Genomic DNA, 51,632 nt, shown 5'->3' on the forward strand with positions numbered 1-51,632 from the left:
TTTCGGGGAAACACAGTATGTAGTGCACAATGTGTTAAGACATAAAACACAAACAATAAGTGTAAGAACATAATAAATATATTTTAAAAACTATCATGTGTACAGCATAAATCAAAGTAAACAGGAAAAAGGTGTGTAAGATCTACAAGCTGGGAAAATTGTACTTAATATTCCTGAGATTGAGAATAAATGAGTAAATATATCTCCAGTGTTGAAAAGACGATAGTCTATACACCACGAAGACTCTCTGGTGAGTCTATTGCATAAAATAATAACAATAACAACAACAACAACAACTTAATTTTTCTTTCCCGTCTCCTTTTCCCCACAGGGACTCAGGGCAGCTAACTCAGGGCCAAGCGCAAATCATCATCATCATCATCATCATCATCATCATCATCATCTAATTACTTATTAATCGCCCTCCATCCACGATGCTCTAGGCGATTTACAAGATAAAATTGTAAAGGATAAAAATACATACATACAAATATTGATAAAATTAACATAGATTAAAAGCTCTAGTAAAGAGCCAGGTCTTGGGTGCTAGGGTAAAAGGCCCTAACTCACGCATGGCTCTCATATAGGGCGGCAAGGCATTCCATAAGGCAGGGCAGAAATAGAAAAAGCTCTGCGCCTGGTCCTTTCCAAGTGCACTTCTCTAGGACCCGGTACATAAAGTAAGTCTCGTTGGGATGGTCGTTGCGACCTCCGATGATGGGAGAAGGAGAGACGGTCCCTAAGGTACGATGGGCCCTGGCCGTAAAGAGTTTTAAAGGTCAGAGCTAGCATCTTATATAGACCACGGTAATCAGTTGGAAGCCAATGCAGATGCTGCAGCACTGGTGTTATGTGGCATTTCATGGGTGTTCTTGTGAGTAGCCTGGCTGCCGCATTCTGAACAATATGGAGCTTTCGGGTCGTGGACATCGGAAGGCCAACATACAGGGCATTGCAATAGTCCAGCCTAGACCCAAGACATTTTAATATTACTTAATATTCAATATTAGCTCTGTTGGGCCAAGACTTGTCAGAAAACAGAGTATGAAGAAACTGGAGATAAACTAGAGCCTATTGAGGGCCCCTCCCTCCATCATCAACATTCTGACATTCTGGTGGACATTGAGTGGGAGGGAGACTTCCAACGAGACACAATGCCATTGGTTCCTCTGCAGCCACAGTTGAGAACCTCTCCTTCCGTCACCAACTGGCATTCTGGTGGCCAGCAAGTCAACGGCTGTGAGGGTGGATGAAGGCTACAACAGAAGCCAACTCTCCAGTATCCATGCCTTTGGATTGGAGCCTCTTTCTGCAAAGATTGTGTGTTAGTCGTTGTGCATCGATCCCTAGACAAAAAAACATTCCCGCATAGGTGATTTCCAAGCAAACCAAAACCAACAAAAGTCCCATGGTGATCAGTGAGTGGTGATCGGGGTAGGACTGTGAACTCTGGGAGATTCAAGATACAGAACAGCTCATAGATAAGATATGGATTTGGTGGTTGTAAACCATCACCTAGGCTTAGCTTTTGAAGACAATCATCCTTGGACCCGAGTCATAGCCTACTATGACAACTCAGAAAAGAGGGAATCAAGAGAAAGGAGAACACAGTGAGCTGTATTTGATCGATATTCCAGTTTTTCAAATCTGGATAGGAATTTTGTTGCCTATAATGACCCCACATTAATAGTTGCTGTTTGAGAAAGTTCCTCTATTTTCACTTTCAATTCACAGCATCTTGCAGTCCCTCCAAAATTTAATAGCTGCAGTCTGGGACACGTGTGACCAAGCAACATATGACTGCAACTAAGAAGGCAAAAGATACTAGGAAAGGCACCAGCATTTTGAATTTGCTTGAGCCTCCTGGGACACGCAATATTCTTTCCCTCCTTTCCTACCAAATCTCTCAAGTTGAGTTACTTTGCACTCTATTTGCAGCAGTTGAAGTAAGATGTCGATGAAGCAAGAGAAGGAAAGAGAAATTAGACCATTTTAAAAGCAGCTTAAAAATACAAAGACACCAGAGTGGATGTCCCCACATGAGGCACACTACAAAAGGGAGAACATCTTATAAGGAAATGGTTAACTTATAGGGAATTGGTCCATACCAATTTGGAAAACTCAGAAATGAAATCCCTAGAAGAACTGAACCAATCAGGCCTTAAATGTAATTGGCTTTTATATAGACAACTGTGTGAGAAATTTAAAGAACAACTTAAAACCTTGGGTTTCCAGACTGCAAAAACATGGTCTGATGTGGCGATGTTCCAGAAACCAAAAGGACTTATATCTTATATATACAAAAACCTACTGACTTGGCACACAGAAGAGGAAGTAGTAAAGGACTCAGTGGTTAGATGGGCTCAAAACATCGGCCAAGAGATAAAAATGGCCCAATGGGAAAAAACATGGAATAGAAGAATGAAGTACATGGCATGTCAAAACCTAAAAGAAAACATTTACAAAATGCACTTGTGGTGGTATCTCCTTCCAGAGAGATTAGCGAAGATGTACAATTGCACTGATAAATGCTGGAAATGTGGGAAAGAAAAAGGCACATTTTACCACCTGTGGTGGTCATGCAACAAAGTAAACAACTATTGGAAACAGATTCATGTACATCTAGGAAATATATTAAATACAAATTTTAAAATGACACCACAAATGTACCTTTTGAACATGCCCGAAGAAGAATTGGAAAGGAAATATGGAAGAATTTTGTTTTACGTGACAGTGGCAACTCGAATAGTATACGCTAGATATTGGAAAACCTCAGAGGTAACTCCCTTAGCAGAACTGGAACAATATATTATAGAGTTGCTGATGATGGACAAAATAACAATACACTTAAGAGGAGAACCTTTAGAAAACTTTGTTAATGAATGGCAACCAATGATCCAACATTTCAATGTAAAATTAATCTAAAAATATACATAAAGGAAGCTAATAGACTGAAAGCAGGGAGGAAACGGATACAAATTTGGAACTTATAATATTTTTATATGTACTATTCAAATAGAAGACTGTGACCCCTTATTGAAAATATATTGTCTGAGAAATGATTATGAAAGACTGATAGATGAAAGTATTGCACTGTATGCAACAAACACTTGCAATGTATGTATATTTGAATGAATGAAAATAAATTAACATTATATATAAAAATAGGATTACAAAGGATTAATAGGGTCCATCCTAACAAGATCCAGACAGTTGATGTCTATGATTTTTGGATCCAGGAATGAACAATAAATCTCTAAATGACTAGCACTGCAGTTGGCTATCCACAACCACAGGTTATGCATCTCTGGATTCAATGATCTACTACTGAAAATATGAGGGGGAAATCGATTTTGTCATTTTAAATCATTTTTCATCACTTCTTCTGAATTTTGCAAGACTCTAAAATGTTGAATGCTTCTGAAAACAATCACAATTTACCTAATTTTCAGATTATTTCCAGAAAAAACACAAACTGAGGCCAGCTTCTCATGTTTCCAAGTTATAAAGTGTTAAATCACTTGTTCAGGAAGGAAGCTTTGAGATGAATCTTGGAAGCAACAGAATTAATCTTGTGGTTTGCCAGGCAATCTTTTCTGGTTGGGGTTGGGGGAATTGCTTAATGGAAATCCACTACATAAAAAATGAACATGTGAGGTCATTGTCTGCATTGAGTGATTCTGAAATCTTGCAAAATCATGTTGGTATTCTGAAAGGAGTAGATAGCTGTGAAGCAGTTGTTTCTATGTCTGACAAGAAAGCGTGTTCATTGTTGTCAGTTCTCTCCGGGGTCTTTATTAGTGCAGCACATTAGTTCTGAACAAAAATCTGTATTTAACTGAAATAGCAAGTAAACTTGCAAAATTGGGAGTTTTCCAGAAAAGCTGGACAGCAACTTCAAGCTAACACTTTGAGGATGAATGCAGTCAATGTCCAAGAGGGAAAGGTCCTGTGTTTAAACTGGAATCAGAGCTCCTTGCTTCACCTGTTGCTCAGCAATGGTTCCTACAAGCGAGTCAAATGCAGCCAGGTACAAAGTGTATTCTAGAGTCTTCGCATGTTGCCTAAATTTTGTGTTCTCAAAGTCTTTGTGTAGTCTTTGCATTTCCACTTCTGGCCAATTAAAACAGCTTCAGTTGGGGTGGATGGGTTCCTGGCAGTGGAGTTCTTCCTCTCCTTTATTCCTACTGGAATTCTGATCTAACAAAGGAGCTTTATCCTCCATCTAGGTGCAAGACCCTGGAGTTCAATTGAAACCCCTTTGGCGAAAAGATTGAAGCGCCTTGCCATGCTCTATGAATACAGGACAAACTATGCCCTCATTCTGTGTATCTTGTGAACATAAATTTTTGCACTCAAAAGGGAAACCACATGATTAATGTAACATTAAATTGGCTTTCTTTTGATAGTAAACTCTTTTGCCCTTAAAGAAGAACTGAATGATCTGAGCACACATTGAAGCCTTGACAATTCTCTGGATTGATCCATTTGTCTACTCTGCTTTATTGGCACCAGGTTTAGCCCAGTTCATCTTTCTGACCCATTTCATATCACAAACTGCATAAGCATGAAATTTCTTGTGAAATCTCTAGGGTTTTCCATAGCATTCTCTCGCTCTGTACAATAGTGTGCAAACTGTGTTGTGACGTGTAACCCCAAGAGTCACAGCTGGGGATTTTTGTATGTTGTGACTTGTATTTGTTATCTGAGCACTTGATTTTCCATTCACTTTTTTACATTGTGAAAATGCTGGTGAGGCCAAGGAGATACTGAAACGTCATTTTGGGTACTGCAAGCCTTGTGCAGTGTACCAAAACCCATTTCTTTCTTTCTACAGGGGCATAGTTTCGACAACAAGCTCTGTAATATGAGCAAGAGACTCTCTTTCTTTCTACTCATTTTTTCATTCATTCAGTTACCTGCTCTTATCCTTCCAGTTCTGTGGAGAAAAGTTCCATCAGAAATCTGACATGAAGAAGTACCCATTCAGCCATACAGGTAAGTCCTAAATTCTTGATGTCCTTTAAACATCCTAGTCAGAGCAGGTCCAAGGTAATTTATTTATTTATTTATTTACAGCATTTATATTCCGCCCTTCTCACCCCGAAGGGGACTCAGGGTGGATCACATTACACAAATAGGCAAACATTCAATGCCTTTTTAACATAGAACAAAGACAAGACAAACATGGCTCCGAGTGGGCCTCGAACTCATGACCTCCTGGTCAGAGTGATTCATTGCAGTGATTCATCACAGCTGTCTCCAGCCTGCGCCACAGCCAGAGCCGATTTACAAGTATAGGCGAACAGAAATTTTGGCGTCCCCTGCCCCCAAAACCAATAACTGAAAAATAAAAGCGTCGGATAAGTGAAAATGTTGGATAATAAGGAGGGATTAAGGAAAAGCCTAAATAAAGAACAACACTCAGGGGAAATCCAGACAGGAAGCAATCAGGGACAGCTAACACCTCCAAAAAAAAAAGATTCTCCCAAGGCGAAAGGAAGCCAGGCCTTGAAGCCACAGTGCCATTAAATGCTAATCAAGGTGATTAATTACAACATCCACACCTGCCTCCCAACTGACAAGTGCTCTTTCTCCCACCCTGGACATTATTCCACAGACAAATAAACCCCACTTGCCTTGCTTGCAACAGATGGCAGCGGGCTCCAGAAGGCCCGCCCGGCCCACTGGAAGGGCTGATGCAGGCTCCAGAAGGCCCAGCGCAGGCTCCGCAGAAAAGCGGGGTTTCTCTGCTTTGCAGAGTGGGGATCGCCTCCCTTCTGGCCAGAAGACAGCTGATCTCCACTTCGCCAAACAGAAAAGCCGCGTTTCTTTACTTGGCGAAGTGGAGATCAGCTCCCTTCTGGCCAGAAGGGAGGTGATCTCCACCTCGCCAAGCAGAAAAGTGGGGTTTCCCTGCTTTGCAGAGTGGGGATCACCTCCCTTCTGGCCAGGAAGGCGATCTCCACTCTGCAAAGCAGAAAAACGGCATGGGTATCGCTTTTTGGGGTGCCACCGCCGCTGCCGGGAACAATGTGCTACAGGCGACCACCTAATTGGCCTCACCGATGGACCGCCTCTGAGCAGGACTGATAACTTGCAGGTTGGGTTGCTGACTTGAAGATTGCCAGTTCAAATCCAACCAAGGGTGTTGCATGAGAAAACCAGCCCTGGTCCTTGGGATGTCTAGTTTACCTGGACCAGGTCCCCATTCACTGAAGTCTCCTTTTTTCTTATGTTGCATGGGAAAACCAGCCCTGGGTCCTTGGGATGTCTAGTTTACCTTGACTAGGTCCCCACTCACTGAAGTTTTTTCTTTTTTTCTTCCTCCTTCCTCTTTTCCTCCGTTTTCCTTCCTTCCTTTCCTCCCTCCCCTTTTTCTTCCTTCCTCACTCTTTTTTCTTTTCCTCCTTTTCTTCCACTCTTCCTGCCTTCTTTCCCCCTTTACCTCTGGGAAGCCTGGCTTGTTAAAGGTACTTTGGAAAACTATGTCTCTCATGTACATAATTTGCCCTAAACACTCCATTTTTTCCTATGTGTTCCTATTTTTCCTATATGTTGTGTTAACCTAATGTTTTATGCTCCTGAGATCCCCAAAGATGTCTTGCATCCCACACAATTGCATAGCCTGGGGAAAAGAAACCAAGCTGGGAATTTCCTCATCAATTTCCAGCCTCACCCATGTCTTGGACTTTACCTGGACATTGCAACACAATAGCTTACTCGGGCAGGGCAATCATCTCTTCCTGCCCCCCTGGAGAAGAACCAATTTCACCATCTGCGCCTTTGATGAATGGGACCACCCGCATCGGAAGGAAATCTGCATGTCTACAGCCAAACCCCATCCTCTGTCATTTTTGCATGATTGTGATAATATATGATATTTTGTTTCTCTGAGGTCTGGAACCTCCGGGCCAGCCCTCTTAATGGGCTATGTCATGTTCATTTCATAGAACAATAGCCTTCCCTGGGTAGGGCCATAGATTATCTCAATCACTTTGTTATTTTTCCTGTTCGATAAAAGGAACCTCATTTATCGATGCTTATTTATTTATTTGCGACATTTATATACTGCCCTTCTCACCCCGAAGGGGACTCAGGGCAGTTTACAAGTATATATACATACAATATATTATATTATACAACTATATCGCAATATTATTAGTAATATTGCATGTAATATAAATATACAATTATAATAGTGAATTATAATTATTATTACATTGTATTACATCATAATATTATTAATATTACATGTATATACAATGTATTATAATATTAGTATAGTATAATATTATTATATATCATTATATCATTAAATTGATACAGGAGACATGGTGGAAAGATGTCTTCCCGGCCCCGCCTTCTTCATTCTGCTCCAGATATAAAACTAGCATAGCATGTTATTGCGGATAGAGGCCTCTAGCTGATGTAAAAAGACAAGATGGAACTGTCCTCATGGCTCCCTCTTAGCTCTGGCACCCGAGCGTCATTTGGAGATGGTGGGAGGGGCCTCAGCTGATGTAAAGAGACAAGATGGAACTGTCCTCATGGCTCCCTCTTAGCTCTGGCACCCGAGCGTCAGTTGGAGATGGTGGGAGGGGCCTCTAGCTGATGTAAAAAGACAAGATGGAACTGTCCTCATGGCTCCCTCTTAGCTCTGGCACCCGAGCGTCAGTTGGAGATGGTGGGAGGGGCCTCAGCTGATGTAAAAAGACAAGATGGAACTGTCCTCATGGCTCCCTCTTAGCTCTGGCACCCGAGCGTCAGTTGGAGATGGTGGGAGGGGCCTCTAGCTGATGTAAAAAGACAAGATGGAACTGTCCTCATGGCTCCCTCTTAGCTCTGGCACCTGAGCGTCAGTTGGAGATGGTGGGAGGGGCCTTTAGCTGTTGTTAAAAGACAAGATGGAACTGTCCTCATGGCTCCCTCTTAGCTCTGGCACCCGAGCGTCAGTTGGAGATGGTGGGAGGGGCCTTTAGCTGATGTAAAAAGACAAGATGGAACTGTCCTCATGGCTCCCTCTAAGCTCTGGCACCCGAGCGTCAGTTGGAGATGGTGGGAGGGGCCTCAGCTGATGTAAAGAGACAAGATGGAACTGTCCTCATGGCTCCCTCTTAGCTCTGGCACCCGAGCGTCAGTTGGAGATGGTGGGAGGGGCCTCTAGCTGATGTAAAAAGACAAGATGGAACTGTCCTCATGGCTCCCTCTTAGCTCTGGCACCTGAGCGTCAGTTGGAGATGGTGGGAGGGGCCTTTAGCTGATGTTAAAAGACAAGATGGAACTGTCCTCATGGCTCCCTCTTAGCTCTGGCACCCGAGCGTCAGTTGGAGATGGTGGGAGGGGCCTCAGCTGATGTAAAAAGACAAGATGGAACTGTCCTCATGGCTCCCTCTTAGCTCTGGCACCCGAGCGTCAGTTGGAGATGGTGGGAGGGGCCTCAGCTGATGTAAAAAGACAAGATGGAACTGTCCTCATGGCTCCCTCTTAGCTCTGGCACCCGAGCGTCAGTTGGAGATGGTGGGAGGGGCCTCTAGCTGATGTAAAAAGACAAGATGGAACTGTCCTCATGGCTCCCTCTTAGCTCTGGCACCTGAGCGTCAGTTGGAGATGGTGGGAGGGGCCTTTAGCTGATGTAAAAAGACAAGATGGAACTGTCCTCATGGCTCCCTCTTAGCTCTGGCACCCGAGCGTCAGTTGGAGATGGTGGGAGGGGCCTTTAGCTGATGGTAAAAGACAAGATGGAACTGTCCTCATGGCTCCCTCTTAGCTCTGGCACCCGAGCGTCAGTTGGAGATGGTGGGAGGGGCCTCTAGCTGATGTTAAAAGACAAGATGGAACTGTCCTCATGGCTCCCTCTTAGCTCTGGCACCTGAGCGTCAGTTGGAGATGGTGGGAGGGGCCTTTAGCTGATGTAAAAAGACAAGATGGAACTGTCTTCATGGCTCCCTCTTAGCTCTGGCACCCGAGCGTCAGTTGGAGATGGTGGGAGGGGCCTCAGCTGATGTAAAAAGACAAGATGGAACTGTCCTCATGGCTCCCTCTTAGCTCTGGCACCCGAGCGTCAGTTGGAGATGGTGGGAGGGGCCTTTAGCTGATGTAAAAAGACAAGATGGAACTGTCCTCATGGCTCCCTCTTAGCTCTGGCACCTGAGCGTCAGTTGGAGATGGTGGGAGGGGCCTTTAGCTGATGTAAAAAGACAAGATGGAACTGTCCTCATGGCTCCCTCTTAGCTCTGGCACCTGAGCGTCAGTTGGAGATGGTGGGAGGGGCCTTTAGCTGATGTTAAAAGACAAGATGGAACTGTCCTCATGGCTCCCTCTTAGCTCTGGCACCCGAGCGTCAGTTGGAGATGGTGGGAGGGGCCTCAGCTGATGTAAAAAGACAAGATGGAACTGTCCTCATGGCTCCCTCTTAGCTCTGGCACCCGAGCGTCAGTTGGAGATGGTGGGAGGGGCCTCTAGCTGATGTAAAAAGACAAGATGGAACTGTCCTCATGGCTCCCTCTTAGCTCTGGCACCCGAGCGTCAGTTGGAGATGGTGGGAGGGGCCTTTAGCTGATGTAAAAAGACAAGATGGAACTGTCCTCATGGCTCCCTCTTAGCTCTGGCACCCGAGCGTCAGTTGGAGATGGTGGGAGGGGCCTTTAGCTGATGTAAAAAGACAAGATGGAACTGTCCTCATGGCTCCCTCTTAGCTCTGGCACCCGAGCGTCAGTTGGAGATGGTGGGAGGGGCCTCTAGCTGATGTAAAAAGACAAGATGGAACTGTCCTCATGGCTCCCTCTTAGCTCTGGCACCCGAGCGTCAGTTGGAGATGGTGGGAGGGGCCTCTAGCTGATGTTAAAAGACAAGATGGAACTGTCCTCATGGCTCCCTCTTAGCTCTGGCACCCGAGCGTCAGTTGGAGATGGTGGGAGGGGCCTTTAGCTGATGTAAAAAGACAAGATGGAACTGTCCTCATGGCTCCCTCTTAGCTCTGGCACCCAAGCGTCAGTTGGAGATGGTGGGAGGGGCCTCAGCTGATGTAAAAAGACAAGATGGAACTGTCCTCATGGCTCCCTTAATCATGCCTTGTTCCAGCCCATGCTGGCCAGAGAGTCAAGCACCTCTCTGTGACTGGTCAGAATTAGAGGCTTGGCTGCAGCCTGCCAGCTTGTGTATAAAAGGGGTTGTGAAACTGTATTCTGTATGCTATCTACTTTGTGAATGAATCACTAGCTAGCATCTTATCTGCAGATAATAAAATCTTCCTTGGCTGAAAATCACCTTTTTTCCTTGCTTGCTGGCTAATTTCAATTGGGCCTGTATTCTGTATGCTTGCTCACTCAAAATGGGCAGCTCAGGCTGATCATTTGCCTGGGTTTCTGCCAACAGGCATCTCCCTGGTCTTACTGCCAGGGGTTGCCTCCTAAAATGGGGCCAACAAGGGGGTGAGCTCACCCTATCAGTTCCAGCTCCATGCGGAGGCATGAGGGATGGCTCTCACAAGGATGGTAAAATTATCAAAACATCCAGGCATCTCCTAGGCAACGTCCTTGCAGACGGCCAATTCTCTCACACCAGAAGAAACTTAGTTTCTCAAGTCACTCCTGACACAAGAAAAAAAATGATACGTTTAGTATGTATGGGGCCCTGCACAGCCCAACTGAGATCCAAGCATAAAGTTCCATCACTCTACTTAAGCAACAGTAGTCAGCTGGAAAGCCATATGATGGGGTTTCACCAGTGTCATGGCCTTTTGGCGCAGGGTACACAGCTCAACCCAATTGTCACCCTTCAGCTGTTGCATTGAGAAGCAAAAATTATCCAGAGTATGCATTCTCTCACTCTTTAGCCACAAGCACGCTCAGTGTGCCTTACAAATGGTTACTTTGACAATTCCCTGCTCTCAGGCTTACACCACAGATAGGACATGACATGCAACGGTAAGAGAGATGGCAGTGAAGGCAGGGATCAAGTTCAGGAGATACTACTGTACCACCCTTTCTCTCCCTCTGAGACCAAGACAGTGGCAGTTGAAATGGGTGGTTTTTTGGGGGTTTTTTTGGTATGCTTCTGGATCTAGGCAGGATGAAGCCATGCCTGTAACTTCTCCTCTCCCTCTGAAACTAGGACAGTGACAGTTGAGGTGGAGGGAAACTACTCTGTAAGGAGGTACTGAATACCTCCTTACCCAGCTACTCAGCAGTCTGATTCCCCCCAAGCAACCAGTGGTTTGGCCACTGACTATAGGGGCATCTACACTATAGAATTAATGCAATTTGACACCACTTTGCCATGGCTCAATGCAATAGACTCATGGGAGATGGAGTCTTATAAGGTCTTTCTGATGGAGAGTACTGGTGTATCACTAAGCTACAAATCCTAGGATCCTATAGCATTAAGGGCAGTTATACTGCATTAATTCTACATTGTAGATGCACCCTACTCCTGACTTCCAAAGTGCTATCAAAGTTCTTATTGAAAATTATGCCAGGCAGAAGTTCCTATGTTTTATTTAATATTTCTTATTTTGTTATATTGTAATACACCTACGTGAGCAGAGAATCTCAAAACCTAATGTTTGACTATGTAGTTATCCACATACATATACTGAATGTCAATGGATTTAAAAGCATGACCTGTTCTGAGATGTTATTACTAGATCTCAGATTAAATCTCCATTGAGTTTAATAAAATGCAATACAAATGCTACAGTGAGCAATGAATCTCAGACCCTTAGGTATTTAAATATATGAATATCTGCAAATATACACTGAACATAAAAAGGGGGGCACATCACACTTTCCAGATAGAGATGCCAAAGTAGGCACTTAATCGGCCCTGTACCCAACTACTCCTACCCTCATTTCCAGCCTGATCTTGATTCAGATACATGACAAATGTAGCAAAAGACATGTTTTCCTTGAAAAGTCAAGAGTAAAAAATGTTTTTAAAAATTCCAGTCTTCCGGCATTTCACTTTGAAACTGGGGGAACATTTGAAAATGTGAATAGATCAACAGGTATTGCTCCGGCAGGAAGGTAACGGCGCTCCATGCAGTCATGCCGGCCACATGACCTTGGAGGAGTCTAAGGACAATGCCGGCTCTTCGGCTTAGAAATGGAGATGAGCACCAACCCACAGAGCCAGTCACGACTAGACTTAATGTCAATGGGAAACCTTTACCTATTTAGGAGCAGGCTAGAATTTCAATTTCATTTAATAGGTAAAGGTTTTCCCCTGACATTAGATCTAGTCATGTCCGACTCTGAGGGGTGGTGCTCATCTCTATTTCTAAGCCAAAGAGCTGGCATTGTTTGTAGACACTCATGTGGCCGGCATGACTGCATGGAGCGCCATTACCTTCCTGCTGGAGCAGTACCTGTTGATCTATTCACATTTTCAAATGTTCCCCCAGTTTCAAAGTGAAATGCCAGAAGACTGGATTTTTTAAAAACATTTTTTACTCTTGACTTTTCAAAGAAAACATGTCTTTTGCTACATTTGCATGTTTTCAAACTGCTAGGTTGACAGAAGCTGGGGCTAAAAGTATGAGCTCACTCTACTCCTCAGATTTGAACCACTGACCTTTCAGTCAGCAAGTTCAGCAGCTCAGCAGTTTAACTAGCTGCACCACCAGGAGTTCCTAATTTCATTTATTGTTTGATCATAATTCCCATAAATAAAACATACCAATTCACCCTTGCCCTGCCCCTCCCATAAACCCTCCAGGAACAAGTCAAGATATATTTTTTTTTAAAAAAAAGATTCACAATTTTATTGACTTTCTCTCAACCGTGCAGAAAAGTGAGGAGGGTTCTGCCTCTTGTCTTAAAAAGGTAGCCATCATAATTTTTGTATTCCGGCACCTGGGTAGTAGTGAGGAAGTGCTAAAAGTGCCCAAGGAAAAAGTGCCCAAGGCTTTACCAGAGTTGAACTGTACCAGAAAGCAGAAGCATCCAACGAAGGATTAGATTGGGAAAATTTACGTGTTCACAGCCCTGTTACTTCATGTATGCATCAACTGGTACCCAACTTTCGTCGAAAGACCAAAAGTTTCTGCTGCTCTCCCAAAGTCAAATGGGTGTATGTGTAACTTCCAATCGTAATTTATTATAGACAAGTCCCTTCCAGGACCCACCTACAATGTGAAAGGTGAAACTCTCATCAGGTCTTGTCTTTCGAACAATGGCTGTGAAACCTAAAGCAGCAAAATTTTGCTTGTCAACACAAAATTGGCCTCTGGCTTCAGTCCTGGGAGGCACTTCCACTTCTTGTGTTAAATGTTCAGCAATAAACCTAAGCACATTGACAACCTGCTCATTGTTCTGAGAGTACAGCACATTGGCTTTCGTATCTAGGATCTTGAAGTTGCAAGCACACATCACACCAAGCCCCCACAGACGGGTCCAGATAATGCGGTCAAAGCTGCAAGTCTCCCATATCATAGTGAAGGTGTGCTTTACTGGATCCTCACTCCAGTTGGTGAAAGTCTGTTCCCCCATAATATAAGGAGTACAACTCACTCCTGAAATATCACAAGGCACCACCCCAAGTATTTCCATCACAGGGGGATGGATGTCTCCAATCACGGGATAGAAATAGCAGGTTTCATCAGGATAGAACCTGGTCGCTGTCAGAGTGTTGCGCTTGTTACACCTTCTTCCCAAGAAAAGCCCATTGAAGGCCTTGAAAGTTACTTTGTTGTGTTTGTAAAAGACATCATACTCTTCGTTCTCATTGTCTGTAAACGTGACAGGTTGGATCGGGAAGAGTACTTCCGAAGGTACATCCATTGCAGCAAGGTACAGGCCCATCCAGTTTTTTATCATAATTTTCCCTGAAGGCAGGCAGATGACATGAAATTTGCAAGCCTCGATTTTTTGTGTGACACCTTCAATGCACGATACTCTGCCTTCGTTTATGGAGCCCCAATACATGCCATTGTCCATCTGGAAAGCCACACCTTCCTCCGCATTAACGTAGGCTTCAAGCTGGCCCAGACCCTTGCAGAACCCTTCCTGGATGGCCTGAATAGAAACAAATTAAGTTTATTTCTGGAGAATAATTTGAGTTTCCTATAGGGTACACATGACATCACTATGCACCCTCAGCCCTATGTCTGAAGACTGCTTTCAAGTTTTACATACAGTAGAGTCTCGCTTATCCAACCTTCGCTCATCCAACATTCTGTATTATCCACCTGGATCCACAGCTCTTTCTCTAGGCAGAAACACTCAGCGGGCCAGCCAACACAAAGGCAGCAATGCTCCCAAACAAGTGGCAGACTTGTTGTAAAACATGATGTTTTAGTGCTTAATTTGTAAAATCATAACGTAACTTGACAATAGTCTTTTCCTTAATCCTTACTTATTATCCAACCTTTTTGCTTATCCAACGTTCTGCCAGCCCGTTTATGTTAGATAAGCAAGACTTTACTGTATTACCTCTTCTCCCTGGAGTTGATGAGTCATTTATCCTGCCTACACACCTAGTCTATATGCTCACCACAATGATTTGAAAGCATACAACAACAGACCTTCCACCACAGTGGGGAAGTATATGGAAAGGTTGTGCCCCATCTCCGTCAGCACCCCTTGTTTGTCTCAATTCTTCAAAGAGCCACTTGCCAAGCTAAACAAGAAAAGCCATCAGGCAACACAGTTACAAGCAATCAATTATTTGGTCTTATAGTTTGAGGAACCAAATCCCACTTGAACTTACCATTTTAAAAAGCTTTGTGTGCCTTGGAACCAATCACCACCAAGCTAGAAAGAGGAATAAAGGTGTCATGTTACTTCATTGCTCTGTTCAAAATCTTGCGGGAGGAAGAACGATGGGTAAATTGCATATTTCAGTTCCATCAGGGCAGTAGCCAAGAAGGGGGGGGGGGTTTAAGGGTCCCCCCCCATTTTCCAGGTTTTTTTTAAATCTGGTTTATTCATGAATTTTAACTGGTTAGCCAAATTCCCATGAGTATCCACTGAAGTTTATCGAGCCTGATTTCTAAATTATTTTGCATTATGGAACTATTCTTCATGATTTGCTTTAAGAAAGTTTCAACCCCTCCCCCCCCCCCCCCCATTTTTTCTGGCTATGATCCTGAGTTCCATCCTCTACAATAGGATGCCTGGCCACTATTACTTACTACTTTGCACTTTATTGAATATTTTACCTCTGAAAGTACCTCTCCCATGTGAAGTTTTCTGCATTTTGGCCCAGATCCATGTTTTAGCCTCCCGTTTTTTAACATTTTATATTGTTTGCTGACTTTTATGACTGTTTTACTGATGTTGAAGTTTATTGATGCGATTTTGTTCTATTGTCTTACTACTGTTATTGTATTGTTGTGTCGGGCATGGCCCCATGTAAGCCACTCCGAGTCCCTTCAGGGAGATGGGGCGGGGTATAAAAATAAAGTTGCTGTTGTTGTTATTATTATTATTATTATCATCATCCCAATGGTGTCTACTAGTTTTTGAGACTCTGAGCAGAACAGCAGCCCAGGGGTTAACATTGTTTCCAAGACCTACTAAAGATGCCTTCTTCAAAAAAGCATTGCATATCCTCCAACCGTCCCAATTTGACAGGGACAGACTCGATTAACCCTCTGTCGTCCCACTTTTTCATCTTTTAAAAATGGCCCAATTTCTCTCCCCTAATCCATTTTCCCTCTTTGTCCTCAGTTGCAGCAAACCAAGTTCCCAAAAGTAGCTTTACACTCAAGTCAACAGAAGAGTGAGTGGGTCTTTAATTCATAGATTCAGCCACTATTAATGTTTCCTAGTTTGCCTGCTCTTCCTCCCTAATGGTTTTTACCATCTTGTTGATACCCCAATGTTTCTTGGCCACACTCTCCCAGCTTTTGTCTGTGAAACATTGGAGAAGGTACCATAGGTATGTAGCAGGGCATGTGTTTGGCAGCTAGAAGGCAGTCTAAGGCCCCTCCAGGGCCAGAGCTAGAAAAAAATTCAGGAGGCGGTTTGAAACTTTTTTTTTTAGTGAATCATGAAGAGTAGTTCCATAATGCAAAATAATTTAGAAATCTATATATATAATAAAAGTCAATGTTTGTTTGCGAGTATGTGGCAGCTTTCTGATTGGCCGCCACTTTCACAGGCCACTGTGACTGCCAGGAATCACTGACGTGGCCCAAACTTGGCACACATAACCCCTAGGACCCATTTTATGTCCTGGTGCCGTTTGGGGGATGATGGGCCATGGAGGATGGGATTTGCACTACTTTCAAACACTTTCACTCCCACACACTACTGTAATGCCCACCAATGATGGAAATGGACCAAACTTGCCACACAGAACCCCTCTGGCCCCCTTTACGTCCTGATGTATATTGGGGCAGGATGGACCAAAGATGATGGTATTTGCAGTACCTTCCCTCACTTCTTCACACCACAGCAACTGCCACAAATCACAGAACTGAACCAAACCAGGCACACATATCACAAATGACACACTTCACATGCTGCAGCACTTTGACAGAGGATGGACCAAGGATTATGGGATTTGCAGTACCTTCATCCAATTCACCTCCCAGAAACCACTGTGATGCCCATGAATGACAAAACTGTATCAAACTTGACACACACGTACAGGATAGCCCACTTTACATCCTGGTGCAGTTTGGGGAGGAGGAACTGTGGATGATGGGACTTGCACTATCTTCACTCACTTCCTGGGACTACTGTGACCCCCACCAATGATTCATCAAGACCAAACTTGGCACATACAGCCACCATGGCCTGCTCTACATCTTGGTGAGGTTTGAAAGAGCTTGGACCTTGGATGATGGGACTTGCAGTATGTTCACTCACTTCCCGAGACCACTGTCACCCCCATCAATGTCTCATCAAGATCAAACTTCACACAGACAACACCCAGGACTCACTCTACACCCAGGTGCAGTTTGGAGGATGATGGACCATGGACGATGGGACTTCCAATACCTTCACTCACTTTCTGACAGCACCGCGACCCACACAAATGACTGATCAAGACCAAACATGGTACATGGAGCCCCCATGACCTACTCTACATACTGGCTGTGTTTTGACAGGGATGGACACTGGACGATGGGACTTGCATATGGGAGTTGGAGCTCACACACACCCACTGAACCCACCTGACATTGGATATAGCCTACACTTGGAACACAGGCAAACAATGCTTTTCTCAAATGACCCGGGCAACGCCGGGCCTCCAAGCTAGTCATCAATAAACTTCAGTGGACACATGGGGATTTGGTTAACCAGTATTCATGAGTAAACCATGCGTTGAACCCCTAACCCCCTCCCCCTTGGCCCCTGCTTCATTGCTGTATAAAATACACATTATCTGCTTTAAAGTGGACTCTATGGCAGTGTAGACTCATATAAACCAGTTCAAAGCAAATGATGTGAATGTTCTGCTTTGATAATCTGGATTATATGGCTGTGTAGAAAAGGCCTTGGTATCAATCCAACCGAGAAATGGTGCCATGAAAGGTCTTGCTCTGAGCAACATTGAGGACTGATAATTGCTATTTTACAGAAGCGATGGAGCCCAGGCAACATGTCTCAAATACCCAACAGTTTATAGATCCCAGCTGTATGGTTTTGGTCTCTGGTTTCTTCTCTAGCCCTTAAATCATCACAATACTCCCAAAGGTATTTTCTTTGAGACAGCTGAAGTTCTGGGTTACTCAAAGGTAATGTTACTCAGACCCCTAGGTTTGACCATAGTATTTGACAAAAGAGGAGCCAAAGGGATTAACCAAAACAAATCCTACTAGGCAAGTTATGCAAAAAAAACAACAACCAAACAAAAATAAATTCTGAACTGGAGGAAGTAGAAAGCAGCAGCTAGTGAAAGGGAATAAAAAGAGGTCAAGGTAGACAAAGAAAGGAGGGAGAAAGCCAGCTAGAAAACAAAGTTTGGACTTCCATTCCCTTGTTCACTGTGGGGCAGAGAAGCAAAGTTTCTCACTAGCAGAAAGTAGAAGAAAAGTGGAGTTAGCATACAAGAGGGCTAAAGCAAAAGGTCCCATTCCAGAGAAGTTACCAAAAAAAACACCAGCCCAGCCAAAATAACATTTTTTCATGGCAGTAAAGCCCGAAGTACTAAATGAAAACACACACTACCAGCTTAGCACAAGGACCAGTCCAATGGCTGTGCAATCTTGTTGAAGAGTAGAAAAGGAAGAATGGCCAAATCAGCACCCTGGAGACATTTTATGCCTCTCACATGGAACTGGGCTTCTTTCAATCAGAGACAAAAAGGCACAGCTGAAGGGAGCTTAGTGTTTCCAATGGGGTGGAAGTGGATGGATGATTCCATAGGGTTCAGTGCAATTAAATTTAAGCATGGGATCTTTCTACTCTGGAAATTGTTTGCCATGTAATACCATTGTTATTTGCTCTAAAGTTAAAGGAAAAGATTATTCTCACTCCCTTTATTAGAATTGTCATTATAGAGGTAGGAATTGTGCAACTCTCCAGAATTTGTTAGATTGTAAGTCCTTATGATTTACAGCACCTGGGCAGCTGTTGTTATAGAACTCCACATAATTAATTGTCCATTTGTGGATTCGATTATAATGTTGTCTCTAGGTCATCCAGTGCAATACTGTGGTTTAGAACCCCTGAGTTGGCTTTTGCTGACCAAACCATCATCCTTAACCAACTAGACTAGGTAAAGGTAAGGATTTCCCCCGACATTAAGTCTAGTTGTGTCCGACTCTGGGGGATGGTGCTCATCTCCATTTCTAAGCCAAAGAACCGGCACTATCCATAGACACCTCCAAGGTCATGTGGCTGGCATGACTGCATGGAGCGCTGTTACCTTCCCACCAGAGTGGTACCCATTGATCTACTCACATTTGCATGCTTTCAAACTACTAGGTTGGCAGAAACTAGGGCTAACAGCGGGAGCTCACCCCACTCCCCGGATTCAAACTGCTGACCTTTTGGGCAGCAAGTTCAGTAGCACAGCAGTTTAATCTGCTGCGCCACCGGGGCAGACAGACTTGGCTAGACTGATAACAAATTGTTAATGACTAAAAGTAGCATTTTAATTGGAAGACTGGTTTAAAAATGTCTAAACGTTTTCTGCTGCATATTATCTTAGATTTTCAATTTTCCAGAAAAGTGGGATATAAGTCAAATAAATAAAGGCTTGCAATGTCACTCCTTCAAGATGACTTCCTAGACCGGGTACATGGTGGTCCAGGTAAATGTCTCCCTTTCCCAGTGGCAACTTCCGTTTGGGCTGCACATCCCGCACATAAAATAAGTGCTTTTGTATTTGATGACAGGTAGCCAGGATCTTGAATTATGGTCCTGATTTCATTAGCTGCTAAAGTAGAAAAGGGAGGGATGTTGTACTACTCAGGAGCCCCCAGTGGTGCAGTGGATTAAACCGCTGAACTTGCTGACTGAAAGGTCGGCAGTTCGGATCTGGGGAGCAGGGTGAGCTCCTTCTGTTAGCTCCATCTTCTGCCAACTTTGTACTACTCAGTTAATTCTGCTGTATATCTGGGTCTACTCATTCATCTAGACATTTTTCTCTTGATCCCTCGTGCCTGTGCAGGCATTTCACTTGAAAGAGTGTGAGATGAAGTGGCCCTCATTTTCGTATCAGAATAAAGGCATAAGGCTTTGTATCTTGGACAGTGAGTAACACTAGACAAAGAGAAAAAACTGGGTTAATTACCTTGATATTCCAGTATCCTTCTCCCAGTACATTTTACCTCCAAGAAGATGTCACACAACTTTTGGAAGTAAAACATAGGCAAAATTATTATTATTATTATTATTATTATTATTATTATTATTATTATTATTATTTTATGACACAGCAAACAAGATAGATATGCTGGATTTCATATCACAAAACCACAAGTCAAACACTTCCCAAGTGTCTAGAACTGTGTGGTATATTTTCGGATGATGTGCGCAGATCCCAGTAGGGTGGCCTTTTGCAGTTGGCAGATCGTAATTTTGTCAGTGTCTATTGTTTCCAAATGCCAGCTAAGATCTTTTGACACGGCACCCAATGTGCCGATCACCACCGGGACCACCTGCACTGGTTTCTGCCAGAGTCTTTGCAGTTCAATCTTGAGGTCCTGATAGCGGCTGAGTTTTTCCTGTTGTTTTTTGTCAATGCGACTGTCACCTGGGATGGCAACATCAATGATCCAAACCTTTTTCTTTTCCACAACTGTGATGTCTGGTGTGTTATGTTCCAGAACTTTGTCAGTCTGGATTCGGAAATCCCACAGTATCTTTGTGTGCTCATTTTCCAATACTTTTGCAGGTTTGTGATCCCACCAGGAAGTCAGGAAGAAGAAAAATATATATTCATTAATCTTATGAAAGCATTTTCCCCTGAAATATTTGTTAAACTCTCCTATAGCTATATAGACGTTAACCCCTTGCAAGCTTTTGCAATCTCTGTGTACCTTTATATGTGTGTCTATCTATCTACATTAATTTTATATATGAATTTCCCCTTATATGTTTGCAGGTCTTTGTAAATCCTTTATACATATAGATCCATGTACCTGTGTATTTGTAGCCATACATATACATTATTTTTATATATGAATTTACCCTCATATGTTTCCAAATCTCTGCAAATATCTATATAAAGAGAGATGTCTGGATAGATATGAATATATTCTTACCTACCTATATATAGGGCTTGGAACTATTACAGGGGGGAAATGAACACACAAATATATATAGACATGTCTATATATATATAGCTTGCAAATATTGTAGGGGAAATGCACACACACAGAGAGAGGGGATTTGCAAACATTTCAGGGGGAAATGCATATGTGAAATTAGTATCTATAATTATAGATCTATATCTAGCTCTGCATTGTTTATATAAGCATTGAATGTTTGCCTGTTACTATGGTATGTTGGAAGCCGGCCTGAGTCCCCATGGGGAGATAGGGTGGGATCCAAATGAAGTTTTTATTATTATTATTATTATTATTATTATTATTATTATTATGTTATTGTTGATACCATATTGTTTTTGTTGCCCCTACTTTTCCACTTATAGAGTTAGTTTATTGCTTTCCTTTGAAATACAGTAAATATTCAAAAACATTTAACCTACTGATGCCTTGATTAATGAAATTTTATTGGCATCTATTTTTATTTTGAAATTTACCTGTAACTTCTGCACTTCCCACCCTCAGCTTATACTCGAGTCAATAAGTTATCCCAGTTTTTTGTGATAAAATTAGGTGCCTCGGCTTATATTAGGGTCGGCTTATACTTGAGTATATACGGTAATTACCTTTACTGCCTTGCCTCCAATCCTGATTATGCTCACTGCGCCTGGACGGCTATTGGTTATTGTAAGTTTTTATTGTATTTTATTAGCCTTTGATTTTATATGTTTATATGTATCTTGTGGTGTATTTTGGGCTAGGTCCCCATGTGAGCCACACCGAGTCCCTTCGGGGAGATGGGACGGGATACAAGAATAAAATTATTATTATTATTATTATTATTATTATTATTTTATGGATTTTTAAAAACACTTCTTAAGGTTTTGGTAGAGTTTCTTTTCTTGTAATTTGAATTCATTGGTTTGGAGCAGTAAAAACAAGTTTGCTCATTTCTCTACAAGATAGCTATCATTTCGCCTCAGTTTCTTCTTCTCTGAGCAAAACATACCCAGTTCCTAAGGCTTGATTTGCTCTTTGGAAAAATTCTAGCTTATTGATATCCTTCTTGAGCTTTTTTTTTAATCTTGTACATCCAACTTGCTCAATAATAAGATATCAACTTGAGAAACCTCGGGATCTCACAAAGGGCCAAAAACTCCACTTTCTAAAAGTTGTGAAGGAAAAGAAACATTCTAATTAACCCTGAAAGAGCAACACATGCTGACTTGTTATGAAAGGATGACACTAGTGGGAATTAGAAAACAAGGGGAGCAATAGAAAAACGAACATGGCATTTTCCACACTGCAACATTTTACTGTGGGGGCTACTTATAATTTAGTCCCTGGACAGATCACATGAATTTTTGTGTCCAAATAAAGCAGACTACAGCCTTACTTAGTGCAGCATTCATGCTTTCATTGCACATGCCATGCTGTTCTACGTGAGCCTCCAGGAAAGGAAGGATCACTTGTAGCCAATGTGCCACTGTTTCCTCGCACATTGAGAAACAATAATTGCCAGTCCTTCTCATATGAAAGGTTGAGAGGCACGAGTCTAGCAGAGAATATGTACAAGGTGGTCAGAACATCTCTGCAAAAGAGCCTGTTAGTTACAGCACGGTTCTTTGTATCTACAAGTATAGATGCAGGTTCACACACAGCTATGAACAAAGGCATAGCACAAGGCAAAGTCCCACTAGCAAGCACCCAGCAATGAGATGGCTCCTTCTTAGAACTGTAACTTCTGTCAAGGAAATCACTCCTAAGTATTGAGTACTGTGTGGCCTGCTGTTTTACATATAATTTGTGAGTCATGAAACAGCTATATTAAAGATCTGTGTTTGAAAATGCCTCCTATGCATCTGTAGGACAGGCCAAAAAACCAGACTGTATCTTCAAGTTTGCGTCACCATTCCAAGTGGTGTCTTTTGGATATGGTCCTTGAGAGATCAGGTACACAACCCATAGACATCTGCTCTGAAAATTTGCTAGGAGAAAGATGTAATTTTTTTTTCAGAACTTGATGCCGCACTTACAGAATCTGGGGAGGTGTCTAGTGCTTTGTCTGGTCCGTTTTCATGGGATCAGTTTCATTTGCTGAGGCCTGATGATGTGAACAATACACTTGAAGCAGTTCAGCTCACCACAGGTAAGCATGATCCTTGGCCATCTCGGCTGAGGAAGTTTAGCAGGGGTGAGTCCAAAACATGGTAAATGCCTAATTGCTGCCTTGAAAGACATGGGGGTTTGATTTCCCTAAAAGAGAACCTCCCTGGCCTCAGAAGTATGTAAATACAGTAGAGTCTCACTTATCCAACACTCGCTTATCCAACGTTCTGGATTATCCAATGCATTTTGTAGTCAATGTTTTCAATATATCGTGATATTTTGGTGCTAAATTCGTAAACACAGTAATTACAACATAACATTACTGCATATTGAACTACTTTTTCTGTCAAATTTGTTGTTTAACATGATATTTTGGTGCTTAATTTGTAAAATCATAACCTAATTTGATGTTTAATAGGGTTTTCCTTAATCCCTCCTTATTATCCAACATATTCGCTTATCCAACGTTCTGCCGGCCCGTTTATGTTGGATAAGTGAGATTCTACTGTAGTACTATCTTATTGCAAATACCGTACTTTTTTTTTCGTGTCAGGAGCGACTTGAAAAACTGCAAATCGCTTCTGGAGTGAGAGAATTGGCCATCTGCAAGGACGCCCAGGGGACGCCCTGATGTTTTGATGTTTTACCATCCTTGTGGGGGGCTTCTCTCATGTTCCCGCATGGAGCTGGAGCTGATAGAGGGAGCTCATCCGCGCTCCCCCCGGTGGGATTTGAACCTGGCAGCTTGCAGATCAGCAGCCCAACCTTCAAGTCACAAGGCTTTAACCCACTACTCCACCAGGGGCTCCTAATACGGTACTGCCCCTTATCCACTCATTCAATAGCCAGTGTTTCTCTTACTCTCCACACCAAAAATATTCTTGGAAGTGCTCATGGGGCTCTTTAGATCCCACAGAGTGATTTATGGTATAGTCAAAATATAAGGTTCACTAATATCCACGATTTCAGGTATCCAAGGGAGTCTTGGACTATATCTTTGTGGACAGGGAGTTGTAACGTGTTCCCTTTTGGAGCAAGGTGCTTGAACATGTGATGCCTGGAAAACTTCAGGCATATTTGGAAGAAACAAATTATTTGGAGCAATATCAGTCTAGTTTCAGGTCAGAGTATGGCACTGAAACACCCTAACTGTTTAATGAAATCTGTATTCTTAAAGACTGGGCCGGTGTTGAATTTCTAATGATTTTCCTGGATCTCTGAGCAGCTTTAGGTTTAATTCACCATGGTGACTCAATGGGATGGCAGCAGGAGGCAGTCTTCTACAATTATTCCTATCTGGAGATGTAGTTCCAGAAAGCAGCGTTCCTGTTCAATCCCATGGTGATGAAGCTGTGAGGTGCCACAAGATTCCATCTTATACTTCAATATCCAATTAAGGCTGTTGGGTGAGGTTATTGGAGTCTTTACCATTAGATGCTGTCAGTATGGGGCACTAGATCATGGACAAGTCATATTCTTTTAGCCTTAGATCAGTGGTTCTCAACCCGTGGATCCCCAGGTGTTTTGGCCTACAGCTCCCAGAAATCCCAGCCAGTTTACCAGCTGTTAGGATTTCTGGGAGTTGAAGGCCAAAACATCTGGAGACCCCCCATGTTGAGAACCACTGCCTTAGAGGGAGACTTTATGTTGTTTCATTCAAATTTGTATTATTCAAACAAGTGGAAACATGCAATTGTTGGTTCAATCTCTTTCACATCTTTGTGTAATTGCTCCATGCTTACACTTTGTTGGTGTGAAATCCTGGACTGAGTCTTCCCCACAGCATTGCTTCCTAGCCATCTTGCCCTACTCAGCACATTCATATTTTGTCATCCACCCACCATTTTTCTGCAATGTGCAGTTTTGACATTCTACCAGCCAGCTGGTAAAGTGGCTGGGATTTCTGTAGGCCAAAACACCTGGGGATCCACAGGTCGAGAACCACCGTGCTAAACTAAAATAACCCCCAAATCTCTCACCACTGCTAGACACAAACAGAGTCAGGATTTTCCCCCCAATACAAAGGTTTCACCAGTTTATTTACATCCGAATTATTATGCTACAAGTTGAGGAGGGCTCTCCCTCTTGCTATAAAAAGGAACCATCATTTTGTTTTCTTCAGGCACCTGGGAATTAAAAAGGACCTGGTAGAAATACTCCAGGGGAGGGAGAATAAGTCATCAAAATCATACTACCTAAACCAGAATGCTGCAGAGTCTTACTGCTCACATTTCTTTTGGTTAGGGCCATTTGTGATCCACAATACAACTTCCCTTGTAAAGTCACCCATTCTTATTGCTTCACATGGCTGGGCACTATTTATGAAGATATTTGTGCTTCACTTCCATTCGGAGGTTTTCATAGTAAAGCCCCATCCAGGCTCCATTTTCGTTGAGGTCCACCCAAGCCCCGCTAGGCATAACCTTGCGAATAACAGCTGTGAATGGCAGGACAGCAAGAACATAGTTGTCAACAAAGAGGGAAGCGCAGGCTTCACACATGGGAGGCACATCCATCTGCTGTGTTAGCGTCTCAGAAATATCCCTCTGCACACAGGGGCTGTGCTCATTGTCCTTGGAGTACACCAATATGGGCTTTGCCCCCCCAACGGAGAAATCAAATACAGAATGGATGCCAAGGCCCCACAAATGAGACCATGAAGTTCTGTCAATAGTTTCCAAATTCCAAGTGATGGTGAAAGTATGCTCCTTTGGTTCCTCTGTTGTGTTCACAAACTTCTGCTGACCCACAAGATGTGAAGCTGTGTTTGCCGCCGTGAGGCCACTTAGGTTCAGACTCAGTAATGAAAAAGCAGGGGGGTTAAGGTCTCCAATCAGAGGACGGAAAAAACAGTTCTCCTCAGGAAAGAACAAGCTTGCTTCCAATGTGTCGGCCCCTCTGTACACTCTTCCCAAGAAGAGTCCATTATAGGTCCGGAGAGCTACTTTGTTACCTCTATAAAAGACTTCAAATGTCAGGCATGGACTTTCCGAATATTGGACAAGTTGGATAGGAAATATTCCGGGATCTATTTTTGTTTCTACTGGGGCAAGATACATGCCTATCATGTTCCTCAACATCACTTTTCCTGAGGGGAGTTGGTTGATCCAAAACTTGCTTGACTGTTTCTTTTTCCCTATACCCTGGATGGCCCATGGGGAACCAGTACTATGAGAGTCCCAGTACATTTTGTTGTCCATCTGGAAAGCCACCCCTTCATCCATACCAACATAGGCTTCAAGCTGCCCCAGTCCTTTGTGAAATGCTGAAAGGGTGAGCTGAAACAGAAAAAGAGGACATCTTAGGAAAACATGTGCCAGAAGAAACTTCTTAACTTGTCAGCTACTTCAAGTCCTTTTTGATTCTACCTATCAAGATGGCAGCCACTATTTTGTGAAATTATGGTTTGGTTCTCCCTACAGTCTCCACATCTGGCTTCTTCCCCACTATCTTGAGGTCACTGTCAAAATGTAGGCACCATCTCTTCCCCACACAAGTCAAGGTCTACATATGGCTCTCCCACACATCTACACATCCTCATAATAAAGTTGTAAGGTAAGAATGGACCAAGAGAGTGCAACTGCCCCAATGAACTCCCAGTCCCAATTTTAACTTTAGCTACACTTGAACTTCTATTATCCTTCCTTCCAGTCATAGTCTTAGTCACTGCTTCTGCTTATCTAGAACCCGCTTCCCCTTCTTTCTCTGCATGGCATGAATTATGACTGTTCTTTGCTATGTTTTGAACATTTGGAAATACAGTAGAGTCTCACTGATCCAACATAAACGGGCCGGCAGAATGTTGGATAAGTGAATATGTTGGATAATAAGGAGGCATTAAGGAAAAGCCTATTAAACATGAAATTAATTTATGATTTTACAAATTAAGCACCAAAACATCATGTTATACAACAAATTTGACAGAAAAAGTATTTCAATACGCAGTAATGCTATGTATTAATTACTTTATTTACGAATTTAGCACCAAAATATCACGATATATTGAAAACTTTGAGTACAAAAATGCGTTGGATAATCCAGAACATTGGATAAGTGAGTGTTGGATAAGTGAGACTCTACTAATATTTCTCAATGAGCTCTATTTGCATTTGAACTCGAGTATAAGCCGACCAGAATATAAGCCGAGGCACCTAATTTTACCACAAAAAACTTGGAAAACTTATTGACCCGAGTATAAGCCGAGGGTGGGAAATACAGCAGCTACTGGTAAATTTCAAATAAAAATATATACTAATAAAATTACGTTAATTGAGGCCTCAGTGGGTTAAAAGTTTTGAATATTTACCGTATTTCAAAGAAAAACAGTAAACTAAATCTATAAGTGGAAAAATAGGGTCAACAAAAACAATGTGGTATCAACAATAACTTTATAATAATCATCATCAACAACAGCTTCCTTTGTATCCCACTCTATCTATCTCCCCATGGGGACCCAGGCCGGCTTCCAACATAGTAACAGGCAAACATTCAATGCCTATATAAACAATGCAAATCTACATATAGATCTATAATTATATATACTAATTTCACATTTGTATTTTCCCCTGAAACGTTTGCAAATCCTTTATGTGCATTTTCCTCCTGCAATATTTGCAAGCCCTATTTATCAATGTTCTAGACATCTCTCTCTCTATATATGTGTGTGTGTGCGCGCACACATTTTCCCTCTGTAATATTTGCAACCTCTATATATCTATATTAATATATATCTATCTAGACATCTATCTATCTATAGATAATTATATATAAGACTTGCAGATACTTGCAAACATGTGAGGGTAAAATTCATATATAAAATATATACATATAGGTACAGATATACAGCTACATGGAAATCTCTAGATATCTATACGTATATAGGATTTGCAAAGAATTGCAAACATATGAGGGCAAAATTCATATATTATTTGAAGGGGGGACATCTTTATAAATATTTACAAGCTTTGGGGCATGCATTTGCCCAAGGAAGAAATGCAAGCAAAGCCCCCCTAAAAACAACTTTGGCCTCTTTTCTCCTGCCCTTTCCCACCTCTTTTCTTTCTCCCTTTTTCAAACTCTAAAAGTAGCCAGAAAAGGCTTTTTAAAACTTCTCTCCCCCTCCCAAAAAACCCACCTCATTTTTGTTTCCTTAGGAATAAAAAGAAATACACACCTTCTGTTGCTCTCTTTTTCCCTCCCTTTGGACTCAAATGTTCTTGCAATAGTAGTAGTAGTAGTAGTAGTAATAAATCCTGAAAATTTGCAAGAATCTCTCTTTTTCTTCCCCTTCCACCCATGCAATCTTTTTCTTCTTCCTGGCTTGGAAGGGTTTCTCTCGCACTCTCCTTTTGCTTTTGAAAACATTCCTTTCTTGTCTCTCTCTCTCTTAAAAAAATAAGATAACTCTGGCCTGGGAGGAGAAGTGGAGGAGGGAGGTTTTGGAAAAGAAAACATACGGTGGCCTCCAGGCTCCGGCTGCTGGCTTGACCTTGACCGCATTATAAGCTGAGAGAGGCTTTTTCAGCCCCCAAAAATAGATTTAAAAACTCGGCTTATCTTCAAGTATATAGGTCTTCCTAGTCTCAGTTCAATGCCAGCTTTGGCTGCCTCCTAGACTTGCTTCCAGTAATAGAGTCTTGATCTACTGCATGTAATGTCCCCAGGCCCTCCATGAACCCTTCCAGAAACAAAAAGCATCGGGCTTACCATTTTAAAAGGTTCTGTACTTCTGTATTGCCAGTCACCTGCAAGCTAGAAGAGGAAGAAATGTGTCAGGCTTAGCCACTGCATTAATCAAAAAGTAAGGAAGAAATGGAGAAAAACAGAAAGGTCTGAAGATTCATCTATTACTCAAAATTGAGTTTGTTGTGACTCCAGACTTTGTCCCCTGGGGTGTCTGACTGAAGGTCCAGAGTTCTGTAGCAGAGAACATGCTGCTCATGTAGACAAATGTGACAACTGAACTCTCATCCCTGAAGGACCAAAGAGTGATATCATGAAAGATCATCACCCAACCCTTTGGAGAACCACCATTGATCATAACAAGTAACTGCATTCATGATCTAGAAATCATTGCTGGGCAGAAGGCCACATGGATGTCTCTCTTAATAAATAACAACAACAACAACAACAACAACTTTATTCTTATACCCCGCCCCATCTCCCCGAAGGGACTCGGGGCGGCTTACATGGGGCTATCTTTCAGCTTACATGGGGCTATCTCTTTTGCTTCTTTCAGTAGGCAAAGAACTTTGTATTCAAACAGAGCTTTGGCATAGAACCTGGTTGCTTTGGAGAATAAGTATGAATTATATTTGTCTCACATACATTTCTGCCTGACACTTTGGTTGCCATGTGTTTTTTCAAAAGTTTCCAAGAATCACCTAAGCAAGTCTAGTAATGTTACCTATACCTGCAATCTGGAGCTCAAGAATTTGCTTGGAGCACAGTTCACAGTCCTTCCATACAAATATCTAGTTCTGTCTATCACTAACAACCCCATGCTTCATTGAGCGGTATGATTTCATGGCGGAAAAGACATGCTTTGGTATTAATTTTGTGGGTAAAAAAGAAAGCTAAGAGGCAAATCTTGGGTTTCTACAACCAGTGTTAAATGTGCAGCATGTAAGGTAAAGGTTTTCCCCTGATGTTAAGTCCAGTTGTGTCTGACTCTGGGGGTTGGTGCTCATCTCTATTTCTAAGCCAAAGAACTGGCGTTGTTCGTAGACACCTCCAAAGTTATGTGGCCGGCATGACTGCATGGCATGTCGTTACCTTCCTGTCGGAGCAGTACCTATTGATCTACTCATGTTTGCATGTTTTCAAACTGCTGGGTTGGTAGCAGCTGGGGCTAACAGCAGGAGCTCACCCTGTTCCTCGGATTCAAACTGCCAACCTTTTGGTCAGTAAGTTCAAGCAGCTCAGTGGTTTAACTCTCTGCACCACCAGGGGCAGCATGTCCAGATTAGGACTCCTTGCACAGACAGACATCTCAAACCTCCCCCCACTAGTTATTCTCTCCCCTTCCCAGAAAATTTGCATGTTATTACAGTGGCTTTAAAAAAAAGGAAACAGCAGCATTGATGTCTATGAAATGAGTGTTTCTTTCTCAGAAAACATAACCTGGGAGCGTAGCAATCTTACTGAAAGGCGCAAGTGAGAGGAGGCTGTTTCCCACCATACCCCCAAGGAATCAGCCACGCCTCACTTGAACCTTTCAGTAGCATTGCTTCCTTCCCCAATCAGGATTGGGTCACTGATGTTTAATTTATCTGGGAAAAACTAATACACCTTTAGCTACATGCTGAAAAGTCAACATAGTACATAATTGATGCCTTACCAAAAGTTACCAGAGATTGCTCTGTAGACAGTCTTACTACACTTGTACTTTGTTCCTCAACTTGAGGAGTTGTTTGCTGTAAAAGTCTAAGCACCTCACTAAGACATAGCTAACATGTGAGGTTTTGATGCATTTTGGACACGCATTGTCACTTGATACTCACACCCTTTGCTGCCACTGCTGCCTTAAATGCAGCTACTATGGACTCAACATTGAGTTCATAGCTCCACATAATAAATAGTTCACTAAAGCTCCAGATCCTGGCTGATCTTAAAAACTAAGGAAAGTCAGCTCTGGTTTGTCTTTGGATGGGAGACCATTAATGAATACCAGATGCTTTGGGCTACACTTTAGAGCAGGGGTCCCCAAACTAAGGCCCGGGGGCCGGATGCGGCCCTCCAAGGTCATTTACCTGGCCCCCGACCTCAGTTTTATAATATAATATTTTTATATCAGTTTTAATAATATAATATATTGTAAATACATATAATATTGATAATAATCTTATGTTATACAATATAATACTAATAGTAATACCATATAATAATATTAATTGTATGTTATATATTACATATTATATAATAGTATAGTCGTATAGTTCAATATAGTAATATATAATGCTAATATTGTGTTATGCTAATAATATAATATATTGTATGTACATACAGCTGCTCTGAGTCCCCTTCGGGGTGAGAAGGGTGGGATATAAATGTAGTAAATAAATGCAGTAAATAAATAATTAATTTTAGACTTAGGCTCAGCCAAAGTCTGAAATGACTTGAAGGCACACAACAACAACAACAGTCCTAATTAACTTGACTATTTCATTGGCCAGAAGCAGGCCCACACTTTCCATTGAAATCGTAATAGGTTTATGTTGGTTAAAATTGTTTTCATTTTTAAATATTGTATTGTTCTTTGGTTATTGTTGTTGTTGTTGCACTACAAATAAGACATGTGCAGTATGCATAGGAATTTGTTTTTTTTTTTTTTCAAATGATAATTCGGCCCCTCCACAGTCTGAAAAATTGTGGACCGGCCCTCTGCTTAAAAAGTTTGGGGACCCCTGCTTTAGAGAAAAGATCTGGCATGACTCCGATAAGTATTTCTCGCCAAAGAAAGGGATTACCATAAGGGTTGCCATAAGTCAACAGGTGACTTGAAGGTAAGCACATATGCAATATCTATATTTATTATTATTATTATTATTATTATTATTATTATTATTATTATTATTATTATTATTTCCAAAGTGTACACATTATAATTTAACTATTGGTGTATAAAGCTACCAATCAACATTAATAACTGGGTTGCTGAGAGTTTTCCAGGCTGTATGGCCATGTTCCAGAAGCATTCTCTCCTGACATTCTTTCCTGCCACATCTATGGCAGGCATCCTCAGAGATTGTGAGGTCTGTTGGAAACTAGGCAAGTGGGGTTTATATATCTGTGAAATGTCCAGGGTGGGAGAAAGAGCTCTCGTCTGCTTGAGGCAAGCATGAATGTTGCAATTGGCCACCTTTGTTAGCATTGGATAGCCTTGCAGCTTCAAAGCTTGGCTGCTTCCTGCCTGGGGGAATCCTTTGTTGGGAGGTGTTTCATTGGCCCTTATTGTTTCTTGTCTGGAAAACCCCTGTTTTTGAGTGTTGTTCTTTATTTATTGTCTTGATTTTAGTAAGTTTAGTAATATTAGCAATTTTACACTTTCTAATAATAGTACTACATGCATCTTATTTGAAAGAAAACTTCCCAACCCTACACCGAGATAGTCTTACAATATTTTTGTCCTATCAACACACTTAACAAGCAGTGCATGTATGTATTTGTATGTGTGTGTGTATACACACATAATCTACATAAAGTTGAACTAATTGTATAACATTTATCATAATCTTGCTCTTCTTTCTGACAATGTATTTTTAATTACTCAATGCTGTTATGGATAAGTCTGTAAATGTTCTACCTATATATTCTGTGAAAGACTTCCAGTTAGTTTGAAAACATTGTATTGCTTTATTTCTAAGGACAAAAGTCATTTTATCAAATTCTGCAAAGTTTAGCAGTTTGGTCAATCATCCATTTACAGATGGAATAATACTTCCTTTCCAGTGTCTGGCGTAAACTATTCAGGCAGCTGTTGTGGCGTTTTAAAAGAAAACAATATTTTTCTTTCAAATCTTTTAAAGAATATCTTTTGAAGAATAATCTTGATGTATTTTGCAAAAACTTTAGAGACTATTACTTAACACACGCCAGCCATTTCCCATAAGCTCTAGACCAGGGGTCCCCAAACTAAGGCCCGGGGGCCGGATGTGTCCCATCGAAGCCATTTATCCGGCCCCCATGGCACAAGGGCAGAAGGAGGTTAGACTAAATGACCCAAGGGGTCTCTTTTTCTCTTACAACCGTTATTATTATTATTATTATTATTATTATTATTATTATTATTATTATTATTATTAATGACACAGCAAACAAGATAGATATGCTGGATTTCATATCACAAAATCACATTATTATTATTATTATTATTATTATTATTATTATTATTATTATTATCATTGAGGCTGGGTGGCATCTGTCCGGGGTGCTTTGCTTGTGCTTTCGGTACACAAAGGCAGAAGGGGATTGGACTCAATGGCCCAAAGGGTCTCTTCCAACCCTCTTTTGTTGTTGTTGTTATTTTATTGTATGACACAGCAAACAAGATAGATATGCTGGAATTATTATTATTATTATTATTATTACTCGGTGGCCAACTATAGTCCGGCCCTCCAACGGTCCGAAGGATCGTGAACCGGCCCCCTGTTTAAAAAGTTTGGGGACCCCTGCTCTAGACTGTGCACTTGACAAACTGAAGGAAAGAGGAGGAAAGGCTAAACATTTGCAGTATTCATAATGGATACACCCAGAAAGAAAAAATAGAAAGCACTCTACCCAAGCTTTCAACTAATAAAAATACTTACCACAAAGATCAGTTCAGTTCCCCAGACTTGAGAGTAAAGAAGGTACAACCAAACTTGCTCTTGGAGGTCTTTTTATGCCTCCCAGATGGAGCTCTTGACATTGTCATTGAAAGGCAAAAGGATACAGCTGATGGCAGTTGAAGGTAACTTAAGGCTTATTAAGCAATCTGGAAGGAAAGACAGATCCCAAATGCATCAGCCTTGTTGAAGGACCATCAAGGTACTTGGTAGGATCTTCTCCAATGGGTAATATTTCGATATCTCCTCCCAATAATTATGGGAGATAAAGATCAAAACATCGGGAGGACCAAAGTATGGCAACCACTGTTCTAAACAGCTGAATCTGTGCAAGGTTACTTTAACCACCTTGTAAGAAGAGAGACAAGTGCTCCTGCACCTTTAATAGCCATGTGGCACTGGGTATGCTGGGACAGTGTTAGGCAAACTTCACCTGATGAAATTCCTTCTGGTGCAGCTATTAAAGGTAAAGGGTGCTTCCCTGTGGAAGATGACCATAGGACAAGTGCACAAGAATTAACATCCTATGTTGCGAGTGAATCAGATGGAGAAAAGACTGGACACTTTCCATTTTGTGCAGCAGCATCTTCAGTTCTTTCTATCCACTCTGGTGTTTTGATACCACTTGAACTGCCATGGGCCCATCCTATGGAATCATGGGATTTGAAGTTTGGTTCACTTAGAACTAAGAGTGAGAGTGCACCTCTAGTGACTTTGAAGAAGCTTCAAATCCCAGAGTTTTGTACAATAAAGTCATGGCAGGGAAACTGGAACCACTGCACTATCACTGTGTTATGTGAAAGAGACCTGTTTCAATCTTACAGAGATGTTCAGAGTAGACAGCCTCTAAACCAAGCATGGGCAAACTGTGGCCCTCCAGGTATTTTGGACTTCAACTCCCACAATTCCTAACAGCCTTCCTGATTTAGAAAAAAGATCCTGCAATGGCAAGGGTTGTACAATAAAATGATAAAAATACCTGCTGCCCTGTATAGGACTTCATCACATTAAGGCAATGAAACAGATTTTTAAAATTTATTTACAGTATTTATATTCCATCCTTCTCATCCTGAAGGGGACTCAGGGGGGATCACAGTGTGGCAAACATTCAATGCCATATGACATACAGACAGAGACAGAGATGAAGACACAGAGGCAATTTAACATTTTCCAGCTTCCAGGCTTCATGAGAGTGCGCTCAATTCTGACCACAGTGGGAGCTGCTGCTTCATCATCCACTGTGACACTGAGTCCTTGATGGATTACTTCCTCATTCCTTTCCATACGCTGCTGGATAATTTTTATGGTGTTGTAAATTATTTAAATTAGCCTCCCTACATAAGCGGTACCTAAATTTCCTACTTGACAGATGCAACTGTCTTTCGGGTTGCTTAGGTCAACAATGAGCTGGGCTATTTTTAATGATTGGGTGCTCAATCGGATGGGGGCTGACTTCAAACTCATGACCTTTTGGTCAGTAGTGATTTATTGCAGCTGGCTACTAACCAGTTGCGCCACAGCCCAGCCCTTATGAAAATGTTTTGCTCAGTAGAGTTTTTTATTAAACTGATGAATTCCTTGCCTTCACCACACTTCCAACTTAGTATATTCTCCATAGTCTGAGTAAATTTCTCACCACATTACAGATCTGAGGCCCCACCCACCCACTATCCCTCCCCCACATTATTTTTTTTGAAAGAAATCCTCCTCTCCTTGAAATCTCAGCCTTGCTCTGAATTAACATGAGAGCTGAGAAGTTTCTGAGCGTACTCAATTTGTCCCTTTGGGATGCTGCCTAAAAGAGAAGAGGAAGGAAGGAAGGAAGGAAGGAAGAGGAATTGGGTATTTCAGTGTTATTTCTAGCATAAGGAAAGGGGGGAAACTCTGCAATTTAGTTGTGTGCTCTGGGAACAAAGTATAATGCTTTCAAAATCATATACAAACGAATTACTAGAGGATACTTGCATTACAGTGTTATCAAGCAATTTAGAGCAGTAGTGGATAGTGAGATCCAAGCCTCTGTGGGTTAAGCCTGGTGAGAAAAATAAACCAATATTCCAGAATAGATCTCACCAAGTTGAAGCAGAAGCCACCGATGAATTTTTAATCTTCAGGTGTTGTTGGACTGCAACTCCAAGCATTCACCATTGGCTATGATAAGACTGCGGGGATTTGCAGATCAACAACATCTGAAAGACCGAATCAGTTCCACCCTTGTTCTAAAGAGCATACCTGTTTGGAACGTGAGACAGTGAAAGATCTAAATATATTAGGGACAGGACAGATCATGCTCTTCCTATTTGATCTTTGATCTCCCTACCTCCTCCTCCTTGGCTCAGAAGTGCAAGAGACAGAATTAACAGTTTTTTATGTAGAAGTGTTTTCACTTCTTGCCATGAGTGACTCCTGTTTCTGTGTAAGAGGAGGCGGCAAACATGGATCCTCCAAACGTGGGAGACTGAGAAGAAACCTTCTTTCTCCTCTTTTCAGCAACTGAAGTCTAGAACCTGAGCTCTTTGAAAAAATAGGTGTCAGTCTGTGATGACTAAATTGTTACACCTCTTCTAAATTATCTTTATGCCCTGTTGCAGTTGCTGTCAGTTTCGATGGTATGAGCTGCTCAATGGAGTAATATCTCGGATCAGGGAAATAAAATTCAGTTAAGCCCATTTTTATTAGACAAGCTGTGGCACTTATCATAGTGAGGAATGAGCTTGGCAACTCCTTCCCCACAAAACTCTGCCACTTGCGTCTTCAACCAGCCAGTCACCCCTTCCCACGCAAGAGGCCAAGAAGCAGGAAATCGCATTCAAAGCACCCCCGACAGATGGCCATCCAGCCTCTGCTTAAAAGCCTCCAAAGAAGGAGCCTCCACTCCTTCTATGAAGGACGCGGAACAATGGCTTCAAACTACAGGAAAGGAGATTCCACCTGAACATCAGGAAGAACTTCCTCACTGTGAGGGCTGTTCGACAGTGGAACTCTCTCCCCTGGACTTTTTTTTTCGTGTCAGGAGCAACCGGAGTTGCTTCTGGAGTGAGAGAATTGGCCATCTGCAAGGACGTTGCCCAGGGGACGCCTGGATGTTTTACCATCCTTATGGGAGGCTTCTCTCATGTCCCCGCATGGAGCTGGAGCTGATAGAGGGAGCTCATCCGCGCTCTCCCTGGGTGGGATTCGAACCTGGCAGCCTTCAGTCAGCAACCCAACCTTCAAGTCACAAGGCTTTTATCCTCTAGGCCACCGGAGGCTCCACTCCCCCGGACTGTGGTGGAGGCTCTTCTTTGGAGGCTTTTAAGCAGAGGCTGGATGGCCATCTGTCGGGGGTGCTTTGAATGCAATTTCCTGCTTCTTGCAGGGGGTTGGACTGGATGGCCCATGAGGTCTCTTCCAACGCTACTATTCTATGATTCTATGATTCTATGATTCTGAGAGTTGACAGCCAAAACATCTGGGGACCCACAGGTTGCAAACCACTGGAAGATGAAGCCCCCCTTTTCCATGCTTTTCTTCAGGTGAAATGAAGATAATAGATAGAAAATCCCTCTATTTTCTGGGCTGGCATTGTGCCGTCCGCCGGACAATAAAAAACTATAAAACTGAAACGTGCTGTCCTTTATCCGGGCGAACTGCAAATCCCTATAAGCTGTCCTATAGATATTGAACGACTGAGTCTGGATAACTTCAAAAAAGGATGTTTATTCATACAAGGTTGTAAACCTGGCACAGATCTTAAAGTTGCAGAAAATGAAACAAATTTCTATAGGTTTTAGTCACAGAATTATCCCTGGTTCCAGAAGGCAAAGGTGATTATAAAACCACTATACCCTAATCACGCTGCCTATATTAGAAGGAGAAACTCTTTCCTTCCCTATCTTTACAGCAAAGATTAGTTCTAGAAGCGATGGAATAACTCTGCTCCTCTAACTAGATTTCCTATTCCAGATCAATATAATTCAATACTTATCTAATTTGGATAGGCTTAGATTGGCCTGGTTTTGAGGATGATTTGTCCCAGTTAGCCTTGCACAGCTCCAGCACGTTGGAAGACTATAGCCAGAATGAAGCTCCAAAATGGAGACTAGACCCTGGTAAAAAGGGCGGTCCTAAGATGTTGCACTCTTTGACCAATCACTGCAAAGAAAACTGCAGCCAGCTCTTGCAGATTCCAAGCCACTTTTCCTAGGCTTTTGCAGCCAGAGGCTCAAACAAAATGTAAAGGAGGGAAAGCAAACAAACGACCTATAGGTAAGGCAAACCATCGTCCTGGGGGACGGAACACTCCCCGCTAAATTCCCAGGATGTGGGAATTTACCAATCAAAAACATACAAACACCTTTGTATACACAACAATAAAACAGTATAAAACTTACACACTTTGGACAAGCAACACGAGATTGCTGGTTGGTCTGTCCAGGACAGACATTTTGTCCTTACTATGAGTCTTTACTTGAACCTTTCTAACCTTACCGTCAGGGCAAGGAAAGGTCTTTAGTATAATGCCCATAAGCCAGGCATAGCGGGGCAAGTCTTTGTCCTTTGGCAACACAAGGTTTCCCACCTTGGCATTGTCCTTTGGGGTTTGCCAGAGTCTTCTGGTTGGAAGCTGGCTTAAGTATTCGGCCTTCCACCTCTTCCAGAAGTGGTTGGCTAAGGTCTGCACATGCAAAATTGGTGCCACAGTCCGACCAAATTGACTTAATTGGCCCTCTGAGGGCTATGAACCTTTTCAATGCGTTTATGAATGATGAAGTGTCCATTCCCTCTGCAACCTCTATATGGACAGCTCGTACTGACAAACAAGTAAACAAAACCGCACATCTTTTGTTATTTACAACACCACCCCTGGTTTTCCTAGTGACAACCTCCCAAGGACCAAACACATCGATTCCCACATGGGAAAAGGGGGGGTCTGTCAAAGTCCTGTCCTGAGGTAACTCAGCCATCAGCTGACTCTGACAGTTACGTCTGAGTCGCCGACATTTGACACACTTAAAAATAACACTGCTGACCAAACTTTTAGCATTTACCACCCACAGGCCTTCATTTCTAAGGGTCGCCTCAGTCAGAGTTCTACCTTGATGATGGATTTTCTCATGGTAGTGACGAACCAACAACAAAACAATATGGCTATTGGGGGGTACAATGATGGGGTTCTTTATACACACTTTGAGTTTAGCCTTAGCTAACCTCCCTCCCACTCTTAAAATGCCCTCTTTATCCAGAAATGGGTTCAGCTCACGCAAGAAACTCCGGCTGGGGGTGTTAAGCCCTTGTTCTAACCTGGCTGTTTCTTGACTAAACTCATGCCTCTGAACTGACCTGAGTATTACTCCCTTAGCCTTTAGCATGTCCTGAACTTGCAAAGGCTGACTATCTTTGCAGACTAAGCGATGTATAAGCCTAGCAACTGCTCTAAGAAGACTGCGCCACTCTAAAAAATGCTCAAAGCGGTGTAGTTCCAGGTAAGATCTTTGGCCCATCTTGATTTCTGTGGTTGATTTGCAGGCTTTCACCTCTGCACTTCGTGAGACTTGAGCATTCATAATGTCCGAAAACCTTTGCTCATCTTTCGAGAGCGCTGTGGCTTCGTCTCTCTCAGAGACTTTGAAGATGGAGGAATACTCTGGAGTTATTGCTTGGCAGTAGACCGAGATATGACTTAGGCAACTGCGCACAAGTGTAGGACGTCCACCTTTAAGCACCTGTGCTTGATTGGAGTCCAACGACGATGGTGGGTGCATCTTGTTTATGCACACTGGGCCTATGACTGTCCAGCCTAATGGCAATTGTTGTGCGATAGGTGCACCTGGAGGTCCTTTAACTTTAACTAAAGGGGCCTTAAACAAGTTCTAAACAGGCTCAAAGGGGCAAAACGAACCCTGGACCACCCTAATGAGGCCTTAAACAACTTCTAAACAGGCTCAAAGGGGCAAAACGAACCCTGGACCACCCTAAAGGGGCCCCAAACAACTTCTAAACAAGCTCAAAGGGGCAAAACGAACCCTGGACCACCCTAAAGGGGCCTTAAACAACTTCTAAACAGGCTCAAAGGGGCAAAACGAACCCTGGACCACCCTAAAGGGGCCTTAAACAACTTCTAAACAGGCTAAAAGGGGCAAAACGAACCCTGGACCACCCTAAAGGGGCCTTAAACAACTTCTAAACAGGCTCAAAGGGGCAAAACGAACCCTGGACCACCCTAAAGGGGCCTTAAACAACTTCTAAACAGGCTCAAAGGGGCAAAACGAACCCTGGACCACCCTAATGGGGCCTTAAACAACTTGTAAACAGGCTCAAAGGGGCAAAACGAACCCTGGACCACCCTAAAGGGGCCTTAAACAACTTCTAAACAGGCCCAAAGGGGCAAAACGAACCCTGGACCACCCTAAAGGGGCCCCAGACAACATCTAAACAGGCTCAAAGGGGCAAAACGAACCCTGGACCACCCTAAAGGGGCCCCAAACAACTTCTAAACAGGCCCAAAGGGGCAAAACGAACCCTGGACCACCCTAAAGGGGCCTTAAACAACTTCTAAATAGGCCCAAGGGGGCAAAACGAACCCTGGATCACCCTCATGGGGCCTTAAACAACTTCTAAACAGGCCCAAAGGGGCAAAACGAACCCTGGACCACCCTAAAGGGGCCCCAAACAACTTCTAAACAGGCTCAAAGGGGCAAAACGAACCCTGGACCACCCTAAAGGGGCCCCAAACAACTTCTAAGCAGGCTCAAAGGGGAAATACGAACCCTGGACCACCCTAAAGGGGCCTTAAACAACTTCTAAATAGGCCCAAGGGGGCAAAACGAACCCTGGATCACCCTAAAGGGGCCTTAAACAACTTCTAAACAGGCTCAAAGGGGCAAAACGAACCCTGAAACACCCTAATGGGGCCCCAAACAACTTCTAAACAGGCTCAAAGGGGCAAAACGAACCCTGGACCACCCTAATGGGGCGCCAAACAACTTCTAAACAGGCTCAAAGGGGCAAAACGAACCCTGGACCACCGTAAAGGGGCCTTAAACAACTTCTAAACAGGCTCAAAGGGGCAAGACGAACCCTGGACCACCCTAATGGGGCCACAAACAACTTCTAAACAGGCTCAAAGGGGCAAAACGAACCCTGGACCACCCTAAAGGGGCCTTAAACAACTTCTAAACAGGCTCAAAGGGGCAAAACGAACCCTGGACCACCCTAATGGGGCCTTAAACAACTTCTAAACAGGCTCAAAGGGGCAAAACGAACCCTGGACCACCCTAAAGGGGCCTTAAACAACTTCTAAACAGGCCCAAAGGGGCAAAACGAACCCTGGACCACCCTAATGGGGCCTTAATCAACTTCTAAACAGACCCAAAGGGGCAAAACGAACCCTGGACCACCCTAATGGGGCCTTAAACAACTTCTAAACAGGCCCAAAGGGGCAAAACAAACCCTGGACCACCCTAATGGGGCCTTAAACAACTTCTAAAGAGGCTCAAAGGAGCAAAACGAACCCTGGACCACCCTAAAAAGGCCTTAAACAACTTCTAAACGGGCCCAAAGGGGCAAAACGAACCCTGGACCACCCTAAAGGGGCCTTAAACAACTTCTAAACAGGCTCAAAGGGGCAAAACGAACCCTGGACCACCCTAATGGGGCCTTAAACAACTTCTAAACAGGCTCAAAGGGGCAAAACGAACCCTGGACCACCCTAAAGGGGCCTTAAACAACTTCTAAACAGGCCCAAAGGGGCAAAACGAACCCTGGACCACCCTAAAGGGGCCTTAAACAACTTCTAAACAGGCTCAAAGGGGCAAAAAGAACCCTGGATCACCCTAAAGGGGCCTTAAACAACTTCTAAACAGGCTCAAAGGGGCAAAACGAACCCTGGACCACCCTAAAGGGGCCTTAAACAACTTCTAAACAGGCCCAAAGGGGCAAAACAAACCCTGGACCACCCTAATGGGGCCTTAAACAACTTCTAAACAGGCTCTAAGGGGCAAAACGAACCCTGGACCACCCTAAAAAGGCCTTAAACAACTTCTAAACAGGCCCAAAGGGAAAAAACGAACCCTGGACCACCTTAAAGGGTCCTTAAACAACTTCTAAACAGGCTCAAAGGGGCAAAACGAACCCTGGACCACCCTAAAGGGGCTTTAAACAACTTCTAAACAGGCTAAAAGGGGCAAAACGAACCCTGGACCACCCTAATGGGGCCTTAAACAACTTCTAAACAGGCTCAAAGGGGCAAAACGAACCCTGGACCACCCTAAAGGGGCCTTAAACAACTTCTAAACAGGCCCAAAGGGGCAAAACGAACCCTGGACCACCCTAAAGGGGCCTTAAACAACTTCTAAACAGGCTCAAAGGGGCAAAACGAACCCTGGATCACCCAAAAGGGGCCTTAAACAACTTCTAAACAGGCTCAAAGGGGCAAAACGAACCCTGGACCACCCTAAAGGGGCCTTAAACAACTTCTAAACAGGCTCAAAGGGGCAAAACGAACCCTGGATCACCCTAAAGGGTCTTTAAACAACTTCTAAACAGGCTCAAAGGGGCAAAACGAACCCTGGATCACCCTAAAGGGGCCTTAAACAACTTCTAAACAGGCTCAAAGGGGCAAAACGAACCCTGGATCACCCTAAAGGGGCCTTAAACAACTTCTAAACAGGCTCAAAGGGGCAAAATGAACCCTGGACCACCCTAATGGGGCCTTAAACAACTTCTAAACAGGCTCAAAGGGGCAAAACGAACCCTGGACCACCCTAAAGGGGCCTTAAACAACTTCTAAACAGGCTCAAAGGGGCAAAACGAACCCTGGATCACCCTAAAGGGGCCTTAAACAACTTCTAAACAGGCTCAAAGGGGCAAAACGAACCCTGGATCACCCTAAAGGGGCCTTAAACAACTTCTAAACAGGCTCAAAGGGGCAAAACGAACCCTGGACCACCCTAATGGGGCCTTAAACAACTTCTAAACAGGCCCAAAGGGGCAAAACGAACCCTAGACCACCCTAAAGGGGCCTTAAACAACTTCTAAACAGGCTCAAAGGGGCAAAACGAACCCTGGACCATCCTAAAGGGGCCTTAAACAACTTCTAAACAGGCTCAAAGGGGCAAAACGAACCCTGGACCACCCTAAAGGGGCCTTAAACAACTTCTAAACAGGCCCAAAGGGGAAAAAACGAACCCTGGACCACCCTAAAGGGGCCTTAAACAACTTCTAAACAGGCTCAAAGGGGCAAAACGAACCCTGGACCACCCTAAAGGGGCCTTAAACAACTTCTAAACAGGCCCAAAGGGGCAAAACGAACCCTGGACCACCCTAATGTGGCCTTAAACAACTTCTAAACAGGCCCAAAGGGGCAAAACGAACCCTGGACCACCCTAAAGGGGCCTTAAACAACTTCTAAACAGGCTCAAAGGGGCAAAACGAACCCTGGACCACCCTAATGGGGCCTTAAACAACTTCTAAAGAGGCTCAAAGGGGCAAAACGAACCCTGGTCCACCCTCATGGGGCCTTAAACAACTTCTAAACAGGCCCAAAGGGGCAAAACGAACCCTGGACCACCCTAATGGGGCCTTAAACAACTTCTAAACAGGCTCAAAGGGGCAAAACGAACCCTGGCCCACCCTAAAGGGGCCTTAAACAACTTCTAAACAGGCTCAAAGGGGCAAAACGAACCCTGGACCACCCTAATGGGGCCTTAAACAACTTCTAAACAGGCCCAAAGGGGCAAAACGAACCCTGGCCCACCCTAAAGGGGCCTTAAACAACTTCTAAACAGGCCCAAACGAACCCTGGACCACCCTAATGGGGCCTTAAACAACTTCTAAACAGGCTCAAAGGGGCAAAACGAACCCTGGACCACCCTAAAGGGGCCTTAAACAACTTCTAAACAGGCTCAAAGGGGCAAAACGAACCCTGGACCACCCTAAAGGGGCCTTAAACAACTTCTAAAGAGGCTGAAAGGGGCAAAACGAACCCTGGACCACCCTAAAGGGGCCTTAAACAACTTCTAAACAGGCCCAAAGGGGCAAAACGAACCCTGGACCACCCTAAAGGGGCCTTAAACAACTTCTAAACAGGCTCAAAGGGGCAAAACGAACCCTGGACCACCCTAAAGGGGCCTTAAACAACTTCTAAACAGGCCCAAAGGGGCAAAACGAACCCTGGACCACCCTAAAGGGGACTTAAACAACTTCTAAACAGGCCCAAAAGGGGTAAAACGAACCCTGGACCACCCTAAAGGGGACTTAAACAACTTCTAAACAGGCTCAAAGGGGCAAAACGAACCCTGGACCACCATAAAGGGGCCCCAAACAACTTCTAAACAGGCTCAAAGGGGCAAAACGAACCCTGGACCACCCTAAAGGGGCCCCAAACAACTTCTAAACAGGCCCAAAGGGGCAAAACGAACCCTGGACCACCCTAAAGGGGCCCCAAACAACTTCTAAACAGGCTCAAAGGGGCAAAACGAACCCTGGACCACCCTAAAGGGGCCCCAAACAACTTCTAAACAGGCTCAAAGGGGCAAAACGAACCCTGGACAACCCTAAAGGGGCCTTAAACAACTTCTAAACAGGCCCAAAGGGGCAAAACGAACCCTGGACCACTCTAAAGGGGCCCCAAACAACTTCTAAACAGGCCCAAAGGGGCAAAACGAACCCTGGGCCACCCTAAAGGGGCCCCAAACAACTTCTAAACAGGCCCAAAGGGGCAAAACGAACCCTGGACCACCCTAAAGGGGCCCCAAACAACTTCTAAACAGGCTCAAAGGGGCAAAACGAACCCTGGACCACCCTAAAGGGGCCTTAAACAACTTCTAAACAGGCTCAAAGGGGCAAAACGAACCCTGGACCACCCTAAAGGGGCCCCAAACAACTTCTAAACAGGCTCAAAGGGGCAAAACGAACCCTGGACCACCCTAAAGGGGCCTTAAACAACTTCTAAACAGGCTCAAAGGGGAAAAACGAACCCTGGACCACCCTAAAGGGGCCCCAAACAACTTCTAAACAGGCTCAAAGGGGCAAAACGAACCCTGGACCACCCTAAAGGGGCCCCAAACAACTTCTAAACAGGCTCAAAGGGGCAAAACGAACCCTGGACCACCCTAAAGGGGCCCCAAACAACTTCTAAACAGGCCCAAAGGGGCAAAACGAACCCTGGACCACCCTAAAGGGGCCTTAAACAACTTCTAAACAGGCTCAAAGGGGCAAAACGAACCCTGGATCACCCTAAAGGGGCCTTAAACAACTTCTAAACAGGCTCAAAGGGGCAAAACGAACCCTGGACCACCCTAAAGGGGCCCCAAACAACTTCTAAACAGGCTCAAAGGGGCAAAACGAACCCTGGAGCACCCTAAAGGGGCCTTAAACAACTTCTAAACAGGCTCAAAGGGGCAAAACAAACCCTGGAGCACCCTAAAGGGGCCTTAAACAACTTCTAAACAGGCCCAAAGGTGCAAAACGAACCCTGGACCACCCTAAAGGGGCCTTAAACAACTTCTAAACAGGCCCAAGGGGGCAAAACGAACCCTGGATCACCCTAAAGGGGCCTTAAACAACTTCTAAACAGGATCAAAGGGGCAAAACGAACCCTGGACCACCCTAAAGGGGCCCCAAACAACTTCTAAACAGGCTCAAAGGGGCAAAACGAACCCTGGACCACCCTAATGGGGCCTTAAACAACTTCAAAAGAGGCTCAAAGGGGCAAAACGAACCCTGGACCACCCTAAAGGGGCCTTAAACAACTTCTAAACAGGCTCAAAGGGGCAAAACGAACCCTGGACCACCCTAAAGGGGCCTTAAACAACTTCTAAACAGGCTCAAAGGGGCAAAACGAACCCTGGAGCACCCTAAAGGGGCCTTAAACAACTTCTAAACAGGACCAAAGGGGCAAAACGAACCCTGGACCACCCTAAAGGGGCCTTAAACAACTTCTAAACAGGCTCAAAGGGGCAAAACGAACCCTGGACCACCCTAAAGGGGCCCCAAACAACTTCTAAACAGGCTCAAAGGGGCAAAACGAAACCTGGAGCACCCTAAAGGGGCCTTAAACAACTTCTAAACAGGCTCAAAGGGGCAAAACGAACCCTGGAGCACCCTAAAGGGGCCTTAAACAACTTCTAAACAGGCTCAAAGGGGCAAAACAAACCCTGGACCACTCTAAAGGGGCCCCAAACAACTTCTAAACAGGCCCAAAGGGGCAAAACGAACCCTGGACCACCCTAAAGGGGCCCCAAACAACTTCTAAACAGGCCCAAAGGGGCAAAACGAACCCTGGACCACCCTAAAGGGGCCCCAAACAACTTCTGAACAGGCTCAAAGGGGCAAAACGAACCCTGGACCACCCTAAAGGGGCCTTAAACAACTTCTAAACAGGCTCAAAGGGGCAAAACGAACCCTGGACCACCCTAAAGGGGCCCCAAACAACTTCTAAACAGGCTCAAAGGGGCAAAACGAACCCTGGACCACCCTAAAAAGGCCTTAAACAACTTCTAAACAGGCCCAAAGGGACAAAACGAACCCTGGACCACCTTAAAGGGGCCTTAAACAACTTCTAAACAGGCTCAAAGGGGCAAAACGAACCCTGGACCACCCTAAAGGGGCCTTAAACAACTTCTAAACAGGCTCAAAGGGGCAAAACGAACCCTGGACCACCCTAAAGGGGCCTTAAACAACTTCTAAACAGGCTCAAAGGGGCAAAACGAACCCTGGATCACCCTAAAGGGGCCTTAAACAACTTCTAAACAGGCTCAAAGGGGCAAAACGAACCCTGGACCACCCTAAAGGGGCCTTAAACAACTTCTAAACAGGCTCAAAGGGGCAAAACGAACCCTGGACCACCCTAAAGGGGCCTTAAACAATTTCTAAACAGGCTCAAAGGTGCAAAACGAACCCTGGACCACCCTAAAGGGGCCTTAAACAACTTCTAAACAGGCTCAAAGGGGCAAAACGAACCCTGGATCACCCTAAAGGGTCTTTAAACAACTTCTAAACAGGCTCAAAGGGGCAAAACGAACCCTGGATCACCCTAAAGGGGCCTTAAACAACTTCTAAACAGGCTCAAAGGGGCAAAACGAACCCTGGATCACCCTAAAGGGGCCTTAAACAACTTCTAAACAGGCTCAAAGGGGCAAAACGAACCCTGGACCACCCTAATGGGGCCTTAAACAACTTCTAAACAGGCTCAAAGGGGCAAAACGAACCCTGGACCACCCTAAAGGGGCCTTAAACAACTTCTAAACAGGCTCAAAGGGGCAAAACGAACCCTGGATCACCCTAAAGGGGCCTTAAACAACTTCTAAACAGGCTCAAAGGGACAAAACGAACCCTGGACCACCCTAATGGGGCCTTAAACAACTTCTAAACAGGCCCAAAGGGGCAAAACGAACCCTGGACCACCCTAAAGGGGCCTTAAACAACTTCTAAACAGGCTCAAAGGGGCAAAACGAACCCTGGACCACCAGAAAGGGGCCTTAAACAACTTCTAAACAGGCCCAAAGGGGCAAAACGAACCCTGGACCACCCTAATGGGGCCCCAAACAACTTCTAAACAGGCCCAAAGGGGCAAAACGAACCCTGGACCACCCTAAAGGGGCCCCAAACAACTTCTAAACAGGCCCAAAGGGGCAAAACGAACCCTGGACCACCCTAATGGGGCCCCAAACAACTTCTGAACAGGCTCCAAGGGGCAAAACGAACCCTGGACCACCCTAAAGGGGCCTTAAACAACTTCTAAGCAGGCTCAAAGGGGCAAAACGAACCCTGGACCACCCTAAAGGGGCCCCAAACAACTTCTAAACAGGCTCAAAGGGGCAAAACGAACCCTGGACCACCCTAAAAAGGCCTTAAACAACTTCTAAACAGGCCCAAAGGGACAAAACGAACCCTGGACCACCTTAAAGGGGCCTTAAACAACTTCTAAACAGGCTCAAAGGGGCAAAACGAACCCTGGACCACCCTAAAGGGGCCTTAAACAACTTCTAAACAGGCTCAAAGGGGCAAAACGAACCCTGGACCACCCTAAAGGGGCCTTAAACAACTTCTAAACAGGCTCAAAGGGGCAAAATGAACCCTGGATCACCCTAAAGGGGCCTTAAACAACTTCTAAACAGGCTCAAAGGGGCAAAACGAACCCTGGACCACCCAAAAGGGGCCTTAAACAACTTCTAAACAGGCTCAAAGGGGCAAAACGAACCCTAGATCACCATAAAGGGGCCTTAAACAACTTCTAAACAGGCCCAAAGGGGCAAAACGAACCCTGGACCACCCTAAAGGGGCCTTAAACAACTTCTAAACAGGCTCAAAGGGGCAAAACGAACCCTGGACCACCCTAAAGGGGCCCCAAACAACTTCTAAACAGGCTCAAAGGGGCAAAACGAACCCTGGAGCACCCTAAAGGGGCCTTAAACAACTTCTAAACAGGCTCAAAGGGGCAAAACGAACCCTGGACCACCCTAAAGGGGCCTTAAACAACTTCTAAACAGGCCCAAAGGGGCAAAACGAACCCTGGACCACCCTAAAGGGGCCTTAAACAACTTCTAAACAGGCTCAAAGGGGCAAAACGAACCCTGGACCACCCTAAAGGGGCCCCAAACAACTTCTAAACAGGCTCAAAGGGGCAAAACGAACCCTGGAGCACCCTAAAGGGGCCTTAAACAACTTCTAAACAGGCTCAAAGGGGCAAAACGAACCCTGGAGCACCCTAAAGGGGCCTTAAACAACTTCTAAACAGGCTCAAAGGGGCAAAACAAACCCTGGAGCACCCTAAAGGGGCCTTAAACAACTTCTAAACAGGCCCAAAGGGGAAAACGAACCCTGGACCACCCTAAAGGGGCCTTAAACAACTTCTAAACAGGCCCAAGGGGGCAAAACGAACCCTGGATCACCCTAAAGGGGCCTTAAACAACTTCTAAACAGGATCAGAGGGGCAAAACGAACCGTGGACCACCCTAAAGGGGCCCCAAACAACTTCTAAACAGGCTCAAAGGGGCAAAACGAACCCTGGACCACCCTAATGGGGCCTTAAACAACTTCTAAACAGGCTCAAAGGGGCAAAACGCACCCTGGACCACCCTAATGGGGCCTTAAACAACTTCTAAACAGGCTCAAAGGGGCAAAACGAACCCTGGACCACCCTAAAGGGGCCTTAAACAACTTCTAAACAGGCTCAAAGGGGCAAAACGAACCCTGGACCACCCTAAAGGGGCCTTAAACAACTTCTAAACAGGCTCAAAGGGGCAAAACGAACCCTGGACCACCCTAAAGGGGCCTTAAACAACTTCTAAACAGGCCCAAAGGGGCAAAACGAACCCTGGACCACCCTAAAGGGGCCTTAAACAACTTCTAAACAGGCCCAAAGGGGCAAAACGAATCCTGGACCACCCTAAAGGGGCCTTAAACAACTTCTAAACAGGCTCAAAGGGGCAAAACGAACCCTGGAGCACCCTAAAGGGGCCTTAAACAACTTCTAAACAGGCTCAAAGGGGCAAAACGAACCCTGGACCACCCTAAAGGGGCCTTAAACAACTTCTAAACAGGCTCAAAGGGGCAAAACGAACCCTGGACCACCCTAAAGGGGCCTTAAACAACTTCTAAACAGGCTCAAAGGGGCAAAACGAACCCTGGACCACCCTAAAGGGGCCTTAAACAACTTCTAAACAGGCCCAAAGGGGCAAAACGAACCCTGGACCACCCTAAAGGGGCCTTAAACAACTTCTAAACAGGCTCAAAGGGGCAAAACGAACCCTGGACCACCCTAAAGGGGCCTTAAACAACTTCTAAAAAGGCTCAAAGGGGCAAAACGAACCCTGGACCACCCTAAAGGGGCCTTAAACAACTTCTAAACAGGCTCAAAGGGGCAAAACGAACCCTGGACCACCCTAAAGGGGCCTTAAACAACTTCTAAAAAGGCTCAAAGGGGCAAAACGAACCCTGGACCACCCTAAAGGGGCCTTAAACAACTTCTAAAAAGGCTCAAAGGGGCAAAACGAACCCTGGACCACCCTAAAGGGGCCTTAAACAACTTCTAAACAGGCCCAAAGGGGCAAAACGAACCCTGGACCACCCTAAAGGGGCCTTAAACAACTTCTAAACAGGCTCAAAGGGGCAAAACGAACCCTGGACCACCCTAAAGGGGCCCCAAAAAACTTCTAAACAGGCCCAAAGGGGCAAAACGAACCCTGGACCACCCTAAAGGGGCCTTAAACAACTTCTAAACAGGCCCAAAGGGGCAAAACGAATCCTGGACCACCCTAAAGGGGCCTTAAACAACTTCTAAACAGGCTCAAAGGGGCAAAACGAACCCTGGACCACCCTAAAGGGGCCTTAAACAACTTCTAAACAGGCTCAAAGGGGCAAAACGAACCCTGGACCACCCTAAAGGGGCCTTAAACAACTTCTAAACAGGCCCAAAGGGGCAAAACGAACCCTGGATCACCCTAAAGGGGCCTTAAACAACTTCTAAACAGGCTCAAAGGGGCAAAACGAACCCTGGACCACCCTAAAGGGGCCTTAAACAACTTCTAAACAGGCCCAAAGGGGCAAAACGAACCCTGGATCACCCTAAAGGGGCCTTAAACAACTTCTAAACAGGCTCAAAGGGGCAAAACGAACCCTGAACCACCCGAAAGGGGCCCCAAACAACTTCTAAACAGGCTCAAAGGGGCAAAACGAACCCTGGACCACCCTAAAGGGGCCCCAAACAACTTCTAAACAGGCTCAAAGGGGCAAAACGAACCCTGGACCACCCTAAAGGGGCCCCAAACAACTTCTAAACAGGCTCAAAGGGGCAAAACGAACCCTGGACCACCCTAAAGGGGCCCTAAACAACTTCTAAACAGGCTCAAAGGGGCAAAACGAACCCTGGAGCACCCTAAAGGGGCCTTAAACAACTTCTAAACAGGCTCAAAGGGGCAAAACGAACCCTGGACCACCCTAATGGGGCCTTAAACAACGTCTAAACAGGCTCAAAGGGGCAAAACGAACCCTGGACCACCCTAAAGGGGCCTTAAACAACTTCTAAACAGGCTCAAAGGGGCAAAACGAACCCTGGAGCACCCTAAAGGGGCCTTAAACAACTTCTAAACAGGCTCAAAGGGGCAAAACGAACCCTGGACCACCCTAAAGGGGCCTTAAACAACTTCTAAACAGGCTCAAAGGGGCAAAACGAACCCTGGATCACCCTAAAGGGTCCTTAAACAACTTCTAAACAGGCCCAAAGGGGCAAAACGAACCCTGGACCACCCTAATGGGGCCTTAAACAACTTCTAAACAGGCCCAAAGGGGCAAAACGAACCCTGGACCACCCTAAAGGGGCCTTAAACAACTTCTAAACAGGCTCAAAGGGGCAAAACGAACCCTGGACCACCATAAAGGGGCCTTAAACAACTTCTAAACAGGCCCAAAGGGGCAAAACGAACCCTGGACCACCCTAATGGGGCCCCAAACAACTTCTAAACAGGCCCAAAGGGGCAAAACGAACCCTGGACCACCCTAAAGGGGCCCCAAACAACTTCTAAACAGGCCCAAAGGGGCAAAACGAACCCTGGACCACCCTAAAGGGGCCCCAAACAACTTCTAAACAGGCTCAAAGGGGCAAAACGAACCCTGGACCACATTAAAGGGGCCTTAAACAACTTCTAAACAGGCTCAAAGGGGCAAAACGAACCCTGGACCACCCTAAAGGGGCCCCAAACAACTTCTAAACAGGCTCAAAGGGGCAAAACGAACCCTGGACCACCCTAAAAAGGCCTTAAACAACTTCTAAACAGGCCCAAAGGGACAAAACGAACCCTGGACCACCTTAAAGGGGCCTTAAACAACTTCTAAACAGGCTCAAAGGGGCAAAACGAACCCTGGACCACCCTAAAGGGGCCTTAAACAACTTCTAAACAGGCTCAAAGGGGCAAAACGAACCCTGGACCACCCTAAAGGGGCCTTAAACAACTTCTAAACAGGCTCAAAGGGGCAAAACGAACCCTGGATCACCCTAAAGGGGCCTTAAACAACTTCTAAACAGGCTCAAAGGGGCAAAATGAACCCTGGACCACCCTAAAGGGGCCTTAAACAACTTCTAAACAGGCCCAAAGGGGAAAACGAACCCTGGACCACCCTAAAGGGGCCTTAAACAACTTCTAAACAGGCCCAAGGGGGCAAAACGAACCCTGGATCACCCTAAAGGGGCCTTAAACAACTTCTAAACAGGATTAAAGGGGCAAAACGAACCCTGGACCACCCTAAACGGGCCCCAAACAACTTCTAAACAGGCTCAAAGGGGCAAAACGAACCCTGGACCACCCTAATGGGGCCTTAAACAACTTCTAAACAGGCTCAAAGGGGCAAAACGAACCTGGACCACCCTAATGGGGCCTTAAACAACTTCTAAACAGGCTCAAAGGGGCAAAACGAACCCTGGACCACCCTAAAGGGGCCTTAAACAACTTCTAAACAGGCACAAAGGGGCAAAACGAACCCTGGACCACCCTAAAGGGGCCTTAAACAACTTCTAAACAGGCTCAAAGGGGCAAAAGGAACCCTGGACCACC

At 44.3% G+C, this 51,632-nt stretch overlaps 1 protein-coding gene and 1 long non-coding RNA gene across 3 annotated transcripts; both read right to left on the bottom strand.

Annotated features, from left to right (window-relative positions):
• Nucleotides 1–12,741: 12,741 nt before the first annotated feature.
• LOC100568089 (uncharacterized) lies at nucleotides 12,742–18,220 on the bottom strand. Of its 2 annotated transcripts, none has more exons than XM_062971695.1 (3): nucleotides 18,120–18,220; nucleotides 14,710–14,753; nucleotides 12,742–14,015 (listed from the first exon to the last, which is right to left on the bottom strand). In XM_062971695.1, exons 2-3 carry the CDS (start codon nucleotides 14,710–14,712, stop codon nucleotides 13,062–13,064), a joined length of 957 nt encoding a protein of 318 aa, XP_062827765.1. In that variant the 5' UTR covers nucleotides 14,713–14,753; nucleotides 18,120–18,220; the 3' UTR covers nucleotides 12,742–13,061. The 2 variants fall into 2 exon arrangements, with proteins under 2 accessions (XP_062827765.1, XP_062827766.1); XM_062971696.1 differs by having other exon boundaries at nucleotides 18,123–18,217.
• Nucleotides 18,221–24,783: 6,563 nt separating this feature from the next.
• Nucleotides 24,784–33,250, bottom strand: LOC103282477 (uncharacterized). The gene is made up of 3 exons (XR_507878.3): nucleotides 33,085–33,250; nucleotides 28,484–28,528; nucleotides 24,784–26,055 (listed from the first exon to the last, which is right to left on the bottom strand). It is a non-coding gene; the product is annotated as an uncharacterized LOC103282477 (long non-coding RNA).
• Nucleotides 33,251–51,632: the final 18,382 nt, after the last annotated feature.

This window comes from Anolis carolinensis, chromosome 2 (assembly GCF_035594765.1).
Source record: "Anolis carolinensis isolate JA03-04 chromosome 2, rAnoCar3.1.pri, whole genome shotgun sequence".
NCBI classification, from domain to species: domain Eukaryota; kingdom Metazoa; phylum Chordata; class Lepidosauria; order Squamata; family Dactyloidae; genus Anolis; species Anolis carolinensis.